A 60,970-nucleotide genomic window follows, 5' to 3' on the forward strand; every position below is an offset into this window, starting at 1 on the left:
GGTGCCTCGTGCCTCTAGGCCCGGCACTCACCTCTGGTGAGTCTCTACGAGGCCTTGCACGCCCTAGCGCCTCGTTCACGGCCTCTGATCGCAGTCTCTCCTCTCTCAGCGCCTCTGCCAGTGCCTATCTGCTCGTGCCTGTGCTCGGTGCCTCACGCCAGCCCTCTCTCAGCGCCTGTGCCAGCGCCTCAGCGCCTTGCTCAGCGCCCTAGTGCAGTCTCTCCGCCTCTCAGCACCTTGCTCAGCGCCCTAGTGCAGTCTCTGCTCGGTGCCTCCTCTCAGCGCCTCTGCTAGCGCCTTCGGCTGCTCTCCAGCGCCTCACTCAGCACTCCAGTACCACTCGGTGCCTCAAGCCAGCCCTCTCTCAGCACCTCTGCCAGTGCCTCCGGGCCAGTCTCTGCTCGATCACACCCTAGCGCCTTGCTCAGCTTGCTAGTGCCGTTACCTTGGCGCTCAATGCAGCACAGTGCCAAATCTTGGCACCTCTCAGCCACGTCTGGTGGCTCATCGTCATCCTCGCTGGCCTCCTCCTCGGCCAGTGCCATCGTCCTAGGATCTGAAGCCCTCAGGGCTCCGATACCATGAAGAGAAGAAGAGCGGAAGCTACACGATGGTGGATGACTCCCAGTATAGTCGTATATATCATAGCTATATATACATGATGAAGAGACACACCTCTAGCCTACACCTGGATCAATGAAGTGGCACTCCTGCCACCTAGGATCATGTCATAGAGAGTGTATACCTCAACAGGAATGATCCAATCCACCATCGCGACAAAGTTCTATCACCATCGCTCACTGGCTGCCTACTTTGATGGACAGCGACTACGTTCTAGCCCTACACGTTGGTTGGAAATCTTGCTCTCTCTTTTTTCAAGTTTATCCTCGTCTCTTTTTCCAGGACGCATAGCTAATACGACGAGCCGGGGAAGCTTTTGGAGAAGAGGAGCTCGTATTTCTGCAAGCGTTTTCCAAGATATCTTTTGGATCGACTCCGATCTAATCATGCAGTAAAAAGAGGAAAGTATGATTATGTTATCTTTATGTATAAAGGTGACCGAAAACATTGAAAACGTGTGGGTTAGCCATGGCAATGGCGGAGCTTCTCAATCCCAAGAACACGGACGCCTTCCCTCTTGTAATTACGCCTGGTATGTTCCTGCATTCTCTTCTCGATCTGTATGCTCCCGTGTTTGGGCGCTTGTGCAGGAGCTTGCAGTGGAGACTTCGGCAATGATCTCGCAATTGGGATCCAGAAGCAAAAACTGTGGCTGGAAGGTCAACTCTTTGGGAGCCCTGGCGCAATTTTGTTCCGGGGATTCAGCGTGTCAAATGCGGAGGAATTTGCTCGAGTGGTGGAAGCGTTTGGATATGAGAGCATGGGTTACAGAGCTGGAGCTGCGACGAGGAAGCACCTTGTCGGGCCTGTCTACACAAACAATGCCCTCGACTCTGAAACCGAGCTTGGATTTCACAATGAAATGAGCTACGTAAGGTTTTCCCCATTTTTCATTCTAAGACTTCTTGTTTCTTGTTTCTTTGCCACAGCTTGCGGATTATCCCGACTTGGTCGTGTTTTTCTGCGAGGTTGCTCCACCGCCAAGCGCCGGCGGTGCCACCGGGATCGTCCAAGGCAAAGCCATATACAATAGGATCAAGAAAGAGTTTCCGGAGTTCACGGAAGATCTCGAGAACAAAGGTCTCGTTTACTACAACTTACGCAGCGAGGAATCATGGAAAAAAGTCTACGAGACCAACGATAGAGCTGAGGCCGAAGCCAAGTAAGTGCAAATCCCAACTGTTTCTACAATGATGTTTCGAATTCTAGAGCGCAAATTTTATCGAGAACGCTCCTCTGGCTCGACGATGGAGGAGTCAAAGAGATCCTGAGCAAAGGAACGAGGAAAGGGATTAGAGAGCTCGACAGTGGTGTTCACGGCAACAACAAGGTGTGGTTTAACAGTATTGGATCGGCCAAACCGTGGTTTCCCCAGTTCCAGTATTTCGAGTTTAGCGATGGAAGCAAGCTGCCAGCCAAAGCAGTCGAAGCGGCTCTAAAGATCATGGACGAAGAACAAGTCTCAGTTGAGTGGCAAGCCGGGGACATTGTTGTGATGAACAATCACTCGGTGCTCCACAAGAAACATGCCGCTGCTCCGAACACCCCGCGAAAGATTTTGGTGTCGATGCTCAAAACTTCCGGGGCGCCAGTGTGATGAGATGCTTCGCTTGAGCTCATTGAGCTCGATCTCGAGAGAAAAGATAAATACCAGCCTTGTCTCATTGTTGTCTCTCTTCCACGTTTGCTTTGAGGGTGTAAGTCGGCGAAAAACTTGGAACCTTGACGACTAGCTTGCTGGGATTCCATCCGGCAGCTACGAGCTCGTCGAGAAACGAGGCAAAACTCTTTTGCATGCTGGTCAGGCTCTGCTTCAAAGTGAAGGTGTCAAAGCTTTTGGAGTGGAAGAGAACATGAGCTTGATAGATGCTTCTTAAGAGTGTGGTGTTCTCGCATCCATCCTGACAAACACGACATTTTATATTACAGGAACAAGAGGACAGGAATTGTGACAATACCTTGAGAAGGATTCCCATGTTGGACTTGGAGAACACAATGAGAACATATTTCTCTGAGTTGTAAAGCTCGAATGCTTCTTCTATCTGAGAAAATAGCTTTACAGCTCAAATAAAAGAGACAAGAAAACCGGAAGTTTCTCACCTCTAGTGGAGTTTTGCCAAGCGTAATGACTTCTCTTAAGGAACAGCCCAGTCGAATTTGAGGCATTAGCATTGTATAAGGTAGTATCAGATTTTCCTTCTTATTACACTCGCTAACTCCTGGTTTATTTCAAAGAATATGAAGGGTAAAGGAAAAGATTGTCAGATTTACCTGATAGCGGGCGGCCTTGAATATGCTCCATTATCAACACATTTAGCCGCTTGAAGTTCATCTAAAAGTTTTCCGGGCAACTTAGTGTCACTGAAAGCTTAATTGAATGGGACTTACTGTTGGGAGTTCGAGAGCTGCAAGTGTTTGGTATCGAAGCCATAAATGAAACGAGCGAATTATCATCCAGGATAGTGCGAGCTGGGAATACGAAGTTGCAACAACAGGTGTCGACTATTGCAAAATAAATCGTTTGTAAATCCACATCCAATGAATTCTAGACTTACAAGAAGCGCGACACCAAGTGAAAGGCCAATAAGCTGGCCAGCGACTTCCCATACTTCTTCCTGGAAAGAATATCAAGTTTAGAAAAATTGGCTAACAAGAATAAATCACAACCTTAGCAGCCACATCTCCAACATTTTCCGAGATTGCAAAGTGGTTTTGGATCACTCGGAAAGATGGATCCTTGAGTCCTCTTGCAACAGCCTTGAAAACATAAAAGAGCATTTGCAAATCTAGATCGATTTATGCATGAATTATACGCTTACCTTAGTTAAGTGTCCCAAAGAAGCGAGCAGCAGGAAATAGTCGGGAGCAAGAGGAGTTGCGAGCTCAAATAGACTGCAAAGAGAAGGGAAAACAAAACGAATGAAAACATTCAAACAATATGAACAGCGCTAACCCGCCAAAACTTCCAATAACTTCCGCATACATACGCCACTGTTTTGGATCCTGGTCAAAGACACCTCCAAATCGACCACCTGAAAATACATGAAAGATGAGAAAAAAGAGGAAAAAGAAGATCAAACCAATAAAAAGCCGGCCTACAGCTCCAAGCCCGTCTTTGGTAACCCATCTGCAAGGAACACAAAACTTTAACCATGGTTTCTCTCCTTTTCATTATTTTCTTTGAAGTTTTGCGATGGATCACTTTATAGCTGCTGACGCTGCAGCAGCTGATCCAGGTTCTGTGCTCAATCCTACAGCCTTTACAACTGAAAGTGAGATTCGACTATACTAAATGTAAGGTGCGAGAAAAACTTACTTGCAAAAGGCTTGAAGTTATCAAAGCCCTGCAAATCCAACCCGTGATGTTTGTTGGAAGCTGCCATACCATGTACTGCAAGTAATCTTGTGAAACGGATCCTGCGGAAAATTGGAGAAAACCAAAGCTCTCAGAAAACCTCCAAAAAACTGCAAGCATTGATTGGCTTCTATGAACTTTTTTCCAACCTGGGAAGCCCGCCGGGAGGAAAAAATTCGACCTCCAGCGGGTTGAGTCATCCCTGGTTGCGGTCGCTGCTCCTCCAATCTCGTGCCATGATTTTTCATCCAAATAAAAGCTACAAACACGGATCTCAATCTAAAAGGAGAAAGGAATCTCAGAGAAGAACCTGTGCACTAGATTTTTCGAAGCAATCCTCTCTTCAATGTGGACGCTCCCGGGAAGAGCTGGCGAGGCTGCAATCGGAGAGTTTGAACTGGATTTCTTCCTGGTTGAATCGGATGCCCGAGCTAAGAGCCCGCTCCTCCGCCGCACCCGCATTCCCACCAATGCATCCATATAAACCCTAAATTTTACTTTAAAATATTATTCAATTAGATTCAAAATAGGGTCGCATTGTTTGACTTGAGTAAACTCTGTATCAAGGCATGGACCCTAAACTTGAGCTCATAGGAGAATATACTTTAGGATATTTGATTATATATTTCATCGGTCGGTTTTCCTTTTTCCGCATCCTATAAAATACCCAGAGGGGTCAATTGACATTAATTCAATCCCTTTACATTTCTGGATTGTTTTTCTGACTACATGATTTTTTTCTGGATCTTTCACAAAAAAATTTGGCTATAGCTAAAAACTTCCTCACAAAGAGGAGATGTCCCGGGAAGCGAAATAAAGGTAAATATTTGAGTTATCCCAGTTAGTAGAAATATATGTTTGATCAAACCCATTTATATCCTTTTCAATAACTCACCTTGTTTTTTTTTCTCTGCTGCAACAATAGCTTGCTCTTTCGTGTTTTTCTGCTAGTTTGGCCGTGACATATGGGTTGAATCTGAGCGCGTTCCAGTCGTAGTTTGTTTGGAACTTATGCAACATGGAGCGGACGATAGTTTCTGTTGAACGGATTGTACAGCAGTACTCTAGCATTCCCAGCGGGGAGTTCGAAGAGTCCAAGCCTCCAGAAAGTTGGCCTGCCACAGGAAACGGTGGCGAGGAAAACTCCCAAAATCTCTATGATGGCTTTGGAACTTAACAACAAAGGTTCGCTTTAACTCCAACTCACCGCTGGTGTGTGCATGGCCTTTGCATGGCATAAGCTGTGTATTCCGGAGGCAAGAAGGTTGGAGTCGTGGGCCGGTGGCAGTAGAAAATCCACGCTCATCCAGCCCATGTTCCTCCTTCTAATTGATGGTATTTCCTTTTATACCACCTTTTGCGCCAGCCGTCAGCCACCTTTTTCTTTTAAAAACCTTTTGCACAATTCACCGTACACTCCGTACAAATGCAAGCTCGCTCCCTTGCAAGCCATGGCGGTGTCTCTCCACAAATCTCCGCCGCTTGAATCATGCAAGAGCTAAGATGGCCCTTGTATTTTAATTCATGATTATTCCTTGGGGATCATGGAGGCCCACGTCACGAGATAATAGGAAATGTTGTTTCTTGGACAAGCTAGATGAGAATGCCAAATAGAACCCCTGAAAAATTAATCAAGCATTTCTTCTTACCTGATACCCAGGAATGTACTTGAGAAAGAACAAACGAGGGCGGCGGTGTGGAAGAAGTCACGCATTGGATGGCTAGCCTGTGCTTAGATTCGTCGTTGCACAAAAGTGGAGATGGACTTCCACAGTTATTCCGGCTAGACGCCGGCGATGATGCCTCGCAGAACGAGGAACCCTCGTCCTGGTCAGTCCATGACGCCGGCGTTGCCTGCTCGTCACTCCTCGCCTCCGCGAAGCCTTCCGGCAGTCACACACGCTGCTTTCTCGTCTTGCTCTTCCAGCCCCTCCATGAGCACCACAACGTCAATCACCTCGACGGGCTCCATCGCCTCAAAACCTCAAGAGCAAATGGACTGTGGAACTCCTCCACAATTGGAAGAATTCCAAGACTACTTTCTACAGCCTATTTGCTGGTTTTTTTTCCTGCTATTGTTTAGTAGCCAAGTACCGGAAACTTCCCTCGATCAATCACTGCAACAAAAAGTCAAAGAACCGGTCAGAAAAGCTGGAAAAAACAGAGCAAACGAGCGAGCTCAGCCAATCACCATCATTTCTTGTAGCAATTGCCGACCTTCCAGCGTTGAATTCCAATAGCCTCACCGACAGCATTTGTCTAGATGGTTGAAAAGATTTGAGCGCCCTTTCAACCAGAGCGGCGCTGTGGGAACTACCCTTCGAGAGAGTGATTAGAATTAGCATGGGAACCCACGAAAACCATGGAAAAAAAGTGAGTGATCTATTTAGCAGGCCTTGATCGATGCAAGGTACGTACCAGGGGTTTCCATTGACCACAACTCCAATTTCCAGAGAAACTCCTGTCTTAAAATACTCCTTCGAACCCAAAACCGAGCATCTTCGCATGGAGGAAAATGGGATTTCCCGCTCATCGAGCTCATCAAATCCTGCGTTCGCTCCAGAGACCTCTCTCGATGCCGGCAGCTCCACGATCGCATCCTCCGCGGCTATGCCTAGCTAGGGCATCTGGAGGAATGCTGGAGTTTCGTCAATTCCATGGCCGATCGCAAAATTGTGACCTGGACGACGATCACCCAGGTTTTTGCCGACACCGGCGATATGGAATCGAATTTCAAATTTTTCGTTTCCAACCTGCCCCGGGAGGAAAAAATTTGACCTCCACCGGGTTTTGGCTCCATCCAAATTAAAAGCAAAAGAACTAAAAGGAGAAGGAGAAGAACTCCCCGGAAAAGCTGGCGTAGGCTAAATGTTTACGGAAATATTATTCACAAAGTTTAACTTATTGATGTTACCAAAGTTAAACCCTAATTAATTTTTTACGTTACAATGGAAAGGTATTTTGTCAAAGTAAGCGCCCGCTATGACAAAATTTCTCCATGGAATTGTGGAAATGCCTCTCCGCACGATCAAAAGTCTACCACGGATCGCCACCGTTGACTTGGCCATTCGGACCTCCAGAATATCAAGGTTTGGGAGAAATCCCAACCTTGGAGGATCCCACACAAGAGGCAGTGTGCATGAATTCTCCTAGGGCTCGGGGACGCGCATGCCAATATAGTGGCGCCCTGGCGCACGGGAGTGTCAGATATCCTGGAGAGATCCAGGAGAGAATCGGGGGGATTGGGGGAATCTAGATCGTCCCAATTGGTCTCTTTGTTGCAGTAGCGCGGTAGAATCGATTGAATTCCAGTCCAAAAGCATCGCAATTATCTCGCCATGGCGCTGGCCGCAGTGGCAAGCATCCGCTGCTCCTCCCAAGACCTCCTCTCCTTCGGCCTCGCGGCCAATGCCTCCTCGGCGCTGTGCTCCAAGCTGGATTTCGTGGCGGACAGGCTCTACGCGACGCAGCTCGCGGTGGACAACAGCTACCTCCTCTTCTCCGCCTATCTCGTCTTCGCCATGCAGCTGGGATTCGCGATGCTGTGCGCCGGATCCGTGCGTGCCAAGAACACCATGAACATCATGCTCACCAACGTGCTCGACGCGGCCTGCGGCGGCATCTCCTACTACCTCTTCGGATTCGCCTTCGCGTTTGGCACCGGCGGCACCACCAACGGATTCATCGGCCGCTACTTCTTCGCGCTGTCCGAGATCCCCGACTCCTCTGCGGGCTTCGATTACAGCTTCTTCCTCTTCCAGTGGGCCTTCGCCATCGCCGCGGCGGGCATCACCAGCGGATCCATCGCGGAGCGCACCCAGTTCGTCGCCTATCTGATCTACTCGACGTTCCTCTCGGGATTCGTGTACCCGATCGTGTCGCACTGGGCGTGGTCCGTGGATGGATGGGCCTCGGCGAGCAAGCCCAGCGGCCGGCTCTTCGGCTCGGGCGCCATCGATTTCGCGGGTAGCGGCGTGGTCCATCTCGTGGGCGGGCTAGCGGGCTTCTGGGCGGCCCAGATCGAGGGCCCACGCATCGGACGGTTCGACAAGGGCGGCGCCGCCACGCTCGTGCTCAAGGGCCACAGCGCATCGCTGGTCGTCCTTGGTACCTTCCTGCTGTGGTTTGGATGGTATGGATTCAACCCGGGCTCCTTCGTCACAATCCTCTCCCCGTACGGCGCGGGCAGCTTCACGGGCAACTGGACGGGCGTGGGTCGTACGGCCGTCACCACCACGCTGGCGGGGTGCTCCGCCGCCATCACCACGCTGTTCGGGCGGCGCCTCCTGACGGGCCACTGGGCCGTCGTTGACGTGTGCAATGGCCTTCTGGGGGGCTTCGCGGCCATCACCGCCGGTTGCTCGGTGGTAGATCCCTGGGCATCTTTGATATGCGGCTTCGTCTCCGCCTGGGTGCTCATCGGCCTCAACCTTCTGGCGGAGAGATTCCACTACGACGACCCGCTCGAGGCGGCGCAGCTCCACGGCGGCTGCGGGACGTGGGGACTCATCTTTACCGCGCTCTTCGCCAAGGAGGAGCACGTCCTCAACGTGTACGGACGCACGTCAACGCCGTACGGCCTCTTCCTGGGTGGCGGCGGGCGGCTCCTGGCGGCGCAGATTGTTTACATTCTTGCGATTGTGGGATGGGTGACGGTGACCATGGGGCCGCTGTTTTGGATGTTGCACAGGCTCAACTTGCTGAGGATCAGCCCCGAGGACGAGGTGGCGGGGATGGATCTCACACGGCACGGCGGCATGGCTTACTACCACCAGGATGGATCTCACCACGATGGTCATAAGTTCCAGCTCCACAATCTCAGCAAGCATGGCGGTGGCAATGCCCCGGGGATGGTTCATGACGCTGCCTCCCCACTCTGAACTTACATGCAACGTTCCTATTGCATTACCAGGTTTGTTCCTACATAGCCAGCCTTTCGTTTTTCGCTGTATATATAAGTCTTGATCTTTGGATGTCAAGGCTTTTTTAAGTTTTGACAAAATATGCTCTGGGCCACAGTCCGTCCTTGTCGTTTTGCCATTGATTCGATGTCAGCTGGCATGGATCGATCGCTTAATAAGTTAAAGAAGTCATACCCACTTTTGCAAATTGCTCTGAAAGGTCAGTCTATAAGCAATGATAGACATAAATCAAATGCTCATTAGCCAACACTCTTTTTTCTAACATCATGTTATCTTTCTCTTCTATGTGGTTTCACTTGGTAATGTTGTTGTATTGATATTTTTTTTCCTTCACTAGAAAATCATCTTTACAAGAAACCATATTTATAAAGTCAAGGTAAACCTTGACCATTATATTAGTATTGTATACAAGATTTCTCTTCTTAAAGTTTAGGCAGAATTCTCAAATATCTCTCAAATAAGAAAAATAAGAAATCAATATTACCTTTATTACCTAGTAATGAAGGTAATATAAAGGGCTAATGTCATTATGTAAGAAAATAATGGTTAAAGAGTGTTACAGATATAATATAACACTATTACATATGAATAAAGATCGAATGCTTAGAAGAAGCTCATCAATCTTAAAGCTTCCAAAGCCAAAAGGTACCAAAAGGAAAACATTACTTTATCATCCTTGAGGCTTAGGATCATGCTAGAAAGAGCATTTTGGGGTTGGCTGATTGCTTATCTGGATTCGTCGTGAAAATCCACCCTGGTAAAACTATTAAACTATTAAAATAAACACAGGAGCAAAAATGATGTCAAACTGCTTGAGATGTAGTAGAATTATCGTAGCAAGCCCAGGGATGATAAGGTTTCAACCGGAAGTGGAAAAGCTGCGGATCAAAATAGCTGCCGGAATCACTGCATCGATTAGGCATGAGCGCATCTATTGATCAATAGGAAACGATGAAATTACCCTGGCGGAACATTGAGAAAAACATAGGGATCTTGCTCAGATGATGGCTGCTCCGGGGCAAGAAATCCGGGCTCGCTGCATTGGAAAGAATGGATTGCCACCGCAAATCACCAGCATTTCTATGTCACCAGATGAAATTGCATCCATGCCTTTGGTTAAAGGCACTCATTTGGTACAGGCAGATAATTAGTTGCCTCACATGGAATGAGTAAGGTATATTTTTAGCTCTAAATTTGAAATTATATCCATCCACCCCTATTTTAGAATATTTGAATATGCCTTTATTTAAATTTCCAACATATGGTACGGATATTCGGGTGCATTGCAAGAATCAAATAAATAGAACTCAACAAATCTGAAAGAGCAGATCCCCAAGAAAGAACATGCTAACAAAGTCATGGCAGCATTTCAATGCACAAAGCTCGAGAGTTCACCGAGAAGACCAACATTGTAAACCATGACGAGATAGACAGATCTTCCAGTTATCTATCAAAGGATGGCGGTAATTTGCAGTGCAAAAACTTTGGCTTGCTACACGAAGGCCAGTGCCGCGGTGATGGCTCTCACAGCGCGTTCGCAACGAGAACATACGCAGTCGGCTCTTTCACTCGCTCCAGGATCCTGTCGGTCCTCTTACACGCCGCCAGCAGCGTGATCCACACCATCGTTCCTCGGCGTCTCCCAGATGCTTGGAGCGGCCGAGAACATTTCATGCAGTGGAAGTAGACGAGCGTGGGCGGCACGAAGAACCCATCCTGCATGGACTCGACGCCCTGGCGGAGCTTCCCTGCGTGGCCGAAAGCCGAGAGAAGGCGACGAAGGTGATGTCGCTGGGCTGGAATCCGTGAAGAACCATCTCCCGGAAGAGATCCAGCGCCTCGGCGTAAGCGCCAGTGTTCGCGTAGGCGAGGATCATCGCGCTCCAGGCGACGAAGTCCTGCGAAGCCATCCCGGCGAAGATCTCCCGCGCGAGCGCCAGATGCCCCACTATCAGGATCATCCACGATCTTGTGGAGGAGCTCACGGAGCTCTGCGAGGTCGTCGTGAACAGCGCAAGCGTGCAAGATGGTGTTCGCGTCGAGCGAGGGGATGTACGCGAAGACCTCCAGCGCCTCCGGCAAATCCCCGGCCTCGGTATGCCTGGATCATTGTCGTGCTCGGGCATCGCCGCGAAGAGATTCCGCGAGCAGAGCTGCGCATTTGTCCACCAGCGGGGCACTGCGTGGAATATTCCTCGCGCCTCGTCAAGATGCTCCGCGTGTCGACCGCACCTTCTCGACGGCGGCGTTGTCCACGTGCCCCTGTTCCACGCCACTACCTCCGCGCATTTGCCATATCCCAAGATCGTGGCCGTCCAATTTCGAGCGCGGCGGCTAGGTGGCCGCAATGGCGGTCCAGTATATCACGACTCGCCTGGCATGGTCTAGCAAGCCGTGGGCACATCGCGCTCGGGCATCTCCAGCGCTCGATCAAGGTGCCCCAGTTGGGCATAGCCTGCGAGGAGCGTGTTCCAGGTGTAGATGTTGCGCAAAGGCACGCGATCAAAGACAATATGTGTCGATTCGATGTCTCCAGCGTCGGTGATCTTTTTCCAGGCGGTCGACCATGCAATTGAAGAAACTCCAGCATTCATCCAGATGCCCTAGCTGGGTATATATTTCCTTCTAGGGCATGGACTTTGATCAGAGCATTCCAGGGCACCACGTTCCTCATCGGCTAATCTCTCGCGTGACTGTTCAAGATCGCGCTCCAGATCGAAGGTATCGCCAGCGCCGACAGGAATGTGTTCCCGTGAAGACGCTCTGGAGGGTTCTTTGATTGATGGATGAAGAGGAGCGCCACGATGCCGACAACGAATGCAACGATGACCACGCCGCCGACGATTCCTCCTCGGATGACGAGGAGGAAGAGCCGCGTCTCAAGTACCAGGGCCTAGGAGGTAGCCTTCTCTCCAGCGACACGATATCATGCATCACCGTCACGCGGATGATTGCGCTGGGGACGCACGGGGGCAGGGTGCATTTGCTGGATTGCCAAGGTCTCTTATCAGGTTTTTTGGATATAACTTTTTTCCATCCAGGTGAAGAATTTTGCTTCTGAATGCCGTCACTTTGGATCCAAACTACTGCAAAACAAATCGTTTTGCTTGTGGGGGACTGGCAGGAAATCTCATACTCAATAATAAAGGCTGGTTTGGTTCATCTAAAGATCAGGTAGCACATTTTCTCCATTTTATTTTTAAGTTTTATTATGGTATCTTCTTTTGGGTGTTCCAATCCATGCAGTTAAATGGAGAACGAGCCTTATTGCATATAATGAGGGTGTAAAACCAACCTGACAGCAGCATCTTACTTTTATTGAAAAACCAAGGTTCCTACTTATATGATATTTCTCTTGTATAGTATATGGTTTTGTTTTTCAGGATGATATGCACTTGTTAGTTGGCTGGGGAAGTTGCATCAAGATTGTTGTTATCAAAGTGAGAGGAGCTGACTTTCCTGGAGGCCTCCATGCTTTTTTGGGAAAAGGTTTAACCTTTTCCTGGAGACAAAGTATGTTGAAGTACAACTTGATTATTATATTTGTAATTTAGCTCCATCTGAAGAATTTTGTGTGGTTCACAACAAACTCCTTTGCAAAACAGGTACATGAATCAATTATATTTTTTCAGTTCACAGTTGGTGAATTGATTTGTCTTGGAATTAACGAATGAGACCTCACCCTGCTAACTAGGTACTCAGAGGTTTCCTTTGAGGCCTACTAACTAGGTACTTAGAGGTTTCCTTTGAGGCCTACTAACTAGGTACTCAAAGGTTTCCTTTGAGGCCAGCTTTTTAGAAGGACTATTCACTTGCAGCGGATGGAAGTTTGAGGCTGTGCTAAAACATGCATCTTAAATTAGAATAAGGGAGAATTGGCAATGTCAATAGATGTGCTTTCTATACATGGTTATGAGCACTAGAAGGCTCAGGATTATAATCTTGCTCACACTCCATTCTCTGGTATAATAAGATGTTAAAAAGCAATTTTTCATTTGCATCTCGTGTGTAGGAAGTGGTCATTGGGCTGCTAGAGATGAGCCTTTAATATTACATAGTCTCACCAAAGGACATGGTTGTTGCTTGACAAAGGTTTGGCTAGAATTATTTGTACAAGTAGCTGATTCCTCTGCTAAAATCTTAACTGGCAGGGATGTGGACTACCAAGTTCTAAGCATAATGCTCTTGTTCTGGCCCCATTTATATATGAGGTGAGCTTCCGGATGTGCAGCTCATGAGCTCTAACATGGATTATTAAGGTTGTCCTCATTCGGTTGCTTTCAAATCCTGTGCATCATGAACCATTCTTAAAGCTGGTTCCAAACTGGCCCTACCCACAATTATATCGACATAATATCTACTGCTGTTGCGTAAGCTAATGTAGGCACTTGCTATTTTTTACCTTTCTCAGGAACAGCATGAAAACGTGCTAAAGCTATAGCCTTTGATATTATCAAAAAGCACCATCTTTATGATGCTCTTAAAAGCAATATAAATTACATTTAAGTTACATGTGTAACTCTTGATTGCTCTTTTAATTAAGCTCGATATAAAAAGAGCCATTGACTTACTTGCTCAACAAAGAGATAAAATTAGCGCAAGTGAGGTGGTTTCCTCTTTAGACCACTTAATGCAGAACAAGAGTTGGCATTTTTTACATGATTATTTGCATGCTATGAGGAAGAAAGTACTAAGTTTTAAACTTTATTTTATGGGAAGGTTATAAATTGTTGAATTCAGTTGCAATTATATGCTAAATTTAAACTATAGTTGCTTTTGCTTTTGCTTTTTTGAGCAATTAAGTAAAAATAATTTATTTTTATTTTTAAGATATCATATATTTTATACAAGCATATACCATTTGCACAAAGCTAAATTTTGTCAAGGAAAGAGTTTATTTGCTGGGTTGAATGGGAAATACTAAAGAAGCTTTAGCTTTGATAATTAATAATCTTAAAAGCATGCAAATGGTAAGTAAAAAAATTCATAACTCAGAATAACTACAGGTAGTAGAATTTATGATTTATAGAACGAACTTATTATATGGTCAGATCAACTAAGCTATATTAATGGCTCATATGGTGCAGCTTGGCATGCTTTTGGAGGATACTATAGGAAATATTAATATAATATAAGTCATAACCAGAATTCCCAAAGACATATTTCTACCATGGTATGACATCTCATAAGGGCAAATCTTTGTTTGACATTGGGCTTTTATGCAATTTAAAAGATAAAGTCTTAAAGGTGATCATGGATTACAAGATGGAAATCTCACTCAGGGAGGGTTGTAATAACATTCTCAAGGTGAGTGTATCAACAAAAGATAAAAATTCTAGCACTAACACTTGTAAATCTAGGATGAACTCCACAATTCATTGTAGTTCCTTCACAAAGGTTATGTTTGTAATCAAAAGCTTGTGTTGTATATGTTCAGACCACTAGCAGTAATCATAGTTTTCTGTGGCCACTTTTACCACATTACATGCCTCTAAAACTTGTTACTTGTGAAGAGTCCTAGTTACTTGCCAAGCATTGAAGAGCAAAGCAAATGGTGCATCATTTGCATTAAATGAAGCCATCAGTAGTAACAAGCCACATGTGACAAATGTAATACAACAAATATTACCAATAAATGCAATTTAGGTGGGTGGAAGAAGAATAAAGAAGTGGTAAAGGAGTTGTTTCAATTTTCATTTCTATATGAAAATTTACAATTTTTATATAAGTGCTAGGATTTAGAAATTGAAGTCCATGTGGAGTTTATAGCTTTTGTTGGACACACTAACTAAATCTAAGTACATGTCTAGAATCTTGCATAATCCATCCCATCAACTAAAATATGTCTTTAATGTCTTCTTTGCAAGATGAGATCAGCAATAAACAATCTAATTTCAAGTCTGTTATTTGTCCATTATTTATTCAAGCTTCAAAAAGAGTGTTAATGTTATATTCCACTCTCTGAGAATGTTATCATTAGTGGTGTGCTTCAGTGCTCTACATCGCACTTTCTCCAACTCTCTTCCCATATCTTAGAGACAAAAAATTATTGGTACATTATTAATTGACCCAGCTCAATTAGGCTTTAAGTTTTATTCTTTATACTTTTTACTCCCACAATGATCTCTTGGAAAATTTCAAATTTTCACAACTCCCTTCATTTGTAATTCTCAATGCTAGCTTGAAGTAATTTTAATTTGCAATTTTGAATTTTCTTAAGTTGAATTTCATTTTAAAAATAGAGAATCTTCTAATCACAAATAGGCATCCTATTGTTACATTTTTATGATCATAAAATTAAGCCATATTTGACTTTTCTTGGTTAAATTTAGACTATACGTGCTGTTCAAGTGACAATATATAGTGGGTTATATTTCTATAATTTTTTGGAAAGCACAAGTTAAATGAGTTGTTGGATCTTGTTTAGTATTTTTGATAAAATCCTAAGTTAATGGTCAACTTTTATCTTTAAACTATCGTTAAGCTTATCTTTTAAAATACAATGATAACAATTAATTTTATAAATAAATTTATTTTCCTTACTTTATTTAATTGTTGTACTAAATTTAGAAATTTTCTAAATTATTATTCTATATCAAAAATTATGTTTTATTGTACTCAGAAAAACAATTATATTTTCTTTTAATTAAATTTTTATCTGTTTTGTTTCTTATTTTTATTTAAGTATGCATCTACAAATTATAAATTTATTTAGAATTACAAATAATTATATAGTAAATATTTACAAATTTTGTTTTTTATTTTACAAAAAAGTTAAAGACTATTGAGTTTGTGAGGATTTACAATTATATACTGAATTTGAATCATGGTTTGTTTATTTTTTAAGTAATACTAATACTATAGATTTAATAAAATATAATATTTTTTAAATTAATATATATTATATATATTAAATATCAATAGAGGGACCTTTACTTTTCCCCACCCATTTACTAGGGTTATCCACTAAAGTTGTATATCCTCTTAAAAGTTGTTTATAATGTTAGGGTTTAAAAAATTGAAAATGCATACCGAGTGACAAAGAATGCATGGGATTTTAAATACAAGGATTAAAATAAACTAAAGTGATTTATTTTTTTTGTTAGTAAAGTGTTGTGAGCACAAATTGCAAATATCTTGGTAAAAAGTCATTTTTATTATAAAATAAATTATTATTTAATTATTTAATATAAATTTAACTCATATTTACTTTTGTATCCCTTTTTTCATTATTGTTCAATAAAATTTACATCATTTTTTATAAGTTTTATTTAATTTAGTTTTCATATATTTAGTTTTATTTTTGTTACTACATACATTTTTAAGGATTATGAAATCCAAATAAATAGTTAATAAATTCTTGAAAATTTATATGAAATTCTATATTTTCTTTAAAGTCATTAATAATTAAAATTATACCATTTGATAGAACAAACATTCACTATGCAACAACAATTTAAAGTTGCATAATTGTTGTACACTTATAATAAAATCATTTTAAAATATTATAGATTACAAAAGGTTTTATTTCATCACAAAAAACTTCTTTTACTTTAATCTATTTAACATTCAATTATAGCATTTGTAATGTCCAGGTCACACTATAATTGTTAATTAAAACTACGCTACTATGGCAAGTGAGCAAAGAAAGTGTTTGTTCTAAACGACTCGGGCTGTATCATTTCTAGTGATCCCAGTGTCACTGTTGCTCCACTCCTTGTTGCGCCATTCTAAGAGCATCTTCCCACGTAAACTCCTCTTCCACGACTTTGCTGCCGGTCTCCTGCTTTTGCGTCTCATCGCCTCCTTTCCTTCTCTTGCTCTCTGGTTTCTCATGAATCCTCTTCCCGTTACTTTTCTTGTTCCTTGGTTTCTCCCTGGCCTCTTGCACTTCCACTTTCCTGTGCGTTTCCTTATTCTCCTTCCCCCGCTTCCTCTTCTTGCTCCCCGCTTTCTTTAATTCTCTATCGTCATCCTCTTCGTCCGTGTTCCCACCATCACTTTGTCCTGCTGCTTCAGCTTCATCTCCCTCATCCCCCATGCCGGCGGCTGGTTTTTCATCCTCCGCGTCATACAAGTTCCTCTGGACTGGCATGTTCCTCAGCGACTGCTTGCTCACCAGAGCCAGCGTTGAAGCTTCGGCAGAGGGCGCGTTTGCGTCGTCCAAGTGTGGTGGAGGAACAAAAAACGGAATTCTGCCCCGCTGCCAATCGTAAAGCACCATTTTCGCTGCTGTTTTCAGATCTGGCTCACCCCCCTGTACAAGCTCGAATATCAGGACAAAATGCATTCCAACCATGATTACCTTCAGAAGTTTGCCCGTTTGTTGGCACAGCTGAGTGAGGAAGTCCTCATCGTCATTCCAGTCTTGTATCTTGTAAGCTCTCTTTAGATAATCCTTCTTCACTCGCTGTAACACCTCTCCTATGTGCTCAGTAGCGTCATCCAGATTTCCCACGCGGACCTTGCAGAGTATGACGATTGTTAGGTGAGAGCGCAAGAACGCATTTTCTCCTTACCACGCCTTTTAAGACAATGTCAGTTTCGCTGTCATGATTTTGATACACAACACCGGGGCAATCTATAAGGAAAATTCGTTTCGTCAGTGTTATATACTGCCAGACTTTTGTTTCCCCAGGCAGTGGCGCAACTTTGCAGACCTGCCGAAAGTAGAAATACAGAACAAGTTAAGCTAAAAAACGGGAAACTCTTTGAAGCTCACATTCTTTGTCCGCAAAGTGTTTATGACTGAAGACTTTCCAACGTTTGGATAGCCAATAAAACCAACTGATATCGCCTGTTTGTCACTTTTCAACCGAGCAAGTTGTCTCAGCAAAGAGAGAAGAGATCCCTGAAGCGAAAACATGTGAAAAAGTTCAATTATCATACGCATAAATCTACCTTGCCAAACGGATTGGTTACGCTCGCGTGGAATGCGAGCGTCGGATATTCACGAGAGAGCACGTGAAGCCATCCTCTTGTAGCCCATGCTGGTACTAAATCGCACTGGAAGACAAAGAAAGGAAATGATTTGGAGCCTTAGCTGATGGCAAACCTTGTTGAGAAGAAAAATCAGATGCTTGTGCTTGCAGTTTTCTCGGAGGTGTTTCTCGAGATGATAGCACCGAGTGCCAGCGGGATCCCTGGCATCCAGCACCTAAAAGACATCATAGACACAGGATTTTATAAGATTCAAACAGTCGCAAACCTGGACAACCACGTCAGAAGAGTCAATAACTTTGTATAGTTCCCCCCAGATACGCTTGCTCTGGCCTTTCTCAAACATTGTATGCCTCACTTGGTCACGCAAGCCATCCGTTTCGGTCAACGCTGTACTCTTTTTTTTGGTAACATCCTCAAGACTCTTTTCGTGCTCCTCTGAAAGATGTAAGATCAGAAGGAAGCATGCCAGTATTTCGCTTTCACACACCTTGTGTGTTGGCACATTTTTGCACCAGGCTAGTATAATCATCAACACCGAGTTTGGGACGCTTCCTTTTCTTCTTGGGACCGAATGTGTCTTCAAACTTTTCGGTATCTAAAAGATGAACCCTCGCTTGCTACAAAGAAAAAAAATTGTCATGCTCCAAGGAATGGAAGAAAAAAACTTTAGGCAGACCTTTGGTCGATCAGTCAAGAGTGCCATCGGCAATTTCTTCTGCTTTAAAATCACAGTGTAGGCGTTCGACACTCTGGTACGCATTTCTTCCCGGAACGTTTCCAGCTCCTTCTGCCCGACGACCCTCGTATTCCCTTCATACCACATTTTTCCCAATCAAGCAAATACATCTTGGAAAATTGAGACGAGATCTTCACTCACCAAACCATCGCCTATCGGGCTGAATCCTCGTCGACGGCAGATCCTTGGACTGGAGCTCGTGATGCAAAACCTTGCCCTTGCTGTCGCGCCGGGGACGAGACTGATACATATTGAGCCGCCGGACGGTCGCGGAGCTGCGCATTCCCGCGGCGCCGGATCCGCCATCGCGCCTGTTTGCATCGAGCGAATGTTTGGGATTCCCACCGCGCGACGGCGTCCGCGCAGCCTGCTTCTTCGTCTTCGCCATTTTGCTATGCCCTAAACCTCCCTAGGGTTTATACAGAATGTCCTCAAGTTAGATTCCGTTAGGGCAGAAACAAAATTAAACAAAAGCTTATTGCCAAGCAAAAATTTCTCTCTAAGCGGCAGCTTCCACGGCTTTCACTACAGCAACTTCAGCGGGCCTGAGAACTCTTTCGTGGAGTAAGTATCCAACCTGGAAGAACAAACCATCTCCTTAGAAAAACAACCATGGGGAAGAAAACTCTCGTGGACACCTTGAAAACGTTGGCGACGGTGCCGGCGGGCTTGCTGGGATCAGCAATCTCGCAGACCGCGAGGTGCACGTTTGGATCGAAAGGCTCGCCAGTCGGGTCGAATCGCTCGACTCCATACTTTTTGAGAACCTGAGGGAGAGAGAGAGAGAGAGCGAATGATAACCGCGGAAACAATCGATCAAAACTTCTTTTCCATACCTGCATTAGTTGCTTCTCAGTCATCTTCACTCCTGCTAAAAGAGTGTCGAGGAGCTTCTTGGCTTCCTCCGCGTCCTTGGGCTGTCCAACGGACGACAAAGCTCTCGAGAGATTGTCCGAAACGTCAAGCAAATCCTTCGAAAAGCTCTGGAACAGATCGAAAACTTTGTAAGCCTTGACTCAACCAAAACAAATGAACAGAAGAAAACGAAGAGAAATCATACCTGGACGGCGAACTTGCGAGAGCTCTCTTGCTCTCGCTTTGCCCTTTCTCTGTAGTTCTCCAGCTCCGCAAGGCCACGAAGAACACTGTCCTTGAGCTCCTTCACAAGTTCATCCTTTTCCTCGATAATCGAGTCCTTTTCTCGAACCTGCTGCTCGAACTTTCTGATCTCTTTCAGCAGCTTCTGCTCGGCTGTCTCGGGCACTTTCTTGTCATCGGCAGCTCCCGGCTTATCACCCGGTTTCCTCTCACCATCGCCGCCTTTAGCACCACCTTCGCCACCGCTGGCGGCGGCGGCGGCTTTTCCTGTCGCCTTCTTCTCATCCTTCCCAGACTTTGAGACTGGCTCGGTTTTATCCTCCACTGGGGGCTCCTCGGCCGATCCCGGCCGCCCCTCTTTCGAGGTGGAAGAATTCACGGCTGCAGAAGAAAAATGGGCTGTGTGAAACGATTGTGCCGGTGAGATCCGTGACGACGGAGGAGGAATGCAAGCAAGCCATTGCTGCAGTTACCACAGTTGTTCTTTAAGATTTTGGAAAAACCCTATTCAATCGAGCTACCTGGCGAGGAGAATCGGCTGCCCGGAACGATTGCAGAAGCGACGAGGACGATCTCGTGCGCCTCCAGCCATGCCGCAATAGTGCTCCCACCGCTTGCCTCATTGCGCCGAGAGGAAGAAAACCGCCTAAACCCTAAACCCACGCGTGAAGAATCTAGAACAAGCAACTATAGCCGCCCGATCTCGTAACGTTAATCTTGCCACGTGGACTGTACACGTCAGCTTATTAATATGAAGAGAAATATTCTTGTCACTATGGAGATTTCTCTTTGCTATGGCGGCAATGCGTGGGCTAGACGAGGCTCTCTAGTGCGCTGCGCGGCTTCTAGGGATGGAAAATCCGGTCTTCTATCGTGGATGAGGAGCGCGGCGCCACACGAGATCTTGGGGCTCTCGGCAGCGCGAGGATTTGGCTTGGACGATGTCAAGGCGGCATTTCGATCCAAGGTTTGTGAGAGAGAGGCTCTAGGGTTTTGTGTGATGGATTTCGCGGATTTCCAGGTGAAGGAGTACCACCCGGATGTGTATCGGGGCGCCGAGGATCCGGAGGCCATCACACAGTGCCTGATTCGGGCTTACGAGGTGAGCACATCTTTTGTTCACTCGTTGGAAAGAGTTTTTGTGATAGAACCTCGGTTAGAAATTCTTTGCAGGAGCTCTCGCTGGAGACTAAACCAAGCATTGGACAAAAGAGGTTCGTGGTTCTTCTTTTCTCTCCTCGTTCTTTGCTACATTTCGATTGATCAATGCAGGAGATCTCTCGATCCTTTCCAAGAGCCGGAAGGAGAAGCGAATGATATCTTTGTGAATGAGCTTCTCTGCATTGGAAAAGGTTCGCAAGCTTTCCTCTTTCGTGTGATTGATCTTAACTTCGTTGTTTTCCTTTGAAAAATCAGCCTGTCCTTACTCTTGCGTGGAACGAGCTCCATCAGTGTTTAGATACAATCCAGAAACTGGACGAGCTCAAGCTGTTGTTCAAGGTAATCCTTTCTTTGCTTCGGCATAACTTAAAACGAGCTACTTAGCCTGGTCGAATCCCATCTGTGTGAAAATCCAGGAAGAAGTGGCGACTACTCTGTGCAGCTAGCCGTCGGCCAGTGCCCGAGAAATTGCATCCACTACGTAACCGAAGAACAAGGGAAAGTCCTGCGAGACTTGCTTCACAGGTAAAACATTAAACTCTTCACGCGTTTTACTTCGTGGGTTCTTGAATCGTGTGTGGTTTTGCTAGAGCTTCGATCGATCCTTACAACTCCGAGGATTTCACGACGATCCAAGGCCTGATCGCGCGCGCCGCTTATGAAAATGGAAGATACAGGGGCCCCAAAAGAAAACCAAAGCGTAGTGACAAAATGGTAGATTACTATTAAAAATAATTTCTATTTCGCTGAGGAATATTCTAATTTGTTCGGCATTAGGGTAAGGTAGATGTTTCTAGAGGCAGCCGTCCGATTGGTCAAATCGGACGGCTGAGGGGCGGTGTCGTAAATATAGCTCTCCACCGTTGGATCTAATCTGTCGGGACGGCTGGGATGCTTTAAAAGAGGCTCGTGGCCCTCACACTCCTTTTGTGTTGCTGCTGCGTCTTCGAGGGAAGGGCGAGGAGAGAAGGCGCATTCTTCGATCGGGATCGTGAATCAGGTAAATCAGCGCTTGCGCTTCGCGATTCCATCCCTCTGACGCCGCTCCTTGGAGTAGGATGGGAAAATCTTACCCGGCCGTGAGCGAGGAGTACAAGGCCGCCGTGGAGAAGGCCAAGAGGAAGCTCCGCGGCTTCATCGCAGGCAAGATCGGCGGATCGAAGCTTGAAATTTCTAGTCTTTCTGACCCTTTGTTTCCAATATTTTCTCGCAGAGAAGAACTGTGCGCCATTGATTCTCCGCCTTGCGTAAGTCTCTTGTCCTCTTTTTCTTTGGTTTCGCCTCTTCTTGTAAAGCTCACGGCTCGCGTTGTGGAATAGATGGCACTCGGCGGGAACTTACGATTGCCAGTCCAAGACCGGTGGTCCTTTTGGCACCATGAAGCTCGCTGAGGAGCTTGGCCATACCGCGAACAATGGTCTCGACATCGCCGTGAAGCTGCTACAGCCAATCAAGGACCAGTTCCCCATCTTGAGCTATGGCGACTTCTATCAGGTAAAGACTCGTCTTTGTTTGCTTTCCTTCGTTTGGTTTTTCCCTTTAGTGCTGTGACGCTAGCTACCTCGAACGATAGTGTCTGGAATTAGTGCCATTTCGATAAGACTTGGTTCTTATAGATTATTTTTTTACAGCTTGCGGGAGTCGTTGCTGTGGAAGTCACTGGTGGCCCCGAGATTCCATTCCATCCCGGGAGAGTGGTGAGTTTTGATATTCGATTTTCAATTGGTTTCTCGTGGAATGATGTAACAAAAGAATGCCTTGGATGGATACAGGACAAGCCAACATGCCCAATGGAGGGACGGCTTCCAGATGCTACCAAGGGCGCGGATCATCTCAGAGACGTGTTTGTGAAGCATATGGGTCTCACGGACAAGGACATCGTGGCTCTTTCTGGCGGTCACACTCTGGTAAGCTGTATCAGTCTCAGAGAAAAAAAAATCTTACGAAACTTCGGTGTGTTTGTCCAGGGAAGAGCACACAAGGAACGATCCGGGTTTGAGGGCCCATGGACGCACAACCCTCTCCAGTTTGACAACTCCTACTTCACGTAAGTCGATCGATTTCACTTTTCTTTCTTTCCGATCTAATCGTGTTTGCTCCAGGATACTGCTGAGCGGTGAGCAGGAAGGCATCCTCACTCTCCCAACCGACAAAGTTCTCGTGGAGGATCCCTCATTCCGCCCGCTCGTGGAGCTCTACGCCAAGGTAAAGAGAAATCTCCGCTTAGAACTCTGCGTGATCAAGAGATAAATCTCACTTGGAACAGGACGAGGAGGCGTTCTTCAAGGACTACACCGAAGCCCACCTCAAGCTCTCGGAGCTTGGATTCGCCGAGGAGTAAAAGCAAAGGGCGTAAATAACCTCCGAGCAAGCCTTACTTCTTTTTGGATTTTGTGGAAAAAACATTAATAGCAAATGTATTGTTAAGTCAGCTGGCACACATTCCAAGAACCCTAAAACCCTAATAACACGAGAGCTTGTTTCCGGCCGATGACAAGGACCCAGCCAATGAAACCCGCAAGATGACGCACTGGTTCATGTTCCCGACCTTGAATGACTATGTTCTCGAGGCATGGACGAGGATGAAATCCCATGCGACGACGAGGATGGTGGCAGTTGTGAAATAAATCTTGGGGCTCACGACCTTGAATGAATCTAAAATCTAGAATTAAAACGTGCAAGCAAATCTTCGTGAAGAACATTCGTGAACGAGGAGGCTCTTTTGAGATCCATCCGAGCTGTTTGGATAAAATTTACAGTTGCCTCCAAGGATTGTTGCTAAGATTGAGCTAAACATCATATACCACTCCAACGTGAAGCAAGCTCTCGTGAGGGATGTGATAAACGACGCTGCTGCCTCTACAAATCCTCCGGAGGAAGCTGTAGCCAAAGTTTATGGCAACTCTCTTCCAAAAGCTCGACGCTTCGCGGGCCTTCATCACGGTGTTTCCCATGATATGCACGATCCCATCTTGCCTGGCCCTGCCTAGAAAATCGCCCTCGTCTTCCTCGTCACCCCTGGAGGAGCAAACCGATGATCGGCGATGGATCTCGTCCAGCGAGCCTGCTGTGCTGATCATAACCGAGTCGATGTTTGATCTCGTCGGCTCCGCTGATACCACCCGGGAGCTCTCGATGCTGTCGTCGGAGTTTTCCACACTTCCCACCATGGACTCGTAGCGGACAAAGGAGCGGAGCGCCTGGAAGAGGAGCTCGTCGAACTCGTCGTCCTTTTTGTGGAGGTCCTTGTAGCCATATCGCACTGCGCAGCGGTACATCCGAAACTCCCTGGGGCCTATTCTCCGAATGTGGAACCGCTCGGCTTTCGGGACCGTGCTGACTGGGAGATACTTGACGCAGACGAACATGAGAATTGAGTGGATCGCTGGGAAGTGCGTGAGAAAATGAGAGAAAATGGAAGGTACCCCGTGAGCGAGCTCCGTGTAAAAGAGACCGATTCCTGGAAGTCGGACCATGCCGAGCCCCGGGCCAAGCCGAAGGATCCAACCGAGAGAAACTTTGTTCTGGAGTTCGAAGCTGTGCCGTTCAGTGGTTCCATAGTGCCATGTGTACATGACAATGAGCAGAAAGGCTCCAATTGCCAGAGGTACCCAGCCTCCCTTCTCCACCTTGACGAGAACAGCTGAGATGTAAGTGGACTCGAGGGAGCCAAACACCACGAGAAATGCCAGAACCAGCAACAGGTTTCTTTGCCAGATGATGAGCATGACGAGAGCCATTAGTAGAGTGGTGACAAGCATCACTCCCACAACAGCAATCCCTGTAAAAATATATCAGCATATTATCCAAAGCATTTGAAGTGAGCTTACCATAAGCATTTGCTATCTGCATTGTTTCTCTAAACCCAGCGGTTATCACCAGGCACGCAACCATAAGCAACCAGTTGACTTCGGGAATATAGACCTGGCCGAGGTACTTGTACGAAGTGTGAACAATCTTGACCCGCGGGAAGCAACCCAAAGCCACGGCTTGCTTTATGATGGAAAAAGTTGCAGAGATCGTTGCTTGGCTCGCAATGACTGCAGACGCCGTTGCGATTACAAACACAGGCCAGTAAACTGCTGGTGTTTTCGGTATAGACTTGTAGAAAGCGTCGTTCACGTCGTCGGGTAGCTTCATGAGATATGCAGCTTGTCCCATGTATGCTGCTAATAGACAAGGGAACACCATTCCAGTAAAAGCCAGCTGCATAAATCAAGAATTAAAACCAAAAAAACAATATAACGATCCAGGACACTTACTTGGATCGAGGAAGCTGAGAAGTGGCCAAGGTCAGCAAACAAAGCTTCGGCACCTGTCATAAATGTTTAGATGCCAAGATTTTGAGAAAGATGTGTCAGCAGACCTGTTATAGCCAGAAAAACTCCTCCAAGTGACTCCCAGCCTCTGGTCTTCTGCCTTCCGAAATAGCGAATGATGTAGTGCGGGTTGAGGGCCTTGAATATAGATGGATCATGAACAACGATGTTGTAAACTCCAAGCGCACCAATCGCAAGAAACCAGACGAAGATAATTGGAGCAAACATGAATCCAACTCTGGCAGTTCCAATGCGTTGCATGCAAAAGAGCCCAACTAAAATCACCAATGCCAGAACCAAGATAGCATCTGTAACAAAGCTCAGATTAATCTTCACTCAAGGAAAACATCACGGCAAGACTGACCATCAGAGACGGACAAATGAGCAACTCGGAGTCCTCTCACAGACGAAAGCACTGCAAAATGACGAGCATCGGCAACGTTTTCCTCCAGAAAAAAAATCAAAGGACGAACCTGATATAGCAGGAGATAGCATTCCATCACCGATAACCATGCTTGTGCCGAGTAGGACTAGCACAAGCAGGATCTTTTGCAAGGTTTGGCTTTTCTCCAAAGCCACCTTTACTTTGTGAGCATGAGACTTCTCGGGCACTGCCCGGAAACTGTACGTGGTAAGCTCCCGATCAGTGGGATGCTGGTTGGAGATAGTGTTAACTTTGACATGCCTGCATATCAAAGAATACAGGGCAAAAGTCCCGCCTGGAAAAGAAAAGGAATCCACAAAGTTTAAATCACCATCTAGCGATGAGAAATACCTTCTCCATTGTCTCCCGATCGTAGCGCGATAAAAACGTACTTGACCAGAGCAATCAGAGTGATGGTGTAGACGATCAGCGACAGCGCTCCCAGCACGTCCTCGCGGTGCTGGATCCCATCCGGGAAGATATTGGAGAAGACGTAGAGCGGCGATGTCCCGATGTCGCCATAGACCACACCAAGGCTGAGGAACGCCAGGCGCAGCGTCGCGGCGGTGGAAACCCTCTGGAGAAATTCTAGCTCGAATCAGGCATGGGACAGGGAGAAAATAGGCCAATCATCCCTTTACCTTTGCCGGCGCTTGCATGCTCTGGATTCGCGCCGCATCGTCGCCAAGCGGCTGATCAATCTGATCAAGACTCCACATTCCCCCTCTCTCCCGCCCTTGCTCTTCGTCCCCCATAGCTGGAAGAAACAAGGGGAAATTCCTTAAAGCCCTAGAATATCCATGAGCTTTTTAAAATCCCGCGTACGCGGCGAGATGAGCGTTTCCCCTTTCTAGCAAGCGTAGAGGCTACTTTTAGACAGAGCAAAATGGGTTTTTGGTTAGATCCTAGCGGTTAAAAAATACAGCGATATTTTCTCTCTATCATCTAGAAATCCCACTCCTCGTGTTTAGATCGAATTGGGCTCCACGGCTCCAGCTCCCACCTTGCATGGCATTTCCATCCTCCTCGTCCTCAGAGTCACCGTCACCGTCACCGTCACCATCACCGTCACCGTCACCCTCGTCTTCTTCGTCCCCCTCGCCCTCACCTTCACCGTCATCAGCGTCACCCTCCTCGCCGTCACCTTCACCTTCACCCTCACCATCTTCGTCACCTTCTTCCTCTTCGGCGTCCTCGTCCGACACCCATTGCATGGCGTCGTCGGCCTGGCGAGGATCGCTCGCCTCGACGTTGAGATTCATGTCCGCCGCCTGGAAGGAGTCTTTGGAGGCGGTGCCGCCGCCGCTGGATTGCTGCTGGGCTGCTGCTTGTTCTCGCGCCTGTGCCTCGGCGGCTCGGACCTTCTCTACGTGAGCGATCGCCTCTTTCATCTTGGCCTCCGCCGCTGCCTTCTCCGCTTCCATCTGGCTCCGCAGCTCCGAGAGTCTCTGCTTCTCGTCCTCGAGAAGGAGCTGCTCGACGAGCAGCCGCTCCTCGCCTCGCATCTCTCCCTCCCACCGCTTCCTCACGATCATGTTGTACATGGCGATTTGCTTCTGGAGCGCCAGGAAGTATTCCCGGCTCTTGGAGCTCAGCGTTTCGTTCCAGAGCTGGCTTCTCGAGACGGAGCCGTGACCGTCGGTGGCCCTGTCCTCCACTTCGTCCATATCGTACTCGGCTACGACGTGGTAAGGAAGAAGTCTGGAAGAAAAGTGAGACTCGGATGAACGAAAAAATTCAAGCTTTGGAAAGAAACCAAGCTAGCATCAAAATCGGAAACGAAGAAACTTGGGTGACTACTTCAAATTACAGAAAAGACTCGAATAAACGTCGACATCAAAGGTGGAATTCGCCCAAACATTCGCAGGAATTCTACCAGATAACCAAATTCTAGACAAGAGAAAGAAATGGAGGAAGCTAGCATTGGGCGTCACAAAATCAGAACTTGAGTGACTACTTCAAACTACAAGAAAGGCTACATCGACAAAAGATTTGGAATTCACTCAAGCATTCGCAGGAATTCTACCAGGCAACCAAATTCTAAACAAGAAAGAGAAATGGAGGAAGCATACCTTTCACAAGCGTCTTCCAGGGACACGAATGGCCGATGGATATCTGGGTTACACACACGCATTAGATCCTGTCTAGCCATTTCCACTTCCACGGCATCGGGTTTCTCTTTGGCTCCTCCAGGCATGGGCGGAGCTGTGGCGGCGGCAGCGGCAATAGCAGTAGCAGCAGCAGTGGCGGGCGGAGGAGTAGGAGGAGGAGGAGATGGAGCAGCAGCGGCAGGAACCGCAGAAGAAGGCGGAGGTGGAGGAGAAGGACTGGCAGTCGCCCCTTGGCCGCCGCCTCCGAAAATCTTCTTCTCCTTGAGCTTGTGCTTCAAAATTTGCTGCTGCTGGCTCTGGATTTGGGGCTGGAGCTGGTGATTCTGGAGCGATACCTGATTCGGCTGCATTGGAGCTGCGAATGGCGACGGCGGCTTGCCAATCTTCTGCTGCTGCTGTGCTGGCGCCATCTCCGCCATCGCCATAGACGATACCCTAGGATGGAAGACCTACAGCGCGATTGCGCGACGCAATGCCGGGAGCGGGGCATTCCCTTGAGCCCTGGAACTTCTCCTGTCACCTGACAAGACATGCTTCTTCCTCGCCATGCTCGAAGGAAGGACCAAACCCTAAGCTCTAACACACCGCATCTGGCACCGTAAATCCAACGGTCACAAAAGCGCCATTTGTGAGCATTGAGAACAATAAATACTATTGCTTTTGTTTTTTCTATTCCGATTTGCTTGTGCTCTTTACTACCACCAGTGGACACGGACTGTGATGCGCGAGGTAGTCACTGACGCTACCGAGAAACGTCCTGTGACGAGATAAAAAAGAAACCATCGATCACTGTCACTTGTGATGAATCAAGCTCACACCAAAATCACAGTAAGCGCTGCGAATTCACGAATTCGATCAAAGAAATCACCACGGAGTTTCAAGCAAACTTACGGCACAAAGCTAGAAACTCGAATCTTAAAAGCATAAGAAAGTGGAAGAAATTCCAAGTAAAACTCAGGAAACTCAAATCTTAAAGCACGAAAGAGGGGAAGAAAAACTTGCCTGGAAAGAACACTCCGGTCTTGAGTTCCTATTACAACAGCGTCAGCTTTCAATGTGACAAGGCCCTCGCAGACTTTAGCCTCCGTCAGGCCAGTGACAACCATTCCCTCGCAAGAAATCTCCTACAAGAAAGGAAAAGAACGATATTTTTTAGTTTGTCAAAACGCGTTGTAGCTTGAAAGTGAGAGGCACCTTTGGCACTTCCTTCATGAACCTCTCAACGAGAAGTTGGCTGTCGTTGGACGCTTTCACTTCCTCCTCGACGTCGTTTCCAGGAGCTATATAAACGTCCTCTACGCCGAATTCCCCTGACAAAGTGATCAGCTCTGGCTTTCGACTTAAATCTATGTTCCATCCAGGAACACAGAGACTAAAACGAGAAATGCCTTACCAGTTCCCAGAGCCGTGACAGGAACAGTGACGGGATTGTGAACGTGATATAGCACAACTTTGTCTGATGGCCTGCAGAAGTTTTCAAGGGCCCACGAAAACGCTTGCACAGCCTGCAAAAGTTTTTAATTTTCTGCACAGCACGAAACTTGCTCTTGGCTTACCTCTTTGGAATCGTCGACGGCAATCACGATTTTTCTAGGCAGTCCCGCCGATGACAAAGGATCATGCTCTTTTAAAGCTTCTGGCGGCTGTCGAACAATCACGACAGTACAGCTCGCGTTGTGAAGAACAAAGTCGCTAATGCTTCCCAACAATGTCCTGCAAAAGAAAAACGCAGGTTACGGCCTACTTTTGTAGATCAAGCTTTAGAAACCTTTTGATAAGTCCGTAGGCATGGCTGCCAACAAGAACCATGTCGGCTCTAACCCGATTTGCTTCATCAACAATCCAGCTCCCGGGTTCTCCCTTCACCACCTCACCTTCGCAAGAAATCTAGAAAAAAAAAACGGTTGGAAACGAAAATCACGAAAAAAAACCCACATTGGCATTCGCGCATTGCTTAAGATACTTAGAAATCAGCGCCTTAGAACTCTCCGTGACTTGCTTCTGGGCAGCCTCGGACTCAGCTGGAGAGAGAGTCATTGGAACAGTGTACTCTGCAAAGCAAAGAAAAAGAACAACACATTACGTAAGTAGCGAGAAAACCAGAAGAGATCAATGCAAGTGAAGATCTAAGCAAAAGTGGATCTAGCATTCCCTTTCAAGCACTCTCTAAGCACATTCCCTCAAATACACACAGCATTACCTCCAACCATGTCCGCGGTCGCAACATCGGCCCCAACAAAAGGCGCAACAGTGATCGCCACAACATGATCGTCGGGACGGAACAAATTTTGGAGCCCCCAGGTGAAAGCATACGCCGACACCTCGGAATCGTCCACCGCAGCTACGATCTTCCTCTTGCCGCTCGCCATCGCTCGAAGAACCCTAAAATTTCCACCTCCAGCGTGGATCTCATAGCGTAGAGTGACATGTGTCACGGTTGCGAGGCGAGCATGTGTCGTTGAAAGCATATACCTCGAGCAGGACGGGAATATACCTGCCATTACGAACGGTAAAAGGGCGGTATTTTTCCAGTGTTCTTCGCTAGGGTTTGGGCGTGATTTCTTGCCATGAGCAGCGGCGGCGATCTCAATCAGGTCGTTGCGAGGGCGCAGCTGGTGCGCGAGAGCTTGATCAAGAGCCAGGGTATCACCGATCAAATGCTGCGCATCCTGGGATCGTTCGATCAGCGGCTCTCGGCGCTACAAACGACAATGCGCCCCACTCAGGTTTGGATTGTGGTGTGAAGATTTTGCTGGATTTCTGCACGGATCGGTCGATTGTGTTGCTGGATGATGCATTGCTTGCATTCTAGATTGGGGAAGAGAAAATTTTAAGGTAGATCTTTTTCTTTCTTTACAACAGGAGCGTCTCCAAGCAAGCCGTAGAAAGCGTCGGGACACTATAGATTTTCTGTCCGACGATGATTTGGATGACCTTGACGAAGATACAAAGCCGGTATCTTTGGTCACGGGAAGCCATTTTTCAAAACTTGACTGCTCAAACAGGCAAGACGGAAGAGTAGTCTTGGCCTTTTTTCGGATGATGAGCTCGAGGATGGTGATGAAGAGGAGGAAGAGGAAGATCTGAGTGCTGAGAATTTCTTGGTACTTCTTCTTGGAGTTCTTCTGCCTGTTTAGTTTTCCTTGTGTGCTTCTTTAGTAAACTGTCCATTTTTACAGGTTCGAACGCATGCTATCAGGAACGTTCACGATAACATCGATCAAACCATCAATGCAGCAGAAACAATACTCACTCAATTCGATGTTTCTCGTCAGGTAAGAATTCACGTCGAGGTCGGAGGTATTATACTTACGTCTTTCTCCATGCAGGTTGAGCCGAAAATCGTCGAGGGTCCACTAGATGACATATCCACATACCTGGGTGCTGTTGACCAGCTCAAGACCAACGTCGATTTCTTCAATTTCCATCGGAGTTTCCAGACAAGCGACGCGGCTTTCAAGCATGCAAGGAATCTCCTTCTGAAAGCCATGACGAAACTGGAAGACAAATTTAGAGAGCATCTAACACAACACAGGTAGGTACACAGGTATTTTACTGGATCTTTGTAAGCTGACAAGTAGCCAGTGCAGTAAGCCGGTTGATCCAGCAGAGTTGCTCAGAACTCTTCCAAGTTCCATGCGGCTGCAAAATGCGTTTGGAGCGTCTGGTGAGACTTTGATGATTGAGAAGGTTGTGCATGCAGGCTCCGGTGCGGATAGAGCGAAAGTGGAGGAGACTCTTCCATTAACTTTGCCAGTCGTTATTGCCCCAAAGGCCGTTCCTCAGCTGGCGGATATGGCCCAAAGAATGATCAATGCGAGCCATCACGAGCAGTGCATTGAAGCTTACAGGTTCATATCGCTACCATGCATATAAAGCTTGGACTTAGTGTTTCTATATTATTCCAGGGAAGTTAGATCTTCTTTCTTGGAGGACAGCCTAAGGAAGCTTGGAGTGGAGAGCATGACCAAGGAGGACGTGCAGAAAATGCAGTGGGAAGTTTTAGAGTCAAAAATTGGAATCTGGATTCAGTCTATGAAAGTCTCGGTGAGTTCGTTCTTTGCCATGGATTCGATCTTATGGCTCAACTTGGTGTCAGGTCAAACTCCTGTTTGCTGCAGAACGTAAGACTTGTGACCAGGTTTTCTATCGTCTTGAACCGCACCGAGAAGAGTGCATAGTTGCGCTTCTGGAACCCAACTTTAACCTGCTTGCGAGTTTCGGCGAGGCTGTGGCCAAAAGTAAGAGGTCCCCCGAAAAGCTTTTTGTTCTGCTTGACATGTATGAGACAATGCGAGACCTTTTACCCGAGGTAACTTGATCTCATTTTTGCGTGCATTGGGATCACAACTCTACGTTTTGCAGATCGACATTATCTTTTCTGGAGAGGCAACGGCCCCATTACGAGAGTCAGCAGCTCTGTTGACGAGCAAGCTATCTCTGGCTGCTCAAGAAACGTTCGATGAATTCCTCGAAGCTGTGGAGAAGGATGCGACGAAGACACCAGTACAAGATGGCACAGTGCATCCTCTTACTAGCTATGTTATCAACTACGTGAAGTTCCTCTTTGAGTAAGTTCAAGTATTTCCAATCCTTTTTTCATAGTTTGGATGGTTCCTAGTTACCAGAAGACTATAAGGCAGCTCTACAAGGAAAGCGATGATTTGGACAAGAAAGAGTCTCACATTGGACAGAACACACTTAAGATCATGGCGGCCTTGCAAACTAATCTCGATGTGAAAGCGAAACATTACAAGGACCCCGCGCTCTTGTCCCTTTTCCTTATGAACAACATCCACTACATTGTTCGCTCGGTTAAGAAGTAAGCAGCCAGTTTTAAAATTGACAATGGAGTAAGATATTTCCACAGGTCAGAAGCAAAAGATTTGCTGGGAGATGAGTGGATTCAAATTCATCGCAGAATTGTCCAGCAACATGCGTCGGCATATCAGCGTACCTCTTGGGTGAAGGTCTGTATCAATTTATAAAACATGCTCTATAACTCCCTAAAGCAACATCTACAGGCCCTTCAATGCCTCACTGCCCAGGGACTCTCTTCATCGTCTCTGGGCGCTCCAGCCTCTAGTGCGGAAGCTGGCAGTGGAGTTTCTCGATCAATCTTGAAAGAAAGGCAAGGCAACGTTTTCACAAAACTTATGTTTTTGTTTTTCTTTTTTCCCAGGTTTAAAACTTTCAATCAACTCTTTGAAGATATGCATCAAAAACAATCACAATGGAGCATCCCAGACGCTGAGCTCCGTGAAGCTGTTCGACTTGCCGTGGCAGAGGTTTTGCTCCCAGCCTATCGCAACTTCTTGAAGCGCTATGGGTGAGCAAGTGCTGTTTTAAAAACTGCTAGCTTCGAACGAACAATTTTCAAACAGCCCTGCGCTGGAAGGAGGAAAAAACCCTCACAAGTACATCAAGTACACACCCGAAGATTTGGAGAAATTGCTGGCAGATTTCTTCGAAGGAAAGGCTCGAAAATCTCAACTCTTTCAAAGCTAAAGTAAGTGGCATTTTATTTGGAAAAAAAAGCTTTTTGATTCAAAAGACGAACGAGTACAAAGCCTCTCCGTTATCGGTACTCCAAGAAAATTACGTAGCCTACATCAGCAGTTGGCGGCGACGTTTTGCTTCTAGTGCCCGACGCTGTGAACGCGAATGACACCGTCCGTGTAACCAGCAAACAACTTGGATCCATCCATACTCCAGTTCAGAGTGGTGCAGTAAGTCGGCTGCAGCAGAGACCACAAACACGACAATCGCTAAGAACAAAAACGAAAAAGAACCAAAAATCCAATTTTGATGACTGGTACGTACCTCTTTCTTGGACACCTGCTCGGGCTTGATCTCCTCGACAATGTTCTTGCTCTCCAGATCCCAGATCTTCACGCACTGCTGGGTCGCAGCGCAGAGCCAGTACCTGTTGGGGCTGAAGCACAGGCTATGGATGATATCCCCAGCGTCCAGCGAGTAGAGCCGCTTCCCCTCCGCCAAGTCCCACAGCATGGCAACACCGTCCTTGCCACCGCTAGCGCACAGAGACCCATCCGGCGAGACCGTGACCGAGTTCACGTAGCCGGAGTGGCCGGCTAAGTTGGTCCGGAGCTTGCAGTTCGTCAGGTTCCACACCTTCACCATCTTGTCCCAGCCGCCGGAGACGATGATGGGATTCGTAGTCACCGGCGAGAAGCGGACGCAGCTCACCCATCCGGTATGAGAGTCCTGGTCCTGGATCGTATACTTGCACTCACCGAGCGTGTTCCAGAGCTTGATCGACTTGTCGCGCGAGCCCGAGACGATCTGGCGGTTATCCGCGGAGAAAGCCACCGAGAGGACGTCCTTGGTGTGGCCGACAAAGCGCCGAGTGGTGTTGCCGTTGGCCAGGTCCCAGAGGCGGAGGGTGCCGTCCCAGGAGCCCGAGAGCGCAAACTGGCTATCCGAGGAGATGACCACGTCCTGGACGAAGTGGGCGTGGCCCGTGAGGCGGCGCTGTGGCAAGCCAAAGTCCTGCTCGGTGAGATCCTTGTGCTGCGTGTTCCACAGAAGGACCGACTTGTCGCGCGACGCCGAGAGGATGATGTCGCTGTTGTCCACGGGCGTGGCGATGGCGGTCACCCAGTCCGTGTGGCCTTCCATGCGGCCCTTGGAGACGAGAGAGTCCGTCATGGCGGAGGGAGGCGAGCGTACCTGGCGGCGCGGCGGCGAAGTGAAGAAGAGCGAGGCGGCTCTAGAACCCTAAAGCCTCCTTCAGTTTAGGGTTTTAAGATGGACGGCCGCGATTGCCCCAATCTTAGGGCTACATTATATTGCGTTTTTATACTCTGAATTTTATTGTGATTTGAGTTCCATTATCAACTTTTTATTACAAGTTCTGTTCACTATAAAACAATTATTTCAGATATTTTATACAAAAGAATGAATCCTATCTTATATTATTCCCCTCCACCCCGGTTTTCAGTTTTTATGCCTCAGAGCTCCTCTACAGAAAATTTATCTGCCAAAACTGAGCTGCTATAAGTTTAAGAAGAACACAAATCTTACTTGAGCCAACATCTTTCTCCAGAAAGTAATCCTCCTCATCTCCCATTAGTATATCACACTGCAAGACAACCAAACGAAAGAAACTTCAGACGAAACCAAGAGAGATTAATTTTTCGATTAATACTTCGTCGTCGTCATCGTCGTCGAGCTTCCTCTTCATCTGCGGAAGCCCAGCGTCCTGGTTCTTTGCGAATCTCCCACGAATCCTTGGGCGACTGTCTGCTAGAGTCTTCCGACATGCATACTATACGTAAACAAAGACACAAACCATCAACATACAAGTGCAAACCCACAAACTCTAGCTTCAGTTCAAGTTCCAAACCTTGATCTTCTTGATGTAGTTCCTCTCCGATCGCTTCTGCCTGTACCTATCAATCCTCACCTTTCGCTCCTCGGGGCTGTAGCGGCCAACTTTCATTGCTGGATCGTCCGGAGTTCCAGGACTGGAAGCAGCAGCAGCAGCAGCGGTAGCTGCAGTGGCCGAGGTCGCAGCTGGAATGGAACTCACTGATCTGGAGATAGGTGACGAGAGAAATCCCAGTGGGAAATGTGGTGACACGGGCAAATTCCCAGTGCTCAAGCTCCTGTAGAGTTGATGGTTCCAGGGATGAGGGTGGCGGTGCAAGAATGGTATAGCGGGATGAGGAGGGGGAAGAGCATTGTGATGAAAGCTTAATGGAGATGGAAAATTATGGTGAATTACTGAGGAGTGTTCCATCATAATCGGAGGAAATTCCCTCATGAATTCTGTGATCGGATCGTTCTCTTCACCTCCTGGTTCGCCTCCTGGTTCATAGCTAGAGGGCATGATTACTATTTGATCATGATCGTGATCACAAGATGGTGCATCATGAGATGGAGGAGGTGGTAGTGGTGCTGATGGGATTGATATTGTAGTGACACCAGCGAGATCTTCCAGAAGCCCAGATGAAGAAGAACTGCTGCCATGATCTTTAAACTCCTGGATGCTAGTGCTAATGCAATCAAGATTATCCGTGGCATTGGTGGTGGTGATGGTGGTAGTGGCGGTTTGGAAGCTAGATCCCTCAAGTGCTAAATCTGGTTGGATTGGGGGAGATTGCGATGTATTATCATCATCCTTGACAAGAATATGGAGATAGTGTGACAAGCTAGTCTGATCCTTTATATTCTCACCGCTAAAATCAAAGATCTCCTGCTCATGACCATCGCTGCTCTCTTCTGCAAGAGATCCCCCTCCTCCTCCTCCTCCTCTAATTTCACTGGTGGTGGGAACTACATTGCTTGCGGACGACTCGAGCAGCTCCTCGGGGCAGCAGCTCAGAGCTTCCCACATTTTTGCCCAGATACACTTTTTTCTCTGGCCAAAAGAACCTGGAGAAAAGGAGGCTTGAGGACCAAAGAAATTAGAGGGTTATCATAAGTAAGTCTATAATTAGTGGGCTTAAGTAACTTATTTCTCCTTTTTTGTGATTTACCCTTAAGTTATACTGTGTTTTAGAATTTTTTTTTTCTTACATGTTGGATCTTCAATTCACAATAGTTTGATTGTCTAACCAGTTAAGTTGGCTACCAAGATTTTATAGAAAAGAGAAGTTTAGAAGGGAGTCTGGCATAGAGGACAAGTGGATTTGTGAGAGGATGAGAACCACTTGTAAAGACAAGCTCCATGGAACTTGTGGCGGCACGTCTTGCAGGCGAGCCGAGGAAGGCTATGGTTGGAGGTGTGGATGATGCTGTAGCAAATCGGACACTCCTCCACGCCATCAAACTCGCGATCCACATTCTTCTTCCATATCAACACAGCCTCCGAGAGAGATCCATTCTGTTTATGATTCGCAAAGCAGTAAGTAACAAGATAGAAAGCAAAGAAAGAAAGAAAGGAAACCAAGCTTACCTGGTTTCTCAGGAAAGAAGCCATGGAGAGAATCCACTTGCGCATGCGTGTCTCGCTTATACCCAAGCGCTTGCCGCAATCGACTTCCACGGCTTTGAGCGGATAGCAAGACGGCAACTTGATGGTCATGTCCATCGCAGCCTCCTCTTTCTTGTAAATCACAGTCACCTCTCGCAGCGACCTGTTTGCCTTGAAGATAAAGTTCTCTTCGGCAATGGCAGCAGCTTGCACCTAAAGAAAAAAGAAAGCCAGCTCGAGAAGCTCTAAAAAATAACACAGCGCATTGTTTACCTGATTGAATTCCTCCGCTAAAAGTCGAGGACTACAGTAGTCAGCCGTGAAGGCTTCGATCGCAGCAACCGCTCCTTTCTCCCGCAGCCCCGCGAACCATGTCTGGACGCACGCCGGTAACACCCTCAGGATCAATCCATAGATCGCCCCGGCAATAACTGCGAAGTCGTTCGTGTTGCCACCACCCCATAAGAGGCCGTCCACTGCAAACGAAACAGACGCTGTGCCTGCTGATCGCTTGACTGCTTCAACCACCGGAGACAGCTGCAAATCTTCCTTTTTAACGTTGCGCTTCGTAGGGATATGTCGAAAGAGACAGTCGAGCAATGAGCTCGGCGTGTCGGAATCCTTGACATATTGAAGCAAGCGGTCTCTTGCCTCCGATGAAGTTCCCAGAACTTGGAGGTGCGTGAGAAAGAGTGACCAGGCAAGGAAGTAGTGTCCCTGCAAACGCGAGATTAGAGACATAGAAAACTGGAACGTCAGATAAGTCATACCAGGGAAGAAGTATCACCCCCGAATAACTTGCTCGCAGGAGTACCAAGTGTCGTTAGGAGCTCTGGCCGTATGAAATCAAAAGACGTATCGACCTGCAAATCCGAATCGCTCGGGTCATCTTCAGCCGACGTCGAAGATGAAACCACGGGCTTCCAAGAAACCGCTTGGTGCTGAAGTGGCTCGGTTGAGAGAAACTTGTAGGCAACCCACTGTAACGAGGGAAGAGGATGCGGAGAAAATAAGAGCGCGTAGAGAGCACTGATGCCACCTGTTCCTAGTCCCCACAAGTCCGCAGCACGAACGGCCGTTTCACGAACTCTCACTGGAGCAGTGAGTAGTAACTCGGCAACCCGGTCCCAGAGGTACGAGCAGCGCGACCTTTGCAAAGATATATCCTGTCTTAAATCGTCATTAGCACTAGCCAGTGCCTCGGCAAGTCCCGTCGCGAGAAAAACTCTGAAAACGTTGTCTACTGCTCTTGTCTCAAAGTTGGACCACTGTGCTTCCTCCAAGCTTTCTAAGGATCTCGATCCAGCTGCCTTCTCGAAACTCTTCAAGGATTGAGTGAGTGACAGAATAGTTACTCCCGTGCCTAGAAGCTTCTCCGGCATATCGTTGTCCTCCTTCACGACTTTACTTTCTCCATCATCGGACATCATCGCTGCAACCGCTTCCGTATACTCTTCACTGTGAACGACTGCATCCTCGATCCACTTCCGTAGCTGTCTGAGTATGAAGGTCCAATCCTCTAGGCCGAAGTTCTGCCAGCAGTACGCCACTGCTGGAGCAATTAGCCTTGCCAGCATAACTTGAACCGACGGATTCGAGGCTTCCTCTGCCGGCAAGTCCACAAAAATACCGGACTGCTTGCGGAATAAAGACAACAGCAAGTTCCTTTGCTGCTCGGATATATCTGCTTTCCCGGCCGAGAGTAATGCAGTCACACCACCTGTCGAATCTAGAGGAAAACAAGCCACGGCCACTTGCATCCATTGCATGTTATCTAAGACATGAAAGTATGTTAAGTTAAATGAAACGATTGAAGTGACGAGCGAACCTGTAAAATTTGGAACTTCCAAGGCGAAGTTCAGCCAGTCGCAGATTTTCGATTCCATTTCGCTAGGAAAGAGAGTATCGTCGGACTTCCGTTTGATCAAGGACGGCATCATCGCTTCCAAAACATGTGGCAGAAAACTTGAAGAGGATCCGGATAAGTACTTTGCAAACAACATCTCGCTTTCTTGTCTTCCGAAAGGCCCGTGATGGCCAATCAGTGCTCTCAAAACACCGAGAAGAGCACGTAAGTAAGGATCTCCCTCAGCAGCGCTGGGGAACAGTGTATCCAGAACGTTGTCCAGTAAAAGCCTGTGTCGACTTCCACCCTCGCTTCTTGCACAAGCCTGCAAGAAATTAAAAACAAAAGGTTGGCCATGCAAATCCGATGTGCAGAGGAGCTCCACAATAAGCCATGGCCTAAAACTGATATCCTCGCCCAAGAAAACTGTTTCTGGACCCAAACTGCGTGTAACCTCGAGAACTGTTGCTGAAATGCTGTGATGTTTCTTCGCCTACAATAGAGAGTTTCACAAGTTAAACGAAACAAAAGCAGCCTTACTTTTACCTCTAAGAGATGGCTGCGAGCTCCAGTACTCCAAAAGGGCCAATAATCAGCAGAAGCTAATAAACAATCCAAGGCACCTTGCCTATCCTCGGAGTTGCGACATGTCAAATGTAGCGTGTCCAGCACCCAATATGCGGCAGTGTTGTAAAATTCCTCTGGTTGGTCTTCCAAAAGCGTCTTTCTTACGCCTGACATCAGCTTCTCATACAGGCTCCGCCTCCCCGAGAATTCAGCGCATGATGTGAGTATGTCCTTCCGAGCTTGAAGCAAAGACTGCGCAAGATTGTCATCGGTATAAGACGTAGTCGTCGTAAGACTTTCTTCATTGTCGTCATCTTCATCATCTGCCTTCAATACCGGTTGCACGTATGTCCAGTATAGGCAGAAAATAATCCCAAGACCTCCGATAACTAGCTCATTTATTCCGTCCACATATCTTAGAGAAGGCCAGCACGCAAGTAACGTATCGATAGAAGCCTTGGCTCTTTCTAGCGTCTCCGTAGAACCGTCCCCTTCTTCAATAGACGAAGGGGCAACAGAAACAGCCAATAAAATTGCCGCTTCGTTCTTAGACTTATAAACCGCCAGAACCATACTCCTTAGAAATTCTTCCATAACTCTTATGACAGTTCCCTTTGACAAGATCGTTAAATAGCATCCTTCGCAAAGAACTCCCTCCAGAGTTGTCCTGCACTTAGTAGGTAGCCTCAGAAAGCGCCAAAAGAAACACAAACGGAAAACCTTATCAGTTCGAATGCCGATGCCTGGAAATTGGACATAGCGCCTAAGACGGCTTCGTCAATCTTCGGCGACTTCCATCTCTCCAACTTATAAGCCTCATTCTGTAAGCTGCACCGTGATTGCAGCGTCTTAATAAGGCTAGCCAAGATACTGATCCGAGAAGAGTCCTGTACGTCTGAAAAGTACGTAAGCACGTAATCCCATTCCCTGAAGAACATCTCATCTTCAAGAAACGTCAGAAGAACATAAACCTTGAGTTTGTTGAACTCCCCACTCACAGACCAAGGAAGCAGCTCATTTCGAAAAAGGTATTGTAGATGTTTTGACGAAAAAACATCTTCTACAGCCGAGCTCGTCAACTCTGTGTTGTCTCTGCCTTTCCAGTTCTGAGAAGCGAGTAAATCAAATACATGCAACCCATAGGTCCCTACTAAACCCGTAAACAAATTCACAGCCTCGGGCTTTTCCTACAAAATGTAAGGGCTAGTCAGTGAAATTCTCAAACCGAAACAGAAGCATTACCGAGTTTTTTATAAAACCAAAGCCATCGGCAACAAATGGCTTAACAACCTTGTTGAAAATCTGGCTTCTCTTGTCGAGGTCCGAAAACGAGTCGAAAATAAGAAAAAAGCGTAGCACACGGTCATTGACTTGGCTGTTGTTCGCAAGAAATAATGCCGAACACTCCTCCCGAAGACAATCCCAGAACGCAGACAGCGAATTATTGTCCAGTGCACCCACAATGTCGACAATACATTTCCCTATCTCTTCAATAAACTTATCGGATAAAAGCAAAGAGGATGTCCTCTGGACGTTTGTCTGAACGTAAGACTTCCACAAGATTCCAAATAAGACGCTTTCAGTGAAAAAAGGTTGCAACGATGAATCCTCTGCACCCAGGAACCTGTAAAATGGTAAGTGAAAAACTACAAGATTAATAAAAGTTTGTACCTTTTCTCGTGCGACAATAGCCACATAAAACACTCCTTGGTCGAATTAAGTAGGAGCATTCCCTGATCGAATGTCCAAGAGGCCTCCTCACATCCTTTCCAAAGATTAGTGAAAAAGTCGACAAAATATCCTTTCGGTGGAGATAGTGCAGCAGGAGGAATAAGTGAAAGAAGCGGCAGCAGACATGGATAAGAAACCTGTTGTGAACCATAGCATCCATGACGGAGAAAAGCCCAAAACCTTTGTTGCACAATTTTCCTGATAGAACTAGATTCCCAGGTCTGAGGAAACCGTTGTGTGAAAACTAGTATCAAGTCCCACATAGCCTGATGGCAGCCAGCGTCTTTCTCTTGAAATGTCCCAAGAATAAATTTCGCAGCCACTTCCATGTTGTCGTTTGGGAGAACGTGCGGGACGTGTTGTATGTAGACCTGTATAGCTTGATATACGGCCGAACGCGTACGAGATTTCCCAGATTTTGCCAAACCTTGAAACATTTTGTGATCTCGGAAAAGCTTAGCTGACGCCGTCACAAGCATTTCATTTGTGGTTGCTCTTTCCTCCCCGGTTTCCGATTCGACCGAAGTGAAGAGAATGGTGAGAAGAGCCGATAAAGAAAGGAGGGTGGAAGATATAACCTGAAATAATATAAAGTGAAAAATGTGACGGCGAACACTAAAAAGATTACCCGTTCATACTTCTCAGCTGACTCTTCTGCTGGAGTTGATTTATCAGAAATCGTTTGCGGGGTCAATTTTAGATTATCGTCGATGTAAACAAGGATATCTGTCGCACAGAACGTCAGAGCTTCCAATCGTTTCTTTTGACCTGGAAAAGCAGCCTGGACAGTTGATTTGAGAGGAGCAACAACATATGAAATACACAACCTGAAGTGCTTGCTTAGCAGCGTCAGAAACCTCGAAGAACGGATCGAAATGTGACATCCACCAAGCTCCCATTAAGGACCGCAAATGGGGAGCCAGTGACCGCCTGGGAAAACAGCACTTTAAGCAACTTCTAGACCCAAGAACGAACAGTTAACATACCCAACCGTAGTTGCAAGACTGGTCATAGCCTTGTGTGTGGCCTCTCGAGTTTGACGACTGTTATCGAAAACTAGCTTCTTGTATTCAAAAACCTGAACTCAAAAAGATAAATCGATGTACTGCCAAAGAGAAAGGAAAGGATGGTGTGCATACCCACGATGGTAGAACGGGTAAAACTTCCGCGGCTGGACGCTCCTGGAAAAATGCAGTCAAAGCAGCGAGAGCTTTTATCTGTTTGAAAAAGGAAAAAAAAGCAAGAGGAATATCAGAACTAGACACTACGTAAAGGGCAACGTACCTTTGTTATTGGATCCTTCTTCGACAATCTCCGCAAATTCGCAGCCGTTTCTCCATCGATACTCTACCACACCACACAATCCCTCACAATTACACCGAAATAACACCACATTCCATACCGCATACGTCTCCTCACTCGGCCCAGCGTCAATCCGCGCGCTGCCGACATATCCTCCAAATCCAGCGCTCGCATTGCCCTGCGACAGCGCCGCCGCCAAGCTGCGCACAGGAATTCCATTAAATCCACAGCCGATCGAGCGACGCATTACCTGCTGCTGGACGGCCGCCCCTTGCCGCGAGCGCCATCGCCCTTCGTCCTCCCCATAACCCCTTAAACCCTAAAATAGGAGGAGAATTTTAAACAGAGCTTCCCTATATGTACAAGGGTGATAATTTATTACCTTTCCCCTTAGGCACATTTACAAAACGAATCCATTACAAAGAATCTCCTCACTACTATCTTTTTGGCGATCCTTGTCAATGCCCAAACGAATGTAAGCACTCCCTGGGAGCTCTCCAAAACATCCTCACTTCTCGGCTCTCCTGGGACGATAGATTCCTGTACCGATTCCAATCCTCGAGCACCAGCTTCAAATCCACAAGCTTCCTCTCCAGCTTGGTGCAGCAATTCGCGTGAATCGTGCACACCTCGTCGAAGTCCCTGCTGATCTGACAAAACCCGCCGAAGTATCTGGTATCCAGGAAGCGAACCTTGAGCTTGAGAGCCTTGAACTGGGGGCTGTGCTTGATGTCGTTAAACACGTCCTGGTCGTGATGGTTTGGGTGCTTGAGTCGCGACTCGTACCAGAGCTTGTAGAGGGCGATCGTCCGGGGGCTCGAGATGGCGTGGATGAAGCCACCGTTGGGATCGTTCCTGAGGTCCTCGGGGTTTCCATTGAAACGGTCGCAAGCTATCTCGAAGTCGGCCTCGGGAGAAAAGTGCTGGAAGGGATCGCGAAACCACATTATATCCGCGTCCTGCAAGCACGAAAGAGCTTTAGTTTATGAGATCCAGCTCTTATGACAGTGGCACGAACTTAAATATAGAACGACTCTCATACAAGTTCAAGCAAAACATAAATTCTACAAGGATAGTATAACCATCACAAAATCCTTGAGGAGGAAAGATAGAAAACAATTCTCCGGATTCCTTGACCAAACAAGAATAGTTTTCTCGTCATCTTCGGAAACAATAAAGCAAACAACAAATTTAACTAAGAACCATGTGGAACGGACAGACGAAGCCGGCACAAATCAATCAAGGCATCCAAAGCATGCGGGGAAAACAAACCCTTTGGAACGTGACAGGGAACAAGAGCCGAGTCAAAACCAAACAGGCAGTTCCAAACGACGAGAAGTTGTGCTTTAAAAAAAAATGGAAGAAAAAAAAATACACATACCGTGAAAACGAAGTTGTAGCCGAGCTTGAGCACGATGTGTAGAAACTCAACTCTCCTCCACATCATCTTGAGATAGTCGGAGCTCATGAAGACCTTCTCGCCGGTAAAGTCGACGCCATCGGTGGCGAGCTTGAAGCAGTGCCTGTGAAGCTGCAAGCACCGAGTGTGAGAGGCCTGGTCGAGATTGACGATGAGCAAATGGTCGAGCAGCCCGCGGGTGCCATCTCCCAGCCGGAAACTTTGGAAGAACGCGTCGATCATGCTATCGTTGTCAGCCCACGATTTGTTGAGAGTTGTGAGTATTACTGTTTTGTTACGGAAGGCCACCTCCGCGAGACTCGCCTTTAGAGTGCTCACGTCCTGCGCCAAAGGAAGGAAAAAAAATCTCCACGGTTAGCGCAAAGCCACAATAGTGCCAATAGATATGTATCACACAAAGACAAAGAAGTTTAAAAGAACCACGGCATTGATCGATCGAGCAAGGAAGTTTCGACCAGATTTCGATTTCGATTTCGATTTCCAGGCGCCGAGGAAAGAATCGATGGGGATTTGCTCGAAGAAGGAGAAATTCGGAGCTGGGGGAGGGAAACCTGGAAGAATTTGGGACCAAGAAAAGAAAGCGAGGAAAGATTTCGAGCGAAATCGGAGCCGCGGAGCTGGAATCTCTCGAAATATCACCCGATCGCAGGCCAAGCATCCTGGGAAAGTGGAAAAAGAGGATAGAGGAGCGCACCGGAGCGGAGGATTGGCCGTCTTGATACCAGAGGAGATACGACTGGGTCTTGCGCGAGAGGAGCATCATCGTCTTGCCATCATCGGACATGTAGACCGCGGCGAAGAGGATCACGCACACCAGCGCGGCCAGAACTCCCAGGAAAGCTGACCAGAAATTCGCCCTGCTGATGGCGTTGCTACTGCTGCTGCTACTAGCGCACCCTGGCCCGCCCATTTCCTGCCTAGAAATCTCTAAGAATTCACCGCGCGCCTGTCATGGATCGCAAGGCGCTCACATTTCCAGCGCGATCGCTCCGCCAGGGCCTTGACCACGGTATTTCGCCAGCAGTCGAAACGGACCGCCATGGGAGCTTAAGAACGACAGGCTGTACGAAAGAATGCCCCAAATAGTACGGCATGAGCCCACAAAATAAACTAAACCCCACAGTCCATGTGGAACGCCACGTATGCCCTAATCACTCGCCAGTTAAAACTTTTTCTCTTCCCGTGTTCTTGGAGTGCTTGTGTAGATCAACTTAATGTTTCTGCCAAGTTCCTGGGCCATCTAGAAATGCTGTAATAGAAATCTTATTGTGTAGCAATGGTAGCTACAGCTCTAACAAGCTGCTATACACAAAGTAAAAGTACCTCTTTTTTCTCTTTTGATTTTCCTGGCTTTAGATTCGCTTAGAACGCTTGCAGCTTCTTGCAGTTTGGAGTCTCGCTGATCTTTCCCCAGGCCCGGAGATTGAGCTCCACCCGGCAATTGTGCGTCAAAACATCGCGGTAGTCTCGCTCAACCTGGGCCTCGACTTGCTCGCGGACCCTCGATCCAAGCGGGTGTTCCTGGTGAAAACTCGGCGACTTGACAAAGTAAGGCACACCTCGGTTGTGAGTACTTAGCTCGTGAAGATATGGCGATTGCCGCTCAAGGGAGTAGTAACTGGGCTGCGACATCGGGAAGGATGTGAGAGCGATCACCAGAAAGATGAGTACCAGGTGGACGATCCCGGTGAGGTTGATCGACTGTCCACCCTCGGGGGCCCTGGCCATCCCCGCGGGAGTTCTCACAAAATGCTGCCTTTGGAAGTTCCGACCCTGGCCGCCAAAGAAGAAGGCCTGGAAGATCTCGTCCGGATCGAAGTGATCGTCGAAGAAATCGTTCCTGCGCCGGCGCATCCCCTGCTGCTGGTGCTGGTGCTGGGCGAGATTCCTCGCCTCCTCTGGCCCGTATCGATCATATCTCTCCTTGAGCTCCGCGTTGCTCAAGCACTGGAACGCTCTAGACACCGACTTAAACGCCTCCTCGGCGCCCGCGGCCTTGTTCTTGTCCGGGTGGACTTTGAGCGAGAGCTTCCGGTACGCCCTTCTCACGTCCTCCTCCGAGCACTCCTTCCCCAGCCCCAAAATCTCGTAGTAGTCTACTGTCCGATTGATGCGCACCACAATCTCGATCTGCTCCGGGGAGGGATCGCTGCTGGCCGTGGTGCTGCTGGCCGTGTCCTTGACCTCGGATTCGTGCTCGCCGTTCCTCTGCGAGCTGCTCTTAGATCCTCCCGAGCTCTTTCGAATGTCGTCCTCCTCCCCAAGCCCCAGCTTGGAGGCCAATTCTCTTACATCTAGATCTTCCGGCCGGAGGCGCCGAGCTATGGAGACGTACTTACGAGCGCGCGACTTGTCGCCAGATTCGATTGCTGCCCTGGCTATCTGGACGCAGCGCTCCGCCTCCCCTCTATTGCTTTCCATCGATCGATCCAAAGAGAAAACCCTATCCTTGCCCTAAGGAAACGCCAATATCTGGCGGAATATTCTATTTTGCATGTATTTAGAATGTATTGCTACAGAATATTCTATTAAGCACAATTTGACGTGACGGAATATTCTACCTTAGGCTCCTCAATTTAGGGTTCTTCTCGGCTATGGCGGACGGGAGCTTCAAGTCCCCGACTCCATCGCCATCGCCGTCGCATTCAGCTGGCCACAACAAGCGCAAGAGGAGCGCAGCAGCTGCCGGTCTCTTGGACGAGCCCTCCAGCATTCCAGCGATGGTAGGCATGCATCACAATCCGTCTTCCGTGTTTGGGCTAGGGTTCTCTCATGCGATGGAATCCGGGATAATGCCGGATGATAGCAGGGAGAATGGGAGCCAGCTAGGTGGAGGAGGCGATGGCGGTGGCAGCAAAGGGGAGGAGTATGACGACGAGGACGAGGATGGGAATGACGACGAAGGGGAGGAGGATGAGGAAGAGGATGGAGAGCAAGACGATGAGGACGACCAGGAGACGACGACGAGCTTGCCTCTGCAGCAAGGACCGCTTCGCCCGCCCGCATTGAACCTTCCAGTGGTTTCGTCGGTCAAGGTGGAAGCAGCCGAGCAAAAGGATTTGCTATCGTCGCAAATGGCCTTTGGCAATTTACCACAGCCTGTGACGGTGACCGTCAAGGAGGAATCGACCAAGCCTACGCTGGTGGAGACGATCCAAACCAGTGGAGCGTACTGTGCGCGAGAGGAAAATCTCAAGAAAGAGGTACTTGGTTTTCCATGTTCTCCTGGAATCAAATTCCAACCTTTCTCTATTTTTTTTTTCTTTTGCTGGGCAGGAAGACGCTGGAAGGATCAAGTTTGTCTGCTACAGCAATGACGGTGACGACCAACATATGATTTGGTATAGTTTTTAGCAATGCAGTGAACAACTGGTTAATTTTCTTCTCAGGCTTGTTGGGCTCAAGAACATCTTTTCTCGTCAGCTGCCAAACATGCCAAAGGATTACATCGTCCGTTTGGTCATGGACAGGTATAGAAGGTCCTTTTTTTCTCACTTTCCAACACCTTGTGGAGCAGGAGCCACAAGTCTATGATGATTGTGAAGCACAACCAAGTTATAGGCGGCATCACATATCGTCCGTATCCAAGGTGTGTGTGTCTGCATTAGAATAAAGAAATGCACAGTCAGTATGATTTGATGAAACGACTTTGTCCTCAGTGCAGCCAAAAGTTTGGAGAGATAGCATTCTGTGCAATCACAGCGGACGAGCAAGTAAAAGGCTTTGGCACGAGGCTCATGAACCACCTAAAAAAGTATGCTCGGGACGAAGACGGGCTTACTCATTTCCTCACGTATGCCGATAACAATGCAGTGGGTTACTTTTCAAAGCAGGTGATTTTTGTTTTTGCTATTCCAAAGGCGATAGAAAACTGAACGTGAATGTTAATCAGGGATTTACCAAGGAAATATTTCTAGATAAAGAGATCTGGCACGGGTAAGGTTCCAGTTTCACTCTTTTTCAGTTCTCATACTTTTTTCGTTGCAGATACATCAAAGATTATGACGGTGGAACATTAATGGAATGTAGGATCGATCCAATCTTACCTTACATAGATCTCCCGGCGATGATTAGATTACAACGGCAGGTAACAAATCCGTGTGCAGTTTTTATCGCTCTTTAGCAACGTTATGTTCCAGGCGATAGATGAGAAAATTCGGGAGCTTTCAAACTGCCACATAGTTTACCCTGGATTGGAAATCCTCAAGGTCGACATGTTTTTCTTCTTCTTCTATTTCATGCTAAAGAACGCACTGCAGAAGGACTTCAATGTTCCACGGAGGCCTTTGAGACCCGAAGACATACCAGGTCTAAGTACGTGGTTTCCTAGTATGAGGATCTTGTTGAGCTAATGTCTGCGCTGTTGGAACAGAGGAAGCTGGATGGACGCCAGACCAACTGACCATTTCTCGTATAAGATTTGTAAACTCACCGAATGATGGGCCGCCAACGAGGCAAGCCCTTCAGGGACTCATGCGTTCCATGTTAAAGGTACTGTTACTTCCATGGTTTCGCGATCGAGAAGAGTTTTTTGGTTCTCCAGCTGGTTTGCGATCACTCGGAAGCTTGGCCGTTTAGAGAACCGGTGGATGCGCGTGAGGTTCCGGACTACTACGATATAATCAAAGATCCCATCGGTAACTTCCGTAAGCTGCTCCATCTCGTTTTAAGTTTGGTCTTCTCGTTCCAGATTTAAAAACCATATCCAGGAGACTGGAGAGCGAGCAATTCTACTTGACGCTGGAAATGTTCGTAGCCGACCTGAAACGGATGTTTGGGAACGCCAGGGTCTACAACTCACCGGAGACGATCTACTTCAAGTGCGCAAACAGGTGATCCAGCACTTTTCTTCTTGTTTATAATCAGTAGAGTCCTTGTGCTCCACAGGGTGGAAGACTTCTTCACGAACAAGCTCAAGTCGTGCGTTACTTTCCTCCGGGGTGATGCATCTTAAGCATGAATTGTCGTACTTCCCCATTCTTTATTGTACGGTAGTGGGAACAGCAGGTACGGACATGGAAGGGGTCGCACGTGCTAGCATGGTCAAGAGAGAAATCACTTGAATTACAGAACATACTTTTTGGTGAGTCAAGAAAATCCGCCCGACTTTGAATCCAAGACTAAATCTCCCTGGGATCACTTCTTTCTTTTCTTTCTTTTGTCTTAGCGTACATAAAAAGACTCGCTGCCAAAGATGATTCCATTGTCTCCTTCTGGAGCGTGGGATCCAGGCTCGGAATAATCAACGCTGGGCGGCAGCCACAGCGACGAGACTTGATCCATCCCAAACATTATCATCTGGCTTTGGAGCTCCAACTCGTGAGCGGCATTCGCGAAGAAGTGGTCATGGTGTTGTCCGGGAACCATTTGGTCGTCGCTGATTTCGATGCTTGATTCTTCGGACGTGTCTATCGATGTTGCGGATCCGAGATAATCTTGGTGATCCGTGATGTGAGTTTCTCTAGGATGGTCTTTCCCTGAAACCCTTGTACTACTACTCGTGGGATCATGCTTTAAGTCATGCTTGTTCCTGGAATCTATCGGACGCGAGCAATCGGGCGAGCTCGACTTGGAGATGGGGGATTTAAACTCGTTGGCGCTGCCATCGTCCGTGAGCGCGGAGGAAATCGAGGAGAAGGAGAGGCTGTGGCAAAACTTGGAGGATCTCGACTTGGATGTCGGCTCGGCCATTGGGCTGTTGGCCAGTGGCTTGTGGGTCTTTGGATTGATGCCCAGCTTGAGCAGCTTCTTCCCGAGATGGAAGTTCCAGTAGTTTTTAATCTCATTGTCGCTGCGGCCAGGGATTCTACCCGCGATGATAGACCATCTGCTTGGACAGAAAAGATTTTCAAAGAGAGATTTTAAATCAAACCCAAGTGGATGGAATGTTTTTCTTGGTGTGTATGATACCTGTTGCCAAGTAGCGAATGCAGCTTGATTATCAGTGCGTCTTCGTCCTCTGAGAAACTTCCCCTCTTGAGGTCCGGGCGGAGATAGTTGAGCCATCGTAGCCGGCAGCTCTTTCCACACCGCAGCAGGCCTGGCCAGGAACAAAATCGCGATCAAAACCATGGATTCTCGATGAGAAAATGCAGCAAGAACACCATATTTCAGAGAATAATCGCGCAAATTCACCCATGCAAGAACGGAATCACAGAAGAACAACCTGCCGCCTTGGGGACCTTTCGCCAATTCCCTCGATCCCCATACAATTTCATGTGGCGCAGGAGCAGCGCATCCTCCTCCGACGTCCAGGGACCTCGCCGCAGCTGGGATTCATTGCAACAAGTGCAAGAAGCCGAGGGAGAAGAAGAAGAAGAAGAGCAAGACAGCGATGGCGATGATCCGGCAGGAGCTCTTGGTGCCATGGCGATGCTGGAAATTGCCGTCCTCGATAGAAAAACGATCGATCATTGGGAGGGGGGACAGAGTGACGAAGATGAAGAACACCAGCCGAGGAAACAACCTAGGAAGGCCACCAGTTTTTCCACACATTATATTCCCGTAGCTTGAAATTCCCGCCAGCGTGTACGATCGAATTTATCAGCATATTCCCTCCTTACCAAAGGACACGTGTTGTGCAATGCTGGGAACACGTGTCGCTGTGGGCATGGACGAGTTCTTCAGTGACCCAGGAGGAGCTAGGGTTTCGTGAGAATGCTCGCGATCTTCGGGAAATCGGTGGCGCAAGCGCCTGAGCAGCTCAGCGCAGCTTGCGGTGACCATGGCGATGGAGGAAATGAGGGAGGATCGCCCGATCTGGTGAGCTCCTTCCGAGAATCCTATCCCGAAGCGGTCGTGTTTCAAGCCGGCGAAGCGGCGATCGCCTACAGCCATGAGCGCCAGGCCTTGCTCAAGCCGAGGTAGGCAAGTTTTTCTCCCAGGAAAGTTCTTGCAAGGGATTGGATTGGATGAGATGGAATATTGACCAACGATGAACACCAGGACTTTTGCTGTGGCGGACGATATCTTCTGCGTGTTTGAAGGCATCCTAGAGAATCTCACGTCGCTCAAGCAGCAGTATGGCCTCTCGAAGGTGGCCAACGAGGTGCTCATTGTCATCGAAGCGTACAGGAATTTGAGAGACCGGGCACCATACCCGACTGACCATATGATCCGCGAGTGGAAGGGCCACTTTGCCTTCGTCCTCTTTGACAACACAACACAACGCGTACTCGTCAGTGCTGTGAGTGGCCAAGAATTTTCTTCGTGATGGAGGACTTTCTGTCGCTCTCGTTCTACGCTTTTACTTTCCTCTTTTCAGGATTGTCAAGGAAAAGTCTCGCTCTTTTGGGGGGTCACGTCGGAAGGCTCGCTGGTTTTCTCGGACGACTTTGACGTTCTCAAGAATGGGTGCTTCAAATCTTCGTCTCCATTTCCACCTGGTAAGGAGGACTTTAGCTTGCGATAGAATATAATTTCTATTGATTGGTTGTGCACAGGATGCTTCTTCTCGAGCGAGCAGGGGCTCCAGAGCTTCGATCACCCGCTGAACGAAGTGAAAGCCTCGCCCAGGGGAAAAGGCAAAGACGGAGTAAAGTTTGAGGTGGATCGGCCAGAGCAACCTGTGGGCGATGGACCAGGTTGGGCGTCTGCGTTCTAAATGGAGAGGAAGAAATTTGCGAAAGACACGGTACCTCCCCTTGCCTCGTGCATCTGCGAATTATTTGACTTCACTGCCTCTTGCTACTGAGTTTAGTCATTGAATAAATTGACTAGGCGCCAAGAGAACACAAGAAGATATAAGATGATTTCCCATGCTTTGAAATTTTCGGTTTACAGCCAGTCATAACCAAAACCGGATGCTAGCGATGGGGTGGGATAGGTGTTGGTAAGGGATCTGGCCATGCTTTTTCATTCCTCTCTTTGCTTGGACCTCGAGTCTGAATTTCCCAGGTGCTCCACCTCAGGTACCCTGCTCAGGGTGTAAATAAGAAAAAGTTTTGTATTCAAATCAAATTATAACTCAAATCAGTTCTGTGAATTCCAATTTGCTCCAATGGAAATTTCAATTTTTAACATAATTCCCTCAACTAAAGGTCCATTGTATGTTATACTACTATGACTTTGCATATGGGATCCACACCTGTACTTTCTTTTGAGCACCTTTCACATGGTTTTTATAGGTTGAAGCCTTCATAAATTCTTGTCCGGCACTTTTTATTTCTCACACATGATCGAATCAGATGATGGTTGAAGTAAGCTCGTGATTTGTACTTTTATTTGTCGCTGAGTGCATATTAATTTGGCAGCAATAAGTCCTTTTCCTGCATGATTTGGGGTGCCCAGGTGCTCAAGGACCAAGAGGGCTGAACATCCATACTCATACAAGTGATACTGGAGTACTTTCAACAAGTGCTCTAGTTGTGCCTTGGAAAACTTCTTCTGGTATTCTAGTCTTGCTGTGGTAATCCTCTATCTCTAGTTGAAGAAAATGTTGTAGATGACAACTCACAAGGTATTCCCAATGTTGTGGTATATGGTTATGCAGGATAATAGTGACACTTGGGTGCTAGTGTGCTCACTCCAGAAAATTAAGCCCCAAAGCTTCAATGCCACCAATTGGTCAAAGGTATAGTTAGTGCTAATTTCAGTCTGCCTATGTTGTGCCAATGGTAAACATGGCTTGGACATATGCTAAACCACCTCTAGCCTGAACAATATATAAGCTTCACAACATACACTATGCAAAGCAATATATCAAAGGTTACACTTTCCAAATTTAGTTTGATGGATGATTGGCTATTTTTTGTAATTTTTGATAATGATTATACATCTCTTTTGATTAGGTGATTGATGATTTCTAGTGGTTAATTGTTTTTTTTTTCTTTTATAACTTTTGGCTTTTTGCATTACCATATGTTATTTTGGATTAGTTTTTCATTTTGCTTATTAATCGATGATACTTTGTGTTTTTTGTGCTGTTTTTTATAAGTTGTTTGGCATGCTATCTACAATATTTGGTATCATTAAGTTTTTCTTATGATATACTTGCTATTAAATTTTGTTGGATAGTTAATCCTATGTTTTCAAACTATAATGATCTTTCTGTTTTATCAATTGATAATTTACTTGAAATACTTTTGTATTCTAATTTAAGATTTACTCACTGATAATTTTGTCTAAGATATCTTTGTGATATTATCCATCATATTGCTCTTGAGTTTTGACTAGTATAAGCAAATTGTTTTTGATATTTCATGTGCATGGTGAAATCTCTAGCCATGGGATGACTAATTATCTTAATGTAGGGAACAACAATCAATTGACATAGAGCCGGTGCACAAATAGTAAGTGTAGCACATGTGGTTTTCACCTTTTATCCTATGGTGATTTACCATAGGATAACCACCAAGGGAACTTAAACCACCATATACCATGTGCTATATGCTATGTGTTTAAGGATAGTGGAGTAAAACTTGAGTTTTAGGGCTTTGGGCCACTGAATGAAAGTATAGAGCTAAACTCCCAAGCTTGTAACCAAAGAACAAAGGAATTAAAGCATAGAGCAACTTTTGAGCATTTAGCCCAAAGAATGAAGGGACAAAAGCACAAAGCAATGTAGGAATAGTCTTAGAGCATCTAACATCCTAATGCCAAGACCAACAAATAAAATGAAGCCAAAAAAATATAAAGAACTAACTCTTTGAGGTGGCGTAAGTTAAAGAATGCCTAAAACCACGACCAAAATGATAAAGAGTTCATCGGATGAAACCAAGTTCGAGATCGACTCCGAAATCAAGATTGAGACCGAATTCGAGACCAAGTTTGAGATTGAGCCTGAGGTCCAAAGACCGAGCTTGAAGTCGGGTCCGAGATCGAGTTCGAGACCAAGTCTAAGGTCGAGTCTGAGATCCAATCCAAGATCAAGTCTGAGATCCAATCCAAAATCAAGTTTAAGATCGAGTTGGAGACCGAGTCTAAATATTAATACAGATCATGGGGTGAAAGCACAAAGTGTGTCTCCCGGGGGGGGAGAGGGGGGGGCTGCAGGGGTTTCTAAAAGTATTGTAGGAATAATGAGGTTTAGGAATTAATCTTGAAGGAATTCTTCAATAGTGCTTCCAAATTAACTTAAAGTTGACACTGGGGTTTAAGGGCTTTAGGTAGGAGTGAGCATGGAGTTAGATGGTGTGAGGGAGGTCACTTGAGGAAATGCTTAAGAGCAGCTCCCACTCTCGGAAGGGAAACTGACTATGGTGCTCCCAACTCATGTGAAGTGGTGCCCCACTTGAGTATTATGTAGCTCATTGGTCTTTGCTCATTCCTAAGGGCTTAGGCCTTTCCTTTGAGATGGAAGTGGGGGAGTAGGGGTACCCACACTGAGTCATTAAGCCATGATGTTTCCCTTTGAGATCTTGAAGTAAATAATGCACCTAAGGCTTGTGAATTAAAGGGTCCCATAATCAAGTCTTATAGTACCAAGTGATTTTAGAAACTTAGAAACTTGATGTGTTTAGCTATTTGTGTTTGTAAGGAGTGTAGCCGAACCTTAAATCTAATCTAACCAGGAGAAGGGGATTGGGAGAGAATTTTGGAATTCGTGGATGGATGGGTAACACCCCGTTGCTCGTGCAATGAGTAGTTGAAATTAAGTAGGACTAAGTAGGAGCTAGTATCATAAGTAGGAACTTTGGCAAGGGAATTTAACTAAAGCCAAGGTAGTAGTGGTCGGATGGACAAGGTAAGCTAGCAAATTAGAAGGGAAAAATTATAGCTTACAATTTGGTATCAAAGCCTTTTCCTTAGTTTTAACAAAGGATAGAGGTAGATTATTAGGAGATGGCTAAAGCAGAGCATAAGAGAACCAAGGCGAAGATGGAACCTTCTCTAGAGCTGGAGCCTCAAGTCAAACAAGAAGCTATGGATGAGGAATCCTTGCATGAGGACTTTAGTGAGGAAACTTTCAAATAGGAGTCCAGTGGTGAGGTTTGGTCCTTCAAGACTTCATTAGATATTTTAGAAGGACAATTAGTATAGACTAATGCCCTATTGGAGATTCTCATACACAAGCTAAAGCATGACAAAAAGCAGAAGAAAAATTGCAAATGTTGGCAATGCAAAAGGAGGGGACTGAGGCGGAACTGAACAAAGTTGAACAAACCAAAGTGGAATCAATCCCTTAAGCAATTCCCAAGTACAAACCAAAACCCCCACCGGTCTTCAAGGGAGTGAATGATTATAAAGTGGTGGAGGATTGGTTTTATGATATAAAGGATTACTTCCGAGCGTTGCATTTATTGAGCTTGGAGAAGGTCCGAAGTGCAAAACCATACTTGACAGATAATGCTAAATCTTGGTGGAGAATAATAGAGGTCAATGAAGAACTGATGGCCACTTGGGAAATGATAAAGGTAAGGATCTGTGCAACTTACATTCTTTCAAATGTTACTCTGCACCTAAGGGATAAGCTGAATAAGCTGAAGCAAACAAGAACCATTCAAGAGTATGTGAATGCATTTATGGCAAAGAGGATACTTGTCACGGACATCGGTGACATGGATGCATTCCATGCCTTTATATAAGACTTGCAGACTTGGGTTCGAGACGAGGTGATGCATTGGAACCCAACCAACTACAAGGAAACATTAGATACAGCTATTAAGGTGCATTTTAATGATAACTTGTGAAAGGGGAATATAATGGGGTTAGGGTCTATATTTAGAAAATGAGCCAAACCAAGAGGGACATATAGCAAAGGAAATTCAAAAAGAGTTTCTCTAAGAATGAGTCCTCAAAGTTTTGGAAAGGTAAATTTGGTGGCCAATGAGCAAGTACAAATAGGAGTCAAGCGAAAGGGGATAAACCCACGAATAAAAAGGTTAACTCGGCTAGTAGTGTGGGAAACAACATATGTTTCAATTACTATGAAGCAGGACACTTTTCGAAAGAATGCTCCTACTCGAAGAAGGCCAAAGTTAATATAGCCATTAAGTTAGGTGAAATCCAAAGTGAGGTATATGATCCAATCCTTAGCTCAAAGTTACTCATTACATAAGAAATTTTGGTGGAGAGTCATTTGCGACATCTACTAACCCTCTCAGAGAAGCTTAGAGGTAGCTTTATTAAGATCCTTATTAATACGGGTGCCTTGAATAATTTTATAGCTGCAGACATAATCCAGCAAGTTGGACTAATAGTGTAGCAGTTGGGTGAATCGAGGACTATAAAGTTTGTTTAAGGTGAGGTATTTTGACAAGTAAGAGTTGAAATAGGGACATGGAAAGTAAACATGGATTTCACTGTGTTTAACATAATAAGATTTGAGATGGATTGGTTCAATTGGTTTGTGGTAACCTTGTATGGAAAAGGTAGGAACTTTGTGGTACTGGCAAATGCCTGAGGAGAATAATCCAGAGTGGAGGCCTAGGATTTAAAGGTAAGGCAATATAAGGCTAAAGACTCCTGCTTGAACTTGGTGTCCATGAGAAGATAACTCATTAAAGGAACCAATACAACATTTTTGTGTGTTTACTCTCAGTCAGGAGTGACAAAAAACAAGAATAGAAAAAGTACCTTTAGTGATATAGTAGATGTTAAACCAATTTCAAGATACCATGTTAGAAGAGTTACCGGTGGGGTTACCCCCCACATGACTGATAAAACATAAGATCAAGCTAGTCGAGAGTGCTAAGGTGATGGTTTGTCCCCTCTATCGGTTGAACGAAAAGAAACTTAAGGAGCTCAAACACCAATTTAAAGAGTTGGTGAATAAAGAGTATGTTAGGTTGAGCAAGTCATTATATGGGGCGTTAGTGTTATTTGTGAAAAAGAAAGATGGATCTGTGCACATATGCATAGACTATTAGTTGCTCAACAAGTATACAAAGAAGAACAAAAACCCTTTACCAAGGATTGAGGACTTGTTTGATAAGTTGGGAAAGGTGAAATACTTATCAAGGATTGACTTAAGGTCAAGATACTACCAAATCATGGTAGCAGAGGAAGATGTCGAGAGACAACCTATCAGACAAGGTATAGAAGCTTTGAGTTTCTGGTGATGCCCTTTTGAATGTCTAATGCACCAGCAAAATTTTTGGCACTGATGAACCATATTATTGTACCATATCTGGATCATCGTGGTCATCTATATTAACGACATCCTGATCTATAGCGAGACATTACAGGAGTATGTTGAACACTTGAAACACAAGTTATATGTTAAAGAGAGTAAATATGACTTTGTTCAATAAGAGGTAAAGTTTCTAAGGCATATGGTGGGCAAGGATGAGCTCAAGATAAATCTTGAGAAAGTTTAAGTGATTCAGGAATGGGAATGACCATTGAATATACACTTGTTAAAGGCATTCTTAGGGCTATGCAACTACTATCGAAAGTTTATCAAACAATATTCAAGAGTAACTTTACCTTTAATGGACCAAACGAAAAAAAGGAAGATAGTATAGATAGTGGAATGTTAGGCGGCATTTGTCCATTCAAAGGGAAGTTGAGGAAGACTCCTGTGTTGGCATTACTAGGATTTAGTAATAACTTTGAGGTAGAAACAGATGCTTCAGACTTTGTGTTGAGCACAATTTTGAAGCAAAATAACTATCAAGTGGTGTTCTTTTCGAAGAAGTTGAACAAAGCTTAGCAAAAATGGCTTGCCCATGAGAAGGAATTATTTATGGTGGTCAAGGCACTCAAGGAGTGGTGACTCTACCTTGGGAAGCACTTCAAAGTTTACATAGATAATGTGGTAATGAAACACTTTTTGTCTCAACTTGAATTATGAGGAAAACAAGGTTAGTGGGCCAATGCTTTGGTTGAGTTAGATTGTGAGATTTTGTATAAACCTAGGAAGAGCAACATCATGGCAAATGCTTTAAGTCGAAAAGCAAGCTTGAAATTAGCAATGTCTAGTGCGACAATAATCTTTTGGGATGATGTATAGATAGTGTATTAGAAGGATGGTCTAGCATAAGAAGTGTTGCTAAGGAACCAAAAGGTGCGGGATGCTCATTAGAGAGGTGAGTTGTTGACTAAAGAAAAAACAGGTTATGCAAAACACAATAGACTCATCTATTATAAACAAATGAGGGTGTATGTTTCACAAGGGGAATGTAAGCGATTAAATTTTCCATTCTACTTTAGTCGCTTAACCGCACCTCCGACTAGTTGGAGGAGTCTCAATCATAACCCCCATAAGTCCTTCTCAGGACTTGGGGCTTGCTAGCCCCGAGAATGGCATCCATGCCACTCAACCTTTGCACTTGGTCTAAGTGCTCCATGTGTTCGGTCCCATGACCGACACCCCAAGGCACCACCAACATACCAGCCCGTTATGCTAGGCCATGCCCAATCACCTTGGTCACATCGGTGGTCCAACACCACCTGCATTGCAATCCCGTCTTTCCAAGACTGGGCCATCCGTCCATGAGTGGTCATCCTAGATCCACTCCTTAGCATCCTTAGGATGCCCACAAACATGGGGAATAGCCTACCCCAATATCTCCTTTCTGGTCCCCACTAAGTCCCTCTCTGTCCTTGGCCGTGTTCGCCAACACTGCCACTGGATCAAGGTGTGAGACACAAAATCCCTAGGCCCCAAAGTGGAGCCGGAAAGGGTGCCACGTGGTAGTGGCTGAAGCGAGAGCCAAACGAGCGTAACACGTTTGGACCAAAAGCTCCGACTTGAAAAGTCAAGAGCGGGAGTGGAACTCCCAACGAAGTGCTCGAGGAACGAGCACGAAGCGAGCAAAAAGCGAGGCTCCAAAAAGGGACCCAAAAGGACCAACACATGACACGTGGAAGTGTCCGAGATGGACTCGAGTTGGAGTCCGAAGTGGAGTCCGAGATGGACTCGAGTTGGAGTCCGAAGTGGAGTCCGAGATGGACCCGAGTTGGAGTCCGAAATGGAGTCCGAGATGGACCCGAGATGGAGTCCGAGATGGAGTCCGAGATGGACCCGAGATGGAGTCCGAGATGGACCCGAAATGGAGTCCGAGATGGACCCGAGATGGAGTCCGAGATGGAGTCCGAGATGGAGTCCGAGATGGAGTCCGAAGTCGAGACCAAGACCGGGACCGAGACCGAGACCGAGACCGAGACCGAGATCGGGACCGAGACCGAGACCGAGGCCGAGGCCGAGACCGAGCCCGAGCCCGAGCCCGAGTCCGAGTCCGAGTCCGAGTCCGAGTCCGAGTCCGAGTCCGAGTCCGAGTCCGAGTCCGAGTCCGAGTCCGAGTCCGGAGCCTGAGAGGGTGAAAGCCCAAAGCGTTCGTCTCCCAGACCCTGGGGGGTTTGGTGAGCTCCAAAAGTATAGTAGGGGGAGGACTGCAGTGGAGCCAGTTTGGCCAGGAAAGGCCAGTTTGGCCCAGGAAGGCCGGACCCAGTGTTGGGTGATGAGCTGCCCACTGGGAAGTCCAAGACTAGAGTGAACACGGACCGACAAACGGGGTAGCTTGGTGAAGTGTTCAAGAGCCGGCTCTAGTTCCCCCGGGAGATCGACGGGCCGATGCTCCCAGTCCAAGTGTGGGTGGCACTACCTACTTGGATACCTGGTGTGGCTCAACGGAACCCGCTCTAAGCCCATGGCTAGAGCACCCAAGGGCAGAAGGCGAGGAGAGTACCCAGGTGGCTCGCGTAAGGCCACGGTGTTCCGAAATGTTGTCCCAAAGGCCCAGACTGTGGAAAGGAAGAGGATCAGTCCTCTGGGGTAGTGACCAAGGACACAGTCGGGTGGTGAGGAAGTCCCAAAGGACTGTGGGACTTAGTGGTCGGGCCTGTGGGTCTCGATCCAGTGGCAGTGTTGGCAAACACGGCCAGGGGCAGAAAGGGACTTAGTGGGGACTGACAGAGGGATATTGGGGAAGGCTATTCCCCTTGTCGGTGGGCATCCTAAGGATGCTAAGGAGTGGATCCGAGATGACCACTCACGGATGGTTTGCCTAGTCTTGGAGAGCCAAGACTGTGATGCAAGTGGTATTGGACTACCAGTGTTGCAAAAAGGTGATTGGGCATGGCCTTAGCGTAACGGGCTGCTATGTCGGTGGTACCTTTGAGTGTCGGTCATGGGATCGGACACGTGGAGCACTTGGACCAAGTGCAAATGTTGAGTGGCATGGATGCCATTCTCGGGGCTAGCAAGTCCCAAGTCCTGGATTGGACTTATGGAGGTTGTGAATGAGACTCCTCCAAGTGGTCAGAGGTGTGGTTAAGTGACTAAAGTAGAATGGAAAATTTAGTCGCTTACAATTTGGTATCGGAGCTGTTCCTTAGTCCGACTTTTATTGGTGCTCAAGTATATCACCACTAGTGTTGGCATCGGAAGGTCCGAGAAGTGGGCTTATCCTTGAGGAGTAGCAAGTCGGGAAGACATGGCTCTCCATTACAGTTCATGTGTGAACTTGTAGACGAGGTGGTGGATAAAAAAGGGCCAATAATGGAACGACTTTGGGATCTTGGGAACAGTATATGGTTTTCCTCAAAGAGTTGAGGATGTGATCCAGATGAGCGTTTGACTTAGCAAACTGGCTAATGTAGTTGTGGTAAACAACTACAGTTGGGATCACGGGAAAGATAAAGACTCCAAAGCAATAAAGGAGTCACAAGATTTTCCTCATATAGTTGAGGTTGGTCCTCATGAATGTGAGACCAGAAGTAATGACCGTGGGAGGTCAAATACGGAAGAGGACTCAAGTCCTTGAAATGGTAGCCGGGGCTACCTTTAATAAATGCTGGAACAACCCAAGGAGTTGGGGGGTGTACTTAGAGATGAGTGGTATTCTCATCGCATGGACAAGTAGTCCTAAGGGGCAAAAGTTGCCTCCAGAGAACAAAATCAAGTGTCGGAGTAACACTTGTGAAAATAGTCCTTTTGAGTAGGACAGGAATGCAAGAAGTGTATTCCAGTGAGCTAGTGCCTCACAAGTAGGACCTTACGGGTATGTGGATTAACCAAGTCCAAAACTGCTGGATGACTCAAGTAAAGTCAACGGATGGTCCTAAAAGGACTAATGGAAGCATTTGGACTGTGGTGTGTTGTACCCCACAAAGGATGGGGGGGGGATCATAGGATCCAAGGATGAGAACAGAGGGTATCTCATCGATGGCAAAATGTGCCATGCTAAAGTTATGGGAAAGGTGTTCCCAGAAGAAAACAACTTTGACATAAAGTTGTGTGTGACCTCTATGGTGCAGTGCTAACGGATGGTTGGCATGAGAAAGAGCGGTGTTGGTCTTGGCAAAGACTTAGACACGAAGGGGAAATGTCATAGAGGTAGGCTCGTGGAGCCGATGGGGTGGAGACACCAAATGTGCCAAGGTGTGATACCTTGAGGCTATGTTGGTGGGTTCATGAGAACCCCTTGCCAAAGGAATCCCAATGGAAATGGGAATAGCATAGCCTAAGTTGCAGAGCATGCAGTTGGAGTGTGGTGACCCAGATAATGATGGAGGTGTGAAAGCACCAAGCAATGAGTTGTAGGACTTGACAACTATGAGGCAACTAAGCAAGAGGTGCAAAATAACT

At 46.7% G+C, this 60,970-nt stretch overlaps 19 protein-coding genes across 22 annotated transcripts; 7 read left to right on the forward strand and 12 right to left on the reverse strand.

Annotated features, from left to right (window-relative positions):
* The first annotated feature begins 1,034 nt into the window (after positions 1–1,034).
* LOC9632362 (clavaminate synthase-like protein At3g21360) lies at positions 1,035–2,293 on the forward strand. Of its 2 annotated transcripts, XM_024672209.1 has the most exons (5): positions 1,035–1,153; positions 1,212–1,492; positions 1,551–1,783; positions 1,831–1,951; positions 1,997–2,293. In XM_024672209.1, exons 1-5 carry the CDS (start codon positions 1,090–1,092, stop codon positions 2,216–2,218), a joined length of 921 nt encoding a protein of 306 aa, XP_024527977.1. In that variant the 5' UTR covers positions 1,035–1,089; the 3' UTR covers positions 2,219–2,293. The 2 variants fall into 2 exon arrangements, with proteins under 2 accessions (XP_024527977.1, XP_024527976.1); XM_024672208.1 differs by having other exon boundaries at positions 1,041–1,153; positions 1,831–2,293.
* Positions 2,254–4,438, reverse strand: LOC9636064 (protein root UVB sensitive 5). Its single transcript, XM_024672147.1, has 14 exons — positions 4,287–4,438; positions 4,126–4,235; positions 3,938–4,038; positions 3,824–3,879; positions 3,702–3,748; positions 3,575–3,653; positions 3,441–3,513; positions 3,289–3,378; positions 3,177–3,236; positions 3,010–3,123; positions 2,893–2,953; positions 2,722–2,840; positions 2,580–2,663; positions 2,254–2,522 (listed from the first exon to the last, which is right to left on the reverse strand). Exons 1-14 carry the CDS (start codon positions 4,436–4,438, stop codon positions 2,283–2,285), a joined length of 1,386 nt encoding a protein of 461 aa, XP_024527915.1. The 3' UTR covers positions 2,254–2,282.
* A 2,407-nt stretch (positions 4,439–6,845) lies between these two features.
* LOC9632363 (ammonium transporter 1 member 1) lies at positions 6,846–9,114 on the forward strand. The gene has a single exon (XM_002967083.2). The coding sequence runs from the start codon at positions 7,315–7,317 to the stop codon at positions 8,854–8,856; it is 1,542 nt and encodes a 513-aa protein (XP_002967129.1). The 5' UTR covers positions 6,846–7,314; the 3' UTR covers positions 8,857–9,114.
* Positions 9,115–16,444: 7,330 nt separating this feature from the next.
* On the reverse strand, positions 16,445–18,965 carry LOC9636066 (nuclear/nucleolar GTPase 2). Its single transcript, XM_024672082.1, has 10 exons — positions 18,719–18,965; positions 18,518–18,651; positions 18,329–18,458; positions 18,107–18,276; positions 17,954–18,055; positions 17,800–17,904; positions 17,621–17,749; positions 17,418–17,558; positions 17,204–17,362; positions 16,445–17,155 (listed from the first exon to the last, which is right to left on the reverse strand). The coding sequence occupies exons 1-10, from the start codon at positions 18,963–18,965 to the stop codon at positions 16,598–16,600; spliced, it is 1,875 nt and encodes a 624-aa protein (XP_024527850.1). The 3' UTR covers positions 16,445–16,597.
* Positions 18,966–19,003: 38 nt separating this feature from the next.
* LOC9632364 (protein GrpE) lies at positions 19,004–20,359 on the reverse strand. Its single transcript, XM_002967450.2, has 5 exons — positions 20,197–20,359; positions 19,638–20,138; positions 19,414–19,560; positions 19,216–19,344; positions 19,004–19,154 (listed from the first exon to the last, which is right to left on the reverse strand). Exons 1-5 carry the CDS (start codon positions 20,296–20,298, stop codon positions 19,077–19,079), a joined length of 957 nt encoding a protein of 318 aa, XP_002967496.2. The 5' UTR covers positions 20,299–20,359; the 3' UTR covers positions 19,004–19,076.
* Positions 20,360–20,450: 91 nt separating this feature from the next.
* Positions 20,451–21,618, forward strand: LOC9632365. The gene is made up of 7 exons (XM_024672148.1): positions 20,451–20,642; positions 20,697–20,777; positions 20,849–20,889; positions 20,948–21,027; positions 21,092–21,175; positions 21,253–21,361; positions 21,427–21,618. Exons 1-7 carry the CDS (start codon positions 20,451–20,453, stop codon positions 21,563–21,565), a joined length of 726 nt encoding a protein of 241 aa, XP_024527916.1. The 3' UTR covers positions 21,566–21,618.
* Positions 21,619–21,704: 86 nt separating this feature from the next.
* LOC9636067 (L-ascorbate peroxidase, cytosolic) lies at positions 21,705–23,274 on the forward strand. Its single transcript, XM_002967086.2, has 9 exons — positions 21,705–21,836; positions 21,894–21,979; positions 22,050–22,083; positions 22,156–22,330; positions 22,468–22,533; positions 22,609–22,743; positions 22,804–22,883; positions 22,939–23,041; positions 23,103–23,274. Exons 2-9 carry the CDS (start codon positions 21,895–21,897, stop codon positions 23,175–23,177), a joined length of 753 nt encoding a protein of 250 aa, XP_002967132.1. The 5' UTR covers positions 21,705–21,836; position 21,894; the 3' UTR covers positions 23,178–23,274.
* A 207-nt stretch (positions 23,275–23,481) lies between these two features.
* On the reverse strand, positions 23,482–26,406 carry LOC9636068 (potassium transporter 10). 2 transcript variants are annotated; one of them, XM_024671818.1, is made up of 8 exons: positions 26,221–26,406; positions 25,931–26,156; positions 25,629–25,874; positions 25,545–25,570; positions 25,203–25,485; positions 25,099–25,151; positions 24,667–25,042; positions 23,482–24,617 (listed from the first exon to the last, which is right to left on the reverse strand). In XM_024671818.1, the coding sequence occupies exons 1-8, from the start codon at positions 26,332–26,334 to the stop codon at positions 23,626–23,628; spliced, it is 2,316 nt and encodes a 771-aa protein (XP_024527586.1). In that variant the 5' UTR covers positions 26,335–26,406; the 3' UTR covers positions 23,482–23,625. The 2 variants fall into 2 exon arrangements, with proteins under 2 accessions (XP_024527586.1, XP_024527585.1); XM_024671817.1 differs by having other exon boundaries at positions 25,203–25,463; positions 25,520–25,570; positions 26,221–26,405.
* Positions 26,407–26,454: 48 nt separating this feature from the next.
* Positions 26,455–28,269, reverse strand: LOC112345386 (histone transcription regulator 3 homolog). The gene is made up of 2 exons (XM_024672048.1): positions 27,652–28,269; positions 26,455–27,280 (listed from the first exon to the last, which is right to left on the reverse strand). Exons 1-2 carry the CDS (start codon positions 28,113–28,115, stop codon positions 26,521–26,523), a joined length of 1,224 nt encoding a protein of 407 aa, XP_024527816.1. The 5' UTR covers positions 28,116–28,269; the 3' UTR covers positions 26,455–26,520.
* A 12-nt stretch (positions 28,270–28,281) lies between these two features.
* Positions 28,282–30,084, reverse strand: LOC9632573 (universal stress protein PHOS32). 2 transcript variants are annotated; one of them, XM_024672052.1, is made up of 8 exons: positions 29,891–30,084; positions 29,626–29,741; positions 29,459–29,577; positions 29,247–29,403; positions 29,084–29,195; positions 28,885–28,985; positions 28,693–28,814; positions 28,282–28,447 (listed from the first exon to the last, which is right to left on the reverse strand). In XM_024672052.1, the coding sequence occupies exons 1-8, from the start codon at positions 30,057–30,059 to the stop codon at positions 28,360–28,362; spliced, it is 984 nt and encodes a 327-aa protein (XP_024527820.1). In that variant the 5' UTR covers positions 30,060–30,084; the 3' UTR covers positions 28,282–28,359. The 2 variants fall into 2 exon arrangements, with proteins under 2 accessions (XP_024527820.1, XP_002967498.2); XM_002967452.2 differs by having other exon boundaries at positions 28,885–29,000.
* Positions 30,085–30,257: 173 nt separating this feature from the next.
* LOC9632574 (exocyst complex component EXO70A1) lies at positions 30,258–33,336 on the forward strand. Its single transcript, XM_024672058.1, has 12 exons — positions 30,258–30,416; positions 30,870–30,965; positions 31,020–31,225; positions 31,281–31,541; positions 31,599–31,737; positions 31,790–32,002; positions 32,056–32,261; positions 32,312–32,512; positions 32,561–32,660; positions 32,715–32,821; positions 32,873–33,019; positions 33,075–33,336. Exons 1-12 carry the CDS (start codon positions 30,258–30,260, stop codon positions 33,196–33,198), a joined length of 1,959 nt encoding a protein of 652 aa, XP_024527826.1. The 3' UTR covers positions 33,199–33,336.
* Positions 33,187–34,487, reverse strand: LOC9636069 (guanine nucleotide-binding protein subunit beta-like protein). Its single transcript, XM_002967453.2, has 2 exons — positions 33,514–34,487; positions 33,187–33,428 (listed from the first exon to the last, which is right to left on the reverse strand). Exons 1-2 carry the CDS (start codon positions 34,360–34,362, stop codon positions 33,330–33,332), a joined length of 948 nt encoding a protein of 315 aa, XP_002967499.1. The 5' UTR covers positions 34,363–34,487; the 3' UTR covers positions 33,187–33,329.
* Positions 34,488–34,675: 188 nt separating this feature from the next.
* On the reverse strand, positions 34,676–36,052 carry LOC112345432. Its single transcript, XM_024672149.1, has 3 exons — positions 35,120–36,052; positions 34,862–34,981; positions 34,676–34,795 (listed from the first exon to the last, which is right to left on the reverse strand). Exons 1-3 carry the CDS (start codon positions 36,050–36,052, stop codon positions 34,676–34,678), a joined length of 1,173 nt encoding a protein of 390 aa, XP_024527917.1.
* A 99-nt stretch (positions 36,053–36,151) lies between these two features.
* On the reverse strand, positions 36,152–42,417 carry LOC9632575 (E3 ubiquitin-protein ligase listerin). The gene is made up of 16 exons (XM_024672042.1): positions 42,328–42,417; positions 42,178–42,277; positions 42,060–42,122; positions 41,915–41,992; positions 41,762–41,853; positions 41,603–41,705; positions 41,404–41,556; positions 40,716–41,353; positions 40,287–40,668; positions 39,765–40,231; positions 39,024–39,711; positions 38,460–38,970; positions 37,402–38,405; positions 36,905–37,348; positions 36,614–36,844; positions 36,152–36,541 (listed from the first exon to the last, which is right to left on the reverse strand). Exons 1-16 carry the CDS (start codon positions 42,381–42,383, stop codon positions 36,314–36,316), a joined length of 5,238 nt encoding a protein of 1,745 aa, XP_024527810.1. The 5' UTR covers positions 42,384–42,417; the 3' UTR covers positions 36,152–36,313.
* Positions 42,418–42,435: 18 nt separating this feature from the next.
* LOC112345388 (uncharacterized protein At4g15970-like) lies at positions 42,436–44,670 on the reverse strand. The gene is made up of 3 exons (XM_024672051.1): positions 44,192–44,670; positions 43,459–43,818; positions 42,436–43,036 (listed from the first exon to the last, which is right to left on the reverse strand). Exons 1-3 carry the CDS (start codon positions 44,405–44,407, stop codon positions 42,536–42,538), a joined length of 1,077 nt encoding a protein of 358 aa, XP_024527819.1. The 5' UTR covers positions 44,408–44,670; the 3' UTR covers positions 42,436–42,535.
* Positions 44,671–44,744: 74 nt separating this feature from the next.
* LOC9632576 (chaperone protein dnaJ 49) lies at positions 44,745–45,943 on the reverse strand. The gene has a single exon (XM_002967455.2). The coding sequence runs from the start codon at positions 45,916–45,918 to the stop codon at positions 44,860–44,862; it is 1,059 nt and encodes a 352-aa protein (XP_002967501.1). The 5' UTR covers positions 45,919–45,943; the 3' UTR covers positions 44,745–44,859.
* A 117-nt stretch (positions 45,944–46,060) lies between these two features.
* Positions 46,061–48,633, forward strand: LOC9632577 (histone acetyltransferase GCN5). Its single transcript, XM_024672047.1, has 13 exons — positions 46,061–46,700; positions 46,774–46,838; positions 46,887–46,967; positions 47,015–47,086; positions 47,162–47,330; positions 47,390–47,433; positions 47,485–47,584; positions 47,637–47,705; positions 47,757–47,811; positions 47,870–47,988; positions 48,041–48,134; positions 48,188–48,329; positions 48,385–48,633. The coding sequence occupies exons 1-13, from the start codon at positions 46,092–46,094 to the stop codon at positions 48,449–48,451; spliced, it is 1,686 nt and encodes a 561-aa protein (XP_024527815.1). The 5' UTR covers positions 46,061–46,091; the 3' UTR covers positions 48,452–48,633.
* Positions 48,634–48,645: 12 nt separating this feature from the next.
* On the reverse strand, positions 48,646–49,949 carry LOC9636070 (transcription repressor MYB5). The gene is made up of 3 exons (XM_024672054.1): positions 49,664–49,949; positions 49,408–49,537; positions 48,646–49,324 (listed from the first exon to the last, which is right to left on the reverse strand). Exons 1-3 carry the CDS (start codon positions 49,863–49,865, stop codon positions 48,661–48,663), a joined length of 996 nt encoding a protein of 331 aa, XP_024527822.1. The 5' UTR covers positions 49,866–49,949; the 3' UTR covers positions 48,646–48,660.
* Positions 49,950–50,117: 168 nt separating this feature from the next.
* Positions 50,118–51,481, forward strand: LOC9632578 (stem-specific protein TSJT1). The gene is made up of 4 exons (XM_002967089.2): positions 50,118–50,360; positions 50,443–50,683; positions 50,762–50,882; positions 50,940–51,481. Exons 1-4 carry the CDS (start codon positions 50,155–50,157, stop codon positions 51,098–51,100), a joined length of 729 nt encoding a protein of 242 aa, XP_002967135.1. The 5' UTR covers positions 50,118–50,154; the 3' UTR covers positions 51,101–51,481.
* The last annotated feature ends 9,489 nt before the right edge of the window (positions 51,482–60,970 follow it).

This window comes from Selaginella moellendorffii, unplaced genomic scaffold (genome assembly GCF_000143415.4).
Source record: "Selaginella moellendorffii unplaced genomic scaffold, v1.0 SELMOscaffold_8, whole genome shotgun sequence".
Taxonomy (NCBI): Eukaryota; Viridiplantae; Streptophyta; class Lycopodiopsida; order Selaginellales; family Selaginellaceae; genus Selaginella; species Selaginella moellendorffii.

Excerpts from the sequence above, each read along its gene's own strand:
- LOC9632362 (XM_024672208.1), top strand. The coding sequence starts at position 1,090 with ATGGCAATGGCGGAGCTTCTCAATCCCAAGAACACGGACGCCTTCCCT. Across the intron at positions 1,493-1,550 it reads TTCACAATGAAATGAGCTAC|CTTGCGGATTATCCCGACTT; the intron begins GTAAGGTTTTCC and ends TCTTTGCCACAG. Across the intron at positions 1,784-1,830 it reads AGAGCTGAGGCCGAAGCCAA|AGCGCAAATTTTATCGAGAA; the intron begins GTAAGTGCAAAT and ends TTCGAATTCTAG.
- LOC9636064 (XM_024672147.1), bottom strand. The coding sequence starts at position 4,438 with ATGCGGGTGCGGCGGAGGAGCGGGCTCTTAGCTCGGGCATCCGATTCA. Across the intron at positions 4,039-4,125 it reads CCTCCCGGCGGGCTTCCCAG|GATCCGTTTCACAAGATTAC; the intron begins GTTGGAAAAAAG and ends AATTTTCCGCAG. Across the intron at positions 2,841-2,892 it reads TCAAGGCCGCCCGCTATCAG|GAGTTAGCGAGTGTAATAAG; the intron begins GTAAATCTGACA and ends GAAATAAACCAG.
- LOC9632363 (XM_002967083.2), top strand. The coding sequence starts at position 7,315 with ATGGCGCTGGCCGCAGTGGCAAGCATCCGCTGCTCCTCCCAAGACCTC.
- LOC9636066 (XM_024672082.1), bottom strand. The coding sequence starts at position 18,965 with ATGGCGAAGACGAAGAAGCAGGCTGCGCGGACGCCGTCGCGCGGTGGG. Across the intron at positions 18,277-18,328 it reads AAAATGTGCCAACACACAAG|AGGAGCACGAAAAGAGTCTT; the intron begins GTGTGTGAAAGC and ends TACATCTTTCAG. Across the intron at positions 17,905-17,953 it reads TGATTTTTCTTCTCAACAAG|TGCGATTTAGTACCAGCATG; the intron begins GTTTGCCATCAG and ends TTTGTCTTCCAG.
- LOC9632364 (XM_002967450.2), bottom strand. The coding sequence starts at position 20,298 with ATGAGGCAAGCGGTGGGAGCACTATTGCGGCATGGCTGGAGGCGCACG. Across the intron at positions 20,139-20,196 it reads CAGCCGATTCTCCTCGCCAG|CAATGGCTTGCTTGCATTCC; the intron begins GTAGCTCGATTG and ends TGGTAACTGCAG. Across the intron at positions 19,345-19,413 it reads CTGAGAAGCAACTAATGCAG|GTTCTCAAAAAGTATGGAGT; the intron begins GTATGGAAAAGA and ends TCTCTCCCTCAG.
- LOC9632365 (XM_024672148.1), top strand. The coding sequence starts at position 20,451 with ATGGAGATTTCTCTTTGCTATGGCGGCAATGCGTGGGCTAGACGAGGC. Across the intron at positions 20,643-20,696 it reads AGGCGGCATTTCGATCCAAG|GTGAAGGAGTACCACCCGGA; the intron begins GTTTGTGAGAGA and ends GCGGATTTCCAG. Across the intron at positions 20,778-20,848 it reads GCCTGATTCGGGCTTACGAG|GAGCTCTCGCTGGAGACTAA; the intron begins GTGAGCACATCT and ends AATTCTTTGCAG.
- LOC9636067 (XM_002967086.2), top strand. The coding sequence starts at position 21,895 with ATGGGAAAATCTTACCCGGCCGTGAGCGAGGAGTACAAGGCCGCCGTG. Across the intron at positions 21,980-22,049 it reads GCTCCGCGGCTTCATCGCAG|AGAAGAACTGTGCGCCATTG; the intron begins GCAAGATCGGCG and ends ATTTTCTCGCAG. Across the intron at positions 22,331-22,467 it reads GCTATGGCGACTTCTATCAG|CTTGCGGGAGTCGTTGCTGT; the intron begins GTAAAGACTCGT and ends ATTTTTTTACAG.
- LOC9636068 (XM_024671817.1), bottom strand. The coding sequence starts at position 26,334 with ATGGGGGACGAAGAGCAAGGGCGGGAGAGAGGGGGAATGTGGAGTCTT. Across the intron at positions 25,571-25,628 it reads GCTATCTCCTGCTATATCAG|TGCTTTCGTCTGTGAGAGGA; the intron begins GTTCGTCCTTTG and ends GTCATTTTGCAG. Across the intron at positions 25,043-25,098 it reads TCTCAGCTTCCTCGATCCAA|CTGGCTTTTACTGGAATGGT; the intron begins GTAAGTGTCCTG and ends TGATTTATGCAG.
- LOC112345386 (XM_024672048.1), bottom strand. The coding sequence starts at position 28,115 with ATGGCGATGGCGGAGATGGCGCCAGCACAGCAGCAGCAGAAGATTGGC. Across the intron at positions 27,281-27,651 it reads CTGGAAGACGCTTGTGAAAG|ACTTCTTCCTTACCACGTCG; the intron begins GTATGCTTCCTC and ends CTTTTCTTCCAG.
- LOC9632573 (XM_002967452.2), bottom strand. The coding sequence starts at position 30,059 with ATGGCGAGCGGCAAGAGGAAGATCGTAGCTGCGGTGGACGATTCCGAG. Across the intron at positions 29,001-29,083 it reads TGTCACGGCTCTGGGAACTG|GGGAATTCGGCGTAGAGGAC; the intron begins GTAAGGCATTTC and ends TCACTTTGTCAG. Across the intron at positions 28,448-28,692 it reads GACCGGAGTGTTCTTTCCAG|GACGTTTCTCGGTAGCGTCA; the intron begins GCAAGTTTTTCT and ends ATCTCGTCACAG.
- LOC9632574 (XM_024672058.1), top strand. The coding sequence starts at position 30,258 with ATGAGCAGCGGCGGCGATCTCAATCAGGTCGTTGCGAGGGCGCAGCTG. Across the intron at positions 31,738-31,789 it reads TTCAGTCTATGAAAGTCTCG|GTCAAACTCCTGTTTGCTGC; the intron begins GTGAGTTCGTTC and ends ACTTGGTGTCAG. Across the intron at positions 33,020-33,074 it reads AACTTCTTGAAGCGCTATGG|CCCTGCGCTGGAAGGAGGAA; the intron begins GTGAGCAAGTGC and ends ATTTTCAAACAG.
- LOC9636069 (XM_002967453.2), bottom strand. The coding sequence starts at position 34,362 with ATGACGGACTCTCTCGTCTCCAAGGGCCGCATGGAAGGCCACACGGAC. Across the intron at positions 33,429-33,513 it reads AGCAGGTGTCCAAGAAAGAG|CCGACTTACTGCACCACTCT; the intron begins GTACGTACCAGT and ends TCTCTGCTGCAG.
- LOC112345432 (XM_024672149.1), bottom strand. The coding sequence starts at position 36,052 with ATGTGGGAAGCTCTGAGCTGCTGCCCCGAGGAGCTGCTCGAGTCGTCC. Across the intron at positions 34,982-35,119 it reads ACAGCCCCGAGGAGCGAAAG|TATGCATGTCGGAAGACTCT; the intron begins GTGAGGATTGAT and ends GTTTACGTATAG. Across the intron at positions 34,796-34,861 it reads ACGACGATGACGACGACGAA|TGTGATATACTAATGGGAGA; the intron begins GTATTAATCGAA and ends GTTGTCTTGCAG.
- LOC9632575 (XM_024672042.1), bottom strand. The coding sequence starts at position 42,383 with ATGGGGAGGACGAAGGGCGATGGCGCTCGCGGCAAGGGGCGGCCGTCC. Across the intron at positions 40,232-40,286 it reads TTGGTTTTATAAAAAACTCG|GAAAAGCCCGAGGCTGTGAA; the intron begins GTAATGCTTCTG and ends TACATTTTGTAG. Across the intron at positions 38,406-38,459 it reads GGAAGTTCCAAATTTTACAG|ATAACATGCAATGGATGCAA; the intron begins GTTCGCTCGTCA and ends TTCATGTCTTAG.
- LOC112345388 (XM_024672051.1), bottom strand. The coding sequence starts at position 44,407 with ATGGGCGGGCCAGGGTGCGCTAGTAGCAGCAGCAGTAGCAACGCCATC. Across the intron at positions 43,819-44,191 it reads ACGGCCAATCCTCCGCTCCG|GACGTGAGCACTCTAAAGGC; the intron begins GTGCGCTCCTCT and ends CCTTTGGCGCAG. Across the intron at positions 43,037-43,458 it reads GCTACAACTTCGTTTTCACG|GACGCGGATATAATGTGGTT; the intron begins GTATGTGTATTT and ends TCGTGCTTGCAG.
- LOC9632576 (XM_002967455.2), bottom strand. The coding sequence starts at position 45,918 with ATGGAAAGCAATAGAGGGGAGGCGGAGCGCTGCGTCCAGATAGCCAGG.
- LOC9632577 (XM_024672047.1), top strand. The coding sequence starts at position 46,092 with ATGGCGGACGGGAGCTTCAAGTCCCCGACTCCATCGCCATCGCCGTCG. Across the intron at positions 47,087-47,161 it reads ACATATCGTCCGTATCCAAG|CCAAAAGTTTGGAGAGATAG; the intron begins GTGTGTGTGTCT and ends TCCTCAGTGCAG. Across the intron at positions 47,706-47,756 it reads CTGGATTGGAAATCCTCAAG|AAGGACTTCAATGTTCCACG; the intron begins GTCGACATGTTT and ends AACGCACTGCAG.
- LOC9636070 (XM_024672054.1), bottom strand. The coding sequence starts at position 49,865 with ATGGCACCAAGAGCTCCTGCCGGATCATCGCCATCGCTGTCTTGCTCT. Across the intron at positions 49,538-49,663 it reads AAAGGTCCCCAAGGCGGCAG|GCCTGCTGCGGTGTGGAAAG; the intron begins GTTGTTCTTCTG and ends GTTCCTGGCCAG. Across the intron at positions 49,325-49,407 it reads CATTCGCTACTTGGCAACAG|ATGGTCTATCATCGCGGGTA; the intron begins GTATCATACACA and ends CTGTCCAAGCAG.
- LOC9632578 (XM_002967089.2), top strand. The coding sequence starts at position 50,155 with ATGCTCGCGATCTTCGGGAAATCGGTGGCGCAAGCGCCTGAGCAGCTC. Across the intron at positions 50,361-50,442 it reads CAGGCCTTGCTCAAGCCGAG|GACTTTTGCTGTGGCGGACG; the intron begins GTAGGCAAGTTT and ends GATGAACACCAG. Across the intron at positions 50,684-50,761 it reads AACGCGTACTCGTCAGTGCT|GATTGTCAAGGAAAAGTCTC; the intron begins GTGAGTGGCCAA and ends TCCTCTTTTCAG.